General features: G+C 47.7%; 1 protein-coding gene across 1 annotated transcript; it reads right to left on the bottom strand.

Annotated features, from left to right (window-relative positions):
* Window positions 1–23502: 23502 nt before the first annotated feature.
* FAM199X (family with sequence similarity 199, X-linked) lies at window positions 23503–52836 on the bottom strand. The gene is made up of 6 exons (XM_077285202.1): window positions 52482–52836; window positions 47512–47731; window positions 33422–33571; window positions 28177–28338; window positions 27669–27926; window positions 23503–25937 (listed from the first exon to the last, which is right to left on the bottom strand). Exons 1-6 carry the CDS (start codon window positions 52646–52648, stop codon window positions 25767–25769), a joined length of 1128 nt encoding a protein of 375 aa, XP_077141317.1. The 5' UTR covers window positions 52649–52836; the 3' UTR covers window positions 23503–25766.
* Window positions 52837–54301: the final 1465 nt, after the last annotated feature.

The following is a 54301-nucleotide window of genomic DNA, read 5'->3' as shown; positions in this document are numbered from 1 at the left end:
CAGTTTTCCATGCGGTGTACAGTACCATGTAAACCTATGGAAAACCAAATCCGCTGTGCCCATAGTGCGGAAAATACCACGCGGAAACGCTGCATTGTATTTTCCGCAGCATGTCAATTCTTTGTGCGGATTCCGCAGTGTTTTACACCTGCTCCTGTATAGGAATCCGCAGGTGTAAAACCGCAGGTGGAATCCACACAAAAAAAACGCACAAAATCCGCTGGTAATCCACAGGGCGTTTTACCTGCGGATTTTTCAAAAACGGTGTGGAAAAATCCACACACGAATCCGCAACGTGTGCACATAGCCTCATGAGGCAGATGGAGGCACTGTGGACACAGTCTAGCCTGTGATCTGGAGGTGTCCCTCTTTTTAGGATTGCATAAATTTGCTGTCAGCTACAGTTTTGTGCATTGCAGAAAATAAGGACAGCTGAACAGTGGCCAGACTGAATCCAAAGTACTCTGCTGCCTCATTATAGTGAGTGGCTTCTTTGGGGTTTTCATCTGAATCACATCCATTGGCTATTTACAGGGTGGGCGATTTATATGGATATACCTAAATAAAATGGGAATGGTTGGTGCTATCAACTTCCTGTTTGTGGCACATTAGTATATGGGAGGGGGAAACTTTTCAAGATGGGTAGTGACCATGGAGGCCATTTTGAAGTCAGCCATTTTGGATCCAACTTTATTTTTTACAATGGGAAGAGGGTCATGTGACACATTAAAACTTAGTGAGAATTTCACAAGAAAAACAATGGTGTGCTTGGTTTTAACGTAACGTTATTCTTTCATGAGTTATTTACAAGTTTATGACCACTTATAAAATGTATTCAAAGTGCTGCCCATTATTGTGTTGGATTGTCAATGCAACCCTCTTCTCCTACCCTTGACACACTGATAGCAACACCGCAGAAGAAATGCTACCACAGGCTTCCAGTATCCGTTGTTTCAGATACTGCACATCTCGTATCTTCACATCATAGACAATTGCCTTCAGATGACCCCAAAGATAAAAGTCAAAGGGGGTCAACTCAGGAGACCTTGGTGGCCAATCAACTGGCCCACAACGACCAATCCACTTTCCAGGAAACTTCATGTAGGAATGCTCGGACCTGCACCCATAATGTGGTGGTGCACCATCTTGCTGGAAAGACTCAGGGAACGTGCCATCTTCAGTGCATAAAGAGGGTAACATCATCATGTAGCAATTTCAGATATCCAGTTGCATTGAGGTTTCCATTGATGAAGAATGGCCCCACTCAGTGGCGTATCCAGGGGGGGGCAGCCGGGGCATATGCCCCAGGCGCAGCCGACAGAGGGGTGCCAGTGGGCCGGCTGATGATGCGGCGGTCCAAGGAAGCTCCTTGTCGAGTCATATCCATTAAAAACTAGGGTCTAAAACAAAACTTTAGTGGTAAAAATGTAATTATTGTTTTTTCACCGCCCGATGGAATAAAATTCTGTGACACACCCATGGTGTCGATATGATCACTGCACCCCTAGATGAATTCATTGAGATGTGGTTTGTAAAATGGGGTCAGGTATGGGAGGTTCTGTTATTCTGGCATCTTAGGGGCTCTGACAATGTGACATGGCATCCTCAAACCAGTTCAGCAAAATCTGAACTCCAATGTAGTGCCTCTTTCCATTTGAGCTTTGCCCTGTGCCTCACATCTGCATTCCCAGGAGAAATTTCACAAGTTGATGATAAAAGACATTTTTTGTGGAAAAAAAGGCATTTTTAATCCTCACTGCTCTATATTATAAACTTTTTGCACAACAAATTTTAGGGTCAATTTTCTACTGATAACATGGTGAAAATAAAAATAAAAAAAAACTGGGTTTAAAGTAAAATTGTGAAAAAAAAGTTAAATGTTCATTTTTTTTCCTTCCACATTCCATTAATTCCTGTGAAGCTCCTAAAGAGTTAATACATTTCTTGAATGTAGTTTTGAGCACCTTGAGGGGTGCAGTTTTTAGAATGGTGTTACTGTTGGGTATTTTCTGTCAGAAGCCCCTCAAAGTCACTTCAAATGTGATGTGATCCCTAAAAAAGGGTTTGGAAAATGTTGGTCAACTTTTAACCCTTATAACTTAAAAAAAAATTAAGTTTGAAAAATTGTGCTGATATAAAGTAGACACATTAACTATTTTGTGTGACATAACTCTGGTTTATCCCTACACGACCTATGAAGTATAAGGCTATGTGCACACGTTGCGGATTAGGCTTAGGAATTTCTGGTGCGGATTCTGTCTCTCCTGGCAGAAAATGCACCTGCGTTTTTTTGTTCGGTTCCGCAGCGGTTTTTTGTGCGTTTTTGCTGCGGTTTTCTTGCGGATTTGCTGTGTTTTTTACCCCTGCGGTTTTCTATAATGGAATGGGTACAAAAACGCTGCAGATTCACAAAAAAGAAGTGACATGCTATTTCTTTAAATCCGCAGCGGATTTTCTGCAAAGTGTGCACAGCATTTTTTTTTTCTCATTGACTTACATTGTACTGTAAATAAATTGCGGATCTGCGTTTCTGCACTGCAAAAAATGCTGCGGATCCGCAGAGAATCAGCAACGTGTGCACATACCCTTAGTCATAAGTCACCTCTCCTGTTTGATGCAGGCTACAGCGCTGAGCCCACATGATTTCCGACACATGACAGTTGATTTCATCAGCTAACATGTGCCCCTAACAGCCGCTGGTGGAATCGTGATACACCCCTGGCTGTTAACATGTTAAATGCCGCTGTCAATCTCTGACAGCGGCATTTAACATGGCGGTGCCAGCAGCGCGTCATAAGACCCACCCATCAGGGCCCAATATATGATCACGGGGCGTTGATGTGTTGGCATTACAACCTGGGGTGTGCAGGAGACCCCTGTATGTGTCATAGCGGCTCTACTGGCCGGTGTTCATAGGAGATGAGCACTTCTAAAGACTTGCTATGCGTAGCAAGCGAAGACTATTGATATGTGTAAAATGAAAAATAATGCTTTTAAAAATATTTAAAAAAGTTCAAATGACTCCTTTTGCCCCATTCAAAATAAAACACACATTTGGCATCACCGATCAAAATATAAAAATAATTAATTCGATAGGAAAATGATGTACAAGAGGGAAAAAAAAAAAAAATCAAAACACCAGAATTACATTTTTTTTGGTCGCCGCAACATTGCAATAAAATTTAATAACAGGCAATTAAAACATCGAATGTACCCTAAAATGATATCAATAAAAACGTCAGCTCGGCACACAAAAAATAAGCCCTCACCCAGCCCGAGATCACGAAAAGTGGAGACACTACAGGTCTCAGAAATTGGCACTTTTTGTGTAAATAAGAAAAAAAAAATCTGGATTTTTTTTTCACCACTTAAAACAGAACCTATACATGTTTAGCATCTGCCACTCTTAATGACCTGGAGAATCATAATGGCAGGTCAGTTTTAGCATTTAGTGAACATATTAAAAAACAAATGCAAAAAAAAAGTGCAGTTCCACAATTGTTTTTTGCAATTTCACTGCACTTTTTTTTCCCCCGTTTTCCTTTACACGACATGGTAAAATCAATGGTGTCGTTCAAAAGTACAACTCGTCCCACAAAAAAAAAACAAGCCCTCACATGGTCATATTGAAGGCAAAATTAGGAGAAAAAAAAACACAGGATTTTTTTGTTGCTTACCGTAAAATCTGTTTCTCGGAGCCTTCATTGTGGGACACAGGAACCATGGGGTGTATGCTGCTGACACTATGCTCAAAAAAAATTAGCTCCTCCTCTGCAGTGTACACCCCAACGACTGGCATTATGCACTTCAGTTAGTGAGAAAGCAGTAGGAGAAAAACAATAAGGTTGAAAGAACATAACCACAAACATGAGAACTGTAAACATGAGAACAGTCCTAGAACACAGAACAACAGAAACTGAACAACATGGGAGGGTGCTCCGAGAAACAGATTTTACGGTGAGCAACCAAAAAAATCCTGTTTTCTCTATCGCCTCATTGGGGGACACAGGAACCATGGGACGTCCCAAAGCAGTCCCTGGGGTGGGAAAAAACAGACTTCCATCAGGTCAGAGGACTCACCACTGCCGCCTGCAAGATCCTTCTGCCTAGGCTGGCGTCCGCCGAAGCGTAGGTATGGACCCTATAAAATTTGGCGAACGTGTGGATGGAAGACCTGGTTGCCGCTTTGCAAAGCTGTAGGGCGGAAGCCCTGTGGTGCACCGCCCAGGAGGCACCGACTGCCCGGGTAGAGTCAGCCTTAATCCCAGGAGGGGGCACTCTGTTCTTGACCCAGTAAGCCTCCAAAATTGCCGTTCTGATCCAGCGAGCAATAGTTGCCTTGGAAGCCGGCAGGCCTCTACACGTGCCATCAGGAATGACTAAAAGAGAATCCATCTTTCAGAAAGCGGACGTTCTAGCCAGGTAAATCCTCACTGCCCTGACGAGGTCCAGCTTGTTCAACGATCGCTCCAGAGGATGAGTCGGATCTGGACAAAAGGAAGGTAGAACGATGTCCTTGTTGAGGTGGAAGGTGGAAACCACCTTAGGAAGGAAGGCGGAGGCCTCAGGACCAACTTGTCCTGGTGGATAACCAAGAAAGGAGGTTGGCAAGAAAGGGCCGCCATCTCAGAAATGCGCCGTATAGAGGTGATGGCCACAAGAAAGGCCACCTTCCAAGATAGAACTGACAAGGAAACATCCCTGAGAGGCTCAAAGGGGAACCCCTCAGAACCTCCAGCACAAGATTCAGATCCCATGAATCCACAGGAGCCCTGTACAGAAGGACAGCATGGGCTACTCCCTGAAGGAAGGTCTTTACCTATGACCGAGAAGATAACATCTTCTGGAAGAGGATGGAGAGTGCAGAAACCTGGCCCTAAAGGCTATGTGCACATGTTGCGGATTAGCCTTAAGAATTTCTGGTGCGGATTCTGCCTCTCCTGGCAGAAAACGCAGCTGCGGATTTGACGCCTTTTTTTGTGCGGATCCGCAGCGGTTTTTTGTGCGCTTTTCCTGCGTTCTTTTTTTGCGGATTTGCTGCGTTTTTTACCCCTGCGGATTTCTATAATGGAATGGGTACAAAGACGCTGCAGATTCTCAAAAAAGAAGTGACATGCTACTTCTTTTAAACTGCAGCGTTTCCGCAGCGGACTTTCCGCAACATGTGCACAGCTTTTTTTGTTCTCATTGATTTACATTGTACTGTAAATCAATTGCAGACCTGCAGTGTTTCTGCACCGCAAAAAACGATGCGGATCCGCATAAACTCCGCAACGTGTGCACATAGCCTTAAGGAACTAAGGGCAAGGCCCGAATCCAGTCCTGCCTGAAGGAAGGCCAAAGGACATAGGTGAAAGGTGGTTGGATTCGCACCAACGGAAGTAAGCCTTTCAGGTACGATAGTAGATCCTAGAAGACGAAGGCTTCCTAGCCTGGATCATAGTGTGAATCACCCGATCCGAAAGTCCGGACGCCCTTAGAACTGCGGTCTCAACAGCCACGCCGTTTAACTGAGTGACCGAGAATTCAGGTGGCAGATCGGACCCTGAGACAGCAGATCGGGTCTGTCTGGAAGCCGCCAGGGGGCGTTCGCGAGAAGATTGACAATCTCTGCAAACCAAGATCTCCTGGGCCAATCCAGGGTGAACAGAATGACCGGCACCCCTTCCGCCTTGATCTTTTTCAACAGCTTGGGAAGCAAGGGCAGAGGTGGAAACAGAAATGGCCAGAGCGTCGACACCCACTGCAAAAGGATCGCGAGATCTGGAGACAAACCGAGGGACCTTCATGTTGATTCGGAAATCCGTGAGGTCCACATTCGGAGTCCCCCATCGACGACAAATCTGATGGAAAACCTCCTGATGCAAGGACCATTTCCCTGCCGCGAGGCCTTTGCAGCTGAGGAAGTCGGCGGCCCAATTGTCCATGCCGGGGATATGCACCGCGGATATCACCGGGACCGTTGCCTCTGCCCAAAGGAGGATCTTGGATACCTCGGCTGAGGCCAGAGAACTCTGAGGTCCTCCTGATGGTTGGCGTATGCCACTGCTGTGGCATTGTCGGTCTGGATTCGAATTGGCAGACCCCTGAGAATCCTTTCCCAGTGGAGAAGAGACAGAGTATGGCCCGAATCTCGAGGACATTGATCGGCAGGAGAGGACTCCTGCGCCGACCAATGAACCTGAACAGTCAGGTGACGAAACACCGCTCCCCAACCGAGTAGGCTGGCGTCCGTTGTTACTACCTGCCAGTGAACTGGAAGGAAGGACCTACCCTGGGAGATTAGAGGTGACGTCAGCCACCAGTTGAGGGACCGTTTGACCCGGGGAGGAAGTCGAATCGGATGATCCAGGGAGAAGACAGACCTGTCCCACTGTGATAGAATGGCCTGAAGAGGTCTTGAGTGAAATTGGGAGAAGGGAATCGCTTCCAATGCTGCAACCATCTTCCCCAGAACCTTCATGGCCGATCGGAAGGAGGGAAGCCGAGAACTCTGGAGCAAGCGAACTTCCCGACGAAGGATGGATCTCGTCTTCAGGAAGGAAGACTTTGGTCTGACAAGTGTCAAAGAGCATGCCCAGAAAAACGAGGCGCTGAGAAGGAACAAGACAGGATTTCTTCCTGTTGACAAGCCACCTGAAACGGACTAGAGTGTCGAGGATGATGGACAGGCTTTCGTGAGCCTGAGAAAAGGACGGAGCCTTGATGAGGATGTCGTCGAGGTACGGAAAAAGTACTAGGCCCCTGACCCTCAAGATGGCTATCAGCGCTGCCAGGATCTTCATGAAAAACCCTGGGAACGGTTGCAAGACCAAACGGCAGGGCGACGAACTGAAAATGGTCCTGATGTACTGCAAAACGCAGGAATCTGTGATGTCCTGGGAAAATCGGGACTTGGAGGTAGGCGTCCTGGATGTCTATGGAGCACAGAAATTCCTGAGCCTCCATGGAAGCAATTACTGAACAAAGGGATTTCATCCTGAAGTGTCTCAGATGAACTCTCTTGTTCAGCAATTTGAGATCCAGAATGGGACGAACTTTGATGTCTTTTTTTCGGTACCACAAAAAGATTTGAATAGAAACCTGTGAACCGTTCTTTTTCTGGGAGGGGAACGATTACCCTAGATTTAAGGAGAGAAGCGATGGCTGCGAAGAAACCCGGAACCAAATCGGGGTCTTCTGGAGGTCAGGATTCGAAGAAACGATCCCGGGGTCGAGAAACGAACTCTATTATGTATCCCGAGGATAGATCTTCCCTGACTACTGAGGAGATCTAGACGTTTCTTCAGAAGAGGCAGCCGCCCAGCCTGGGAAGTAGGCTGGGGTCTTGTCGTGAGTCATGCCGATGTGGATCTTCCAGTCGTAGAACTGGAGGATCTACCTTGGGAGTAGTGAGAACGCCAGGAAGGAGTGGGTCTAAAGGATACCCTCTTCTTCTCTTGACGTGCCTGTGGCCTCTGCTGTTGGGAAAAGGAATCTGACACCGCGAAATGATGAAAGGGCCGAAAGGACGCCTAGGAGGAGGGCGACGAGGTTTAGACTGGGGGATAAGGGAACTTGTGCCCCCGGTGGCGTCCTTAATGATTTGGTCCAGCTTAGAGCCAAAGAGACGTGAACCCTGAAAAGGCAGGCTGCTAAGGGACTTTTTAGAAGACAAATCCGCCTGCCAGGCCTTGACCCAAACGGTCCGACGGATGGCAACAGCATTGCTGGAAGCCTGAGCCGCACAAGATGCGGCATCCAGGGAAGCGGACACCAGGTATTCACCCGCATGAGAAATCTGGTTGCAAGCTCCGCCAGCTGTCTAGGTGGAGCCACGTCCAGGATGCCCCGATGGAGCTGTTTGGCCCATTCGGATATGGATTTTGAAACCCAAGTGGAAGCAAAGGCCTGGCATAGAGTAGCTGCTGCCGCTTTGATGGCTGACTTCGCTAGGGATTCTATGACTATCGTTGGAATCCTTCAGAGATGCTCTGCCGGACAGCGGAAGGACCGTGTTGGTGGACAGCCTGGAAACTGGAGGATCCACTAAGGGAGAGGCTGTCCAATTAGCAGTGAGCTCCGGAGAAAAGGGATATAAGACGCCAAGGTGCTTTCCTCTCTGAAAGCATCTGGTCGGATTCTCTCTTTCTCTGGTCAGGATCTCCTCGAATTCAGGGTAAGGAGCGAAAAACTTGGAAGGTGGTTTAGACCGTCTAAACAAAACCGCCTGGACTGCGGGTTCCGTAGAGGAATCTTTGATGCCACAGGTCTGATTTATCGCTTCAATGAGGTTCTGAACCATATCGCTCATGCTAGAGATTTGGTTCGAATCCAGCTCTGAAATATCCTCCGTAGGTGCATCAGAGAATGCCTTGCCTGACTCCGGGGAGGAGGACCGGGGGGAAGCCAACCGCAGAGAAAGACCGTGGGGGGGATATGGAACAGGAAGAGGACTCAGACCAGCGTTCCTGTCTGGACCTTTTGCAGCCTGTAACGGAAGGCTCGGATGGAGCCTCCTGCGACCCGCTGGCTACTGTGGGGGTCTGCAGGGACAAACTATCAAGCACGGACACAAGAGTTTGAGAGACCCGTGTTAGATCCGCAACGGATTGTGAGAGGAAGCCCAGGCTGGGGTGGAGGCTTCGCTCTCAGGCGGAACAGCAGGGGGTCATGGGAGGTGGGCATAATGGGGTTGCTGCAGGCCTGACAGAGGGGAGAGGACTGACCTGAGGGAAGTTTGCAGTTACAAGACGAACATGCAAAGTGTTTGACTAAGGTAGAAGAAGTAGAGGCAGAAGTAGGAGAACGAGAGCGACCTCCCTTAGAATTAGACATGGCGAACGAACCCCTGAGGAATGCCAGAAGGTTAGGGGACATAAGGGCAGAGGAGTGTGTCAGTCTGCAGTGCAGAGCTACTCACGGCAGGTGAAGCGATTTCCAGATGGAAGGCTGCACGGCTTTAAGATGCTCTTCAGGGGCTAAGATTCTTCAGGCTGGGGTGCAGGCAGATAGGAAAAACCTCTGGGACACTCTCCTGTCTGGGGCCAGCTGAGGCGACCGCAAGGGGTGATGACGCCAGGATTCGCGCTCTTGGAGGGGCGGAGCAAGACGTTCGATGCGGATGGGGGGCGGGACTAAAGGCCTGGCCAGGAGCACCAAGATGCTGCCGGGGCAGAGCTCGCCGAAGAAAGACGGGCAGGAGAAAAGCTCGCCCGTGAAAACGGAAGTGGGCGGAGTCGTGGCGCCGGAAGTAGGCCCCGGTAGAAGCCGGGGCCTAAATTAGAGACCGGTAACCGCCGGAAGGGGCCGCGGTGCCGGGAAATAGGAGAGGTAGCTGGCAAAAATGGTGCGGCCGCGGCACCGTGACGGAAAACAGTATGGCCACAAGAAAAGCAGCGTGGCTGCCTGCCAGGCCGTCGCACCACCACAGAAACAATGCGGCCGCAGGAAACAGTCCGCCACGCCGGCCCAGTGAGCAGAGCGGCCGCCAGGAGAGGAAACAGCACGGCTGCTAAAAGGAACGCAGGGCAAAGGAGCAACGACCCCCGTCCCATAGTGACCCTGCCTGCAGTCAGAAAAGAACCGACCAGGCTAAAAGGAATCCCAAGGGACCCCTCATAGACTACCCCGGATCTGAGGTACATGAGGGTAGGGGATAGGCTACACCTATGAAAACTCACCTAAAAACATCCCACGCTGACCTTTACTAACCTTAAACCGGGGAGAGTATTAGACGTCCAGGGAGCTGGTGATGGACGTCCTCGTCTCCATCAACCGACAGGCTCTGGTGGGTGAGTGGGTGGGGGATGGAGCTAGGACGATCTTCTGAGCACGCTTGTGTGCTAGCGGTCTTGGTCCTGCTGTGGGATCTATGAGGATATGGTGTGGCAGTACACGCCGTACTCACAATCTGCATTGTGGGATTAAAGTTGTGACCATTCACACTGTATCCCTCCAAAACCTGAAAAAGAACGATGCACATTGAGGTAGATAAGGGTCTAATAAAAGACCCGTGTCCACATCCTACTGACACTAAGCTAAACTGAAGTGTATAATGCCAGACGGTGGGGTGTACACTGCAGAGGAGGAGCTAACTTTTTTTGTGCATAGTGTCAGCCTCCTAGTGGCAGCAGCATACACCCCATGGTTCCTGTGTCCCCCAATGAGGCGATAGAGAAAAAAGTTATGGCTCTTGGACGAAGGGGAGCAAAAACTGAAAATTCCAAGGTGGTGAAGGGATTAAGGACATTAAAATTAAAAGCTTGAAAACTTCAAACTTTTAGAAAAATAGGGATTTTTGTGTACTCACCGTAAAATCCTTTTCTCCGAGCCAATCATTGGGGGACACAGACCATGGGTGTATGCTGCTGCCACTAGGAGGCTGACACTAAGTGATACAAGAAAGTTAGCTCCTTCTCTGCAGTATACACCCTCCTGCTGGCTCTCAGCTAACCAGTTCGGTGCAAAAGCAGTAGGAGATCAATAACAACATATTAGCATATAGCATGTCACATTATATATATGAGAGTATAGCATGTCAAATTATAAAACAAGCACAAGCTAATAATAGGGTGGGAGCTGTGTCCCCCATTGATTGGCTTGGAGAAAAGGATTTTACGGTGAGTACACAAAAATCCCTATTTCTCCTACGCCTCATTGGGGGACACAGACCATGGGACGTCCCAAAGCAGTCCCTGGGTGGGGACAACATCAGATCAGGCCCTGTGTAACCGCTACTTACAAGTGCGACACCGCGGCCTGCAGAGTCCGCCTGCCTTGACTCATCTGTGAAAGTCTGTGAATTACAGTGCTTCAAGAATGCAAGCGGACTGGACGTACCCGCAAGGTTGCAATCGTGCTGTGCCAACGCCTGGAGCCTAGCATCCAAGAAACCTCGATAGACAAGGAAATAGGCTGACATCTAACACGGAAGGATTCCTGGATGGTGTAACAAATCCACCAAGCTAAAATGGCCGATTAAACGGCTAAACCCTTCCTGTAACCGTCAGGAAGCAGTCCTCTTACAGTGAGGTAGCCCAAACAAAGTGTCCAACCTTCGGAAGGACGCCATCCTCGAGACGTACCTACTGAGAGCACTTACCACATCCAGAGTATGGGGAACCCATTCCGTTATGTGGACTGGTGCCGAAAGATGAGGGAAGAATGATGCCCTCATAACTGTGGGAATACAATACCACCTTGGTAACAAGGGACGGTGATGGCCTGAGGGAAACCTTGCCTTGATGGTAATAAGGAAAAAAAAAAAAAATCTAAAAAAACAGAGCGGCTAGCTCCAAAGACTCGTCAGGATGAGGAGATCGCAGAGAAAAAAGGGAGACCTTCCCTGATAGTAAAGTCTGTCCGGATCAAAAGGAGTCTACTGTAGAACTCCCAGGATCATTAAGGTCCCAAAGATAACGGTATGCAATAGGGAAGAACCACATGTGAATACTCCATGCGAGGAAGTCCATATTTGCAGTTTTGTTGCAATAAGACGGAAAAATACTAGTTCCGCAAACAGAAAACCCTGACATGGTCAGTGCGGATCTCCCAGGATCACTGGGGCCCTTCCTGCTTCCGAAAAGATCTTGGAAGTAGTGGAAGAGGGGTTAAGGAAACTGGTACCATGGAAGAACCAGAGCATGCACTGCGATGGCTTTTGGATTTCGAGGCCGAACCATGAACTTAGAGTACATTGGCGTTCAGTCTGGACGCCATCCGACCTACATCTGGAGTGCTCCAGAGAAGACAGATTTGATGGAAGACTTTCGGGTGAAGTTCCCACTCACATGAGGCGGGACCCTGACAGCGTCCACCGCCCAGAGTTCTACTCCTGAGATGTCTAGTGCCGAGATCACGAAATGATAGATCGTGGCCCAACAGAGAATGTGAGGTACCTCGGCCATGACGCCTGACCGTGGGTACCTGCTAGATGATTGACGTATGGCACAGACGTGGGATTATCCGATTGAATCGGATGGGGTGACCCGCCAGAAGGCTGTGACCTGCTGCTGTAGAGCTAGCTGTACCATTCGGGTCCCCAGAACAATGATCAGGAGGAGAGGACTGGCATCTGTAGTCACTAATAACCATTGAAGCGGGAGAAAGGATCTTCCCTGGATGAGGAAGGTTAGAGACTACCCTCTGAAAGCCTGATTGACCTGCAGAAAACGAGAAGAGCGAAGGAAACCGCTTCCATTGTTGTCACCAATTTTCCTCCAGAACACTCTTAGCAAATCGAACGGAATGAAGGGATGATTGAACAAGTGCGCGAGCTCCCTGTTGAAGGGCCACGGCCTTGTCTCAAGAGAGAATCACCAACCTTCTGGAAGATTCCAGGATCATCCTCAAAAAGGATATTTGCTGGGCTGGAAACGAGGAAAAACTTGTCTAAGTTTAGCTGCCAGCCCAGGAGAGAGGGGGTATCGCAAGAGATAGACGACTCAGCGCCGGGCTGAAGGAGCGGCTAGAAAGTCGACCAGATAGGGCAGGACGACCTCGCCTCTAGGGTGCAAGAGGAACATGACAGCCCCATAACCCTTGCGAACACTCTGGGTGCGGTAGCAAGGCCGAAGGACAAGGTCGTGATTTGAAAATGCTGTTCACGAAAGGGAAAGCGAAGGAATTTTTGAAGAGGGAAAAACATAGGAATGTGAAGGAAAGCATCTGGAATGTAGGTGGATACCAGAAACTCCACCTTTTTCAGTTGAAGTAATGGCTGAGCGGGGAACTCCATCCGAAGCAGGGGGACCTTGTCAAGCTTGGTAGAAGTTTGAGGTTCAGGGTCGGTCTAAAGGTACCGTCACACCCAGCGACGCTGCAGCGATATAGACGAGCCAATCGCTGCAGCGTCGCTGTTTAGGTCGCTGGGGAGCTGTCACACAGACAGCTCTCTCCAGCAACCATCGATCAGGGGAACGACTTCTGCATCGTTGAAACTGTCTTCAACGATGCCGAAGTCCCCCTGCAGCACCCGGGTAACCAGGGTAAATATCGGGTTACTAAGTGCAGGGCTGCGCTTAGTAACCCGATATTTACCCTGCTTACCATTGTAAAAGTAAAAAAAAAAAAAACCACTACATACTCGCCTTCTGATGTCTGTCACGTCCCCCGGCGTCCACAGGGTTACGTGCTGCTGCTCAGAGCTTCCTGCACTGAATGTGTCAGCGCCGGCAGTAAAGTAGAGCACAGCGGTTACGTCACCGCTGTGCTCTGCTTTACGGCCGGCGCTGACAGTCAGTGAAGGAAGTTCTCGGCAGCAGCGCGTAACCCTGTGGACGCTGGGGGACGTGACAGACATCAGAAGGTGAGTATGTACTGGGTCTTTTTTACTTTTACAATGGTAACCAGGGTAAATATCGGGTTACTAAGCGTGGCCCTGCACTTAGTAACCTGATGTTTACCCTGGTTACAAGTGAACACATCGCTGTATCGGCGTCACACACGCCGATACAGCGATGACAGCGGGTGATCAAGCGACGAAATAAAGTTCTGGACTTCTAGCTCCGACCAGCGATATCACAGCGGGATCCAGATCGCTGCTGCGTGTCAAACACAACTAGATCGCTATCCAGGACGCTGCAACGTCACGGATCGCTGTCGTTCTCGCTGCAAAGTCGCTTAGTGTGAAGGTACCTTTACTTTTCGGTCCCCATTTTGGAACTAAGATCCCTTAGATCTAGACCGTCCTGGACAACTGATCCACTGCTGGTTGGGTCTATAGGAAATCAAAATAGTTAAGGTCCCTGACCAAGAGACCATTGCTCTATCTACATGCGGTGGCTAAGGGAGGGTAAAGCGCTGAACTGGAGGACGCAAGACGGAACGAACTAGGTTGCATTTTTAATTGATGATCCATCAGGTAGGGATACTGGTAAGTATACCACAGGAGATTCTACCCGGTTAATATGCCAAGTGGCAAAATGCGCGGCTGCATGCAGAAGGAGGAAAAAACGTCTCTTACTATGGCCGCTCTCTTTTGACGGTGCAGAGTTAAAATGATGAACCGTCGATCCACCATCCTCTTAAAGGGAACCTGTCACCTGAATTTGGTGGGACCAGTTTTGGGTCATATGGGCGGGGTTTTCGGGTGTTTGATTCACCCTTTCCTTACCCGCTGGCTGCATGCTGGCCGCAATATTGGATTGAAGTTCATTCTCTGTCCTCCGGAGTACACACCTGTGCAAGGCAATATTGCACCCGAAAACCCCGCCCATATGACCCAAAAACTGGTCCCGCCAAATTCAGGTGACAGGTTCCCTTTAACAGGGAAGTGGAGAGGGATTGTCCGCCTTCTTGCATCATCTGCTAAAGAGTGGAGATGCAGAGGGGGTGTTCAGACGGCAAAAAAAAAGGGAGCCTCTGTACATCCACAGAGTTAAGGTCCCTGGGTGGACAGGGCTGGTTGTCCGGCGTTAGGCCTGGTTGTAGAAGATACATGGAGGCGACATTCCATGTGCTCGTCTATTGCTGGTGTGGGGAGATCGGTGTCCTTTAAAGGACCCGTCGCCCTTAAGAATCAGACCAGGCATGGCATCTCATGTCTTAGGTGGGTATACGTGGAGGTAACACCCCGTGTGTTTGCATATTGGCTGAAAAAGGATACCGCGCTTGCAGAGGTTTCTGTCCAGTGGATCGCTTATCCGGACGCTCCCTGTCCGGGTGAATGGCAAATGCTCTGCGAGGGAGTTTAGTTTCCTCATGAGGGACACTGCGTGATCTAGAGTAGAACTGAAGTCCTCGTCAGTCTACAGAGATTGGTTAATGATATAAATAGGCAAATCCATCCTTTTCTGAAGTTCTGGTGAGTCCAGAACCAAGGCAATATCCGATCCATATTCAGAGACTTGTTCTCAGCAAATCATTGGTGAGGGATCAGGAAATGAAAGTTCTGTTTTCTAGGCACGTATACATCTCTAGCCTGTACGTTTTTAGAAAACTTGCGGCTCCTGCTAGCCGACGGCTTGAATAAAGGAAAGGGACCATCTATATTGGTCCTGCAAGCACTCCGAGCCACAGAGGGTTCATGGAGGGATTCTATCTAGTCAAAGAATCCATGGGTTGCGGCAGTGACGAAACCCAGTCAGGGAACTAGGTACTCTGGGATAAGCTGGGATCGGAGGCGGAGGGCTCCTGAGCTCAATTAGGGTGACCGGCTTCAGTCTGGTCATGTGCCCTTAAGACCAGGGAATGCTGGTCATGTGCCTTTAAGACCAGGGAATACTGGTCATGTGCCTTTAAGACCAGGAATACATGCCCTGTGCCTTTAAGACCAGGGAATATGGGTCAAGGCAGGAAATACTGGTCATGTTAAGTACAGGGGGAAGAAGTGCAGTACTTCCTTACCCGGATGCAGAGGCGTTGTGCCCCTTTAATGTAAAACTATAGCCCCTGTGTGTGTGCCGGCAGGGTGAACCAAGATAGCCACCGGGAGCTGCAGAGGCGGTAAAGTCTCGCAGAGAGCGAGAGGCGCCAATTTGGGGGGCTGGGCCAGACGTGATGAGGGCGGAACCTCGTGACTTCCATGAATAGGCCCAAGCCGGGGCCTAAATTTCTGCAGCCGGCGTGAACAATACTAGCGTTGCTGAGGGAAACGATCGCTCCCGTGCCAAGGAAGAAGCGCCAGAAAAGGTGGACCTACGGAGTCGCCTTAGCGCAACACAGTGCGGGCGCGGCTTCCGGGATGTGGCCTACACATCGGCCGAAGCCGGGGGCTAAATTTTTACAGCCGGCCAAAGCGTTACCTCAGGGAGGTGGGCCACAGGGAAGCTGAGGCTGCCTGTCAGCATGTGAATATCCCACTGCAGAGGCCCACCGCTGACTGGATCCACTCACCATGGATGCGTGTCCCGGCATGGAGCCGCCGTGGATGACTGGGTTTCAGCGCCGAGGAAAGCGCACGCACTCTATTGTTCTGCTGCAGGTGCAGGTATAGAGGGATAAACCTCAATCCATCATCCCTTTGTTAGGGAGGTGGAGAGGAACCGTCCGCCTCTTTGTGCCATCCGCTTTCACAGTGGTGGGACAGTGGGGGCTGCTCGGACGCCATAGAGAGGTGCCTCTGTACATCCACAGAGTTCAGTCCCCGGGTGGACAGGGCCAGTTGTCCGGCATTAGGCCTGGCTCCAGGTGAAGATACATGGAGGCGACACTCCATGTGGTTGCCCGTTGCTGGTGTGGGGAGATCGGGGCTCAAAGGAATCGTCGCCCCTGAAGTGAGCTCAGGCATGGCTTCCCACGTCGCAGGAGAGGGTACGGGGAGGTATACTCGCCGTGCTCGCCTGTTGATGGTTCGGGGGAGATCGGAACCTAGAAAGGATCCGTTGCCCCCTTCACTCTGTTAATTAAAAAAAAAAAAATTACAGAAAAGTAAAAAATAAAATAAAAACGTTGGGGTCTGAACCAGACCCAAGTGCCTCCCACAGACACTAAGCAAGAACTGGTTAGCTGAGAGCCAGCAGGAGGGTGTATACTGCAGGGGAGGAGATAACTTTCTTTGTATTAGTGTCAGCCTCCTAGTGGCAGCAGCATACACCACGGTCTGTGTCCCCCAATGAGGCGAAGGAGAAATTTTCTTTTACAAATAAACGCAAGTCATATCGAAGAAATGTTACCACTATCATGAAGTGAAATATGTCAGGAAAAAACATTCTCTGAATCAGTGGGATCCGTTGAAGCGTTCCAGAGTTATCTTATAAAGGGACAGTGGACAGAATTGTAAAATTAGGCAAACAGCCCTGGGGGTGAAGAGGGTAAATAAAAATCTTAACGGTCTATATCTTGGGACACAAATGGGAAATCCTGATTACTAAGATATAACATTCAGACACATTAGTAGCACGTGTGAACATGCACTGAACAGTACCTTGCACTTTACATTGAATATTCTTCATACTTAATGTTTTGAAGAAACAAATAAAGTCGGCAAATCAAAATAAAAGCTTGTACGCACAATCAAGAGCTTCCCTGTTTCTTCTGAATGAGCGCTGTATGAAGGTGTGCATAAATGTGACCATAGATCTGGCCTTACAGGGTTATTAAATCTCTGCGTTTCATGGTTGAGAAAGGAAAAAGTTAATTGAGACTGAGCACAGGAGGTGAGGATAACACGACTATTTTACTATTTCTGTCCCATCAATGTGTACAGACCCAGCGCTCATAAGAATAACAGATCTGTCTGCAGCAAAAGTTTTCATGCAGTCTAGATGGGAATCTGTCAGCAAATTTTTGCCACGCAAGCTGAAAACAGCATGCTCTAGGGGTTAAAACAGATTTCAGCAATGTTTTTTTGAGCACCAGTGGCATGTCATTGCTGGGATACAGCAGAAAGTGCCTCCTGGTCAGACACGCCCCCTCCTGTGATAAGGCGCTCACTGTCTATTGATATTGTATATACAGAGCCTGGTGTGGGCGGGGTTAGCTTCCTCAGCTCTGCTTCATTCTAAATCTATAAGCTCTGACTGTGTCAGAACTGCTGCACCCATTAATCTAAGTGATACATTGTTGGATTCAGCTTCTCTTTGCCTACATCAGTCTGCTCTCAGATGAGGTAGCAAAAACCTGCTGACAGATTCCCTTTAATCGACAGCTCTGCAACCAATTAGTGAACACAATTGCTCTAAGTTGACGGCACTAGTCGCTCAGAGCTGCTGAGCTCACAGATTGCCACATCAACCGCGCTACAGCCATCGGTACTGCAGACAGTAACATACACCAGAAGCAGCATCGACTAAAGTAACAGCACCGATGAAACAGATTCAACTAATGATTTTTGCAAAGAGTTTTTATTAAGCCGTGACTTTTTTTCTACTGATAGGTTGTCTGTAAACTGAACAGAAAAGAAGTTACTGAAATAAGATCTAGGTAGAGAACTGCATCTAGACTACGTAAACATGTAAAAAACACTCCAAAATGGTACAGATTTGCAGCTACAACACATTGTATTTAAGTTGCAATGCAGATTTTCGGTCATCATCACACATGAAACGTACACACAATGGCTTCCAAGCAAAAAAAAAAATAAAACCTATAATTTTTCTGCATTATACCCACAGTCTGAACATAATCTTCAATGTCTGTACATATAAACATAGTAACATTGTATTTTTCGCCTTAATCTATGACTTTACAATACTTGATTATTACTACCTTAGTGTTTCATATATCAGATGATGTAAATGAATATTAAGTACAGCAGCCATTTATAAGTAGCACAAGTCCCAGAAGTATTTACAGGCAGACATTTTTTTTCCCCTCTCAAACTGGAGTCATCGGCAGCAAGTAAAACCATATAATTACATAAACATAGAAGGGCCACAAAAGTTTAAGGGTATGTGTCCACGGTCCGTAATGATGGCGCTTTGGACAGAGCGGAAAACCGCTCCGCCCAAAGCGCCGCCCCCTTCTGTACGCGCAGTGATTCCGGATGTGTTCAATGCACACATCCGGAATCTCCGCACCCCATACATAGGACCCTGTGATTTACCTTGCAGCGACGGAGCGTCGCCGCAAGGTAAACAAACATGCTGCGTTCTAAAAAGACGCTCCACATGTCCGGAAACGCAGAGCCACCGGGTGCGTGTTCGCACGCATAGTGGAGACGGGATTTCATCAAATCCCCTCAGCTATGCTGTAACATCTAGATGCTGCGGATTGAACGCTGCGGCTGTACGCAGCGTTGAATCCGCGGCTAATCCGGATGTAATCCGGCACATGGAAACATACCCTTAGGGGGGTCACTGGAGTGCTGACTGTCCAATCCAGTGTACAAATTTCATTTTCCCAGTGCAGTTTCAAAAAAAATGCAACCAGACATTTAACCGGCAGTAAGAAATGGTTCATTTTGGAAAAAAAAAACATCTCAAAATACTCAAAAAGTATAAGTGGTTGTTTGCAAAATGAATCCTCACTGGCTGCGGTGGGTAAATACTCCACTTTTGCCTTGCTTTTGAGAAATCTTAGTTGCCACTTGCCTCCATTTTTAAGATTAAGATTTATGAGTTATACCTTATGTTAATACACACATTAAACCCACTTTGGGTGTAGTCACATTGCAGTCATTTTGCTGAGTTTTTGCAGCAGGAATGCCAAGTTTTTGAAGAGGCTTTGACAAAAAAATAAAATAAAAAGGAAGCGCTACCATACCCTTAACCCCTTTCTGATGTTGGGCATAATATTACGCCGATATCGGACTCCCTCCCTTTGATGTGGGCTCTGACGGTGAGCCCACATCTTTCCCGCCACATGTCAGCTGTTTTGCGACATCTGCGAGTGGAATCGCGATCCATCCATGGCTACTAACACGTTAAATGCGGCTGTCAAACGCTGACCGCAGCATATAACATGCACTTCTGGCAGTCGCGACGGAAATCCGCCCATCGGAAACCCCCGTCATGTGATCGCGGGTCACCGATGGGTTGGCAGTGCCAGATTGCTATGCAAGTGAGGTATTCTACTACATACAGGTGATCTGATCATCGTCTGTATGAGTAGAGACGATCGGGTTATGGCAGCTTCTAGTCTCCCATGGAGACTATTGAAGCATGCCAAAAGTGAAAAAAAGGTTTTTAAAAATATTAACAAAAAAATATATATATACCGTATATAAAAGTTCAAATCACCCCACTTTCAAAATACAAACAAAAAAAAAAATCAAACCTACACATATTTGGTATCGTCGCATTCAGAATCGCCAGAACTATCAATAAAAAAAAAAGAAAGAAAGAAATAACCTGCCTAAAAGGCGTAGCGAGAAAAATAGTCAATACGCCAGAATTATGTTTTTTTGGTCGCCACGACATTGCACTAAAATGCAATAACCGGCGTTCAAAAGATCGTATCTACACCAAAATGGTAAATTAAAAACGTCAGTTCGGCTCCCAAAAAATAAGCTCTCACCTAACCCTAGATCACGAAAAATGGAGACGCTACGGGTATCGGAAAATGGCACAGTTTTTTTTTAAACCCCTTCATGCCGTGGCCCTTTTTCGTTTTTTGTGTTCGTTTTTCGCTCCCCTCCTTCCCAGAGCCATAACTTTTTTATTTTTCCGTCAATATGGCCATGTGAGGGCTTGTTTTTTGCGGGACGAGTTGTACTTTTGAAAGTCATCATTGGTTTTACCATGTCATGTACTAGAAAATGGGAAAAAAATTCCAAGTGTGGTGAAATTGCAAAAAAAGTGCAATCCCACACTTGTTTTTTGTTTGGCTTTTTTGCTAGGTTCACTAAATGCTAAAACTGACCTGATATTATGATTCTCCAGGTCATTACGAGTTCACCAAACATGTCTAGGTTATTTTTTATCTAAGTGGTGAAAAAAAATTCAAAACTTTGCTAAAAAAAAAAAAAAATGCACCATTTTCTGATACCTGTACCGTCTCCATTTTTCGTGATCTGGGGTCGGTTGAGGGCTTATTTTTTGTGTTTCGAGCTGACGTTTTTAATGATACCACAATTGTGCAGATACGTTCTTTTGATCGCCCGTTATTGCATTTTAATGCAATGTCGTGGCGACCAAAAAACGTAATTCTGGCATTTCGAATTTTTTTCTCGCTACGCTGTTTAGCGATCAGGTTAATGCTTTTTTTTTATTGATGGATCGGGCGATTCTGAACGTGGTGATACCAAATATGTGTAGATTTGATTTTTTTTTAATTGTTTTATTTTGGATGGGGCGAAAGTGGGGTGATTTAAACTTTCATATTTTTTTTATTTTTTTCATATTTTTAAAAACATTTTTTTTTTACTTTTGCCATGCTTCAATAGCCTTCATGGGAGGCTAGAAGCAGGCACAACCCGATCGGCTCTGCTACATAGCAGCGATCTGCTGTTCGCTGCTATGTAGCAGAAATGCAGGTGTGCTGTGAGCGCCGACCACAGGGTGGCGCTCACAGAAGGCCGGCATTAGTAACCATAGAGGTCTCAAGGACCTCTATGGTTACCATCCTGATGCATCGCCGACCCCCGATCATGTGACGGGGTTGGCGATGAGGTCATTTCCGTCCGCCCGGCCGGATAAATGCCGCTGTCTGCGTTTGACAGCAGCATTTAACAGGTTAATAGCGGCGGGTGAATCGCGATTTCACCCGCCGCTATCGCGCGCACATGTCAGCTGTACAAAACAGCTGACATGTCGCGACTTTGATGTGGGCTCACCGCCGGAGCCCACATCAAAGGGGGAGACACGAAATGCGCCGTAATAGTACGGCGCATGTCGTGAAAGGGTAAAACAAAGTTTGGAATTTTTTTCACCACTTAGATAAAAAAAGAGAAGTTAGACATGTTTGGTGTCTATGAACTCGTAATGACCTGGAGAATCATAGTGGCAGGTCAATTTTAGCATTTAGTGAACCTAGCAAAAACGCCACACAAAAAACAACTGTGGGATTGCACTTTTTTTTGCAATTTCACAGCACTTGGATTTATGAAATTTTTTCCCGTCTTCCAGTACACGAAAGGTTAAAACCAAAGGTGTTGTTCAAAAGTACAACTTGTCCTGCAAAAAAAACAAGCCCTCACATGGCCATATTGACGGAAGGGGAGCAATAAAAAAATTTTAACATGAAGTTTAACAAAGAAGCCTAAAAGTGCGCACATAACATTACTCATCTGTAAGTTCTCTGATGGTCTTTAGTTTGCTGCTACAGTGATGTGCTGTAACTGCATCACCAAAGACCAATGCAGCCAAAGACTGGCCTAAATTCTGACCATCAAGCATTGCTATTGAGGCAAATGATTGGCTGCAGCGGTCACGAGAATGTAAAGCAGGCCACAGCTAAAGCAATGTAAACTAAGATGGGTAACTACCATCAGAGTGGCGGGGGGATTTAGTAAAGTAATGCTATTTTTAATTGTTATTTTATAACCTTCCTGTTAGCAAGTGACTAGAGGATCACATCTATGGGACACTGGCAGCAAATCCTGGGGATAAGCCTTACATGTACCAAATGGGAATGACCCTTGATTACTATAGTGTTCGGGTATGTGCACACCGTTGCGGATTCTCTGCGGATCCGCAGCGTTTTTTGCAGTGCAGAAACGCTGCAGATCCACAATTGATTTACAGTACAATGTAAATCAATGAGTAAAAAAAAATGCTGTGCACTCTTTGCGGAAAATCCGCTGCGGTGTAAAAGAAGTAGCATGTCACTTCTTTTTTGTGAATCTGCAGCGTTTTTGTACCCATTCCATTATAGAAAACCGCAGGGGTAAAAAACGCAGCAAATCCGCAAGAAAACCGCAGCAAAAACGCACAAAAAAACGCTGCGGAACCGCACAAAAAACCGCAGCTGCGTTTTCTGCCAGGAGAGACAGAATCCGCACCAGAAATTCCTAAGCCTAATCCGCAACGTGTGCACATAGCCTTATAGTATACTGTGTATAGACGACACCGTTTACATTCCTCCTCCTTGCTTGTAAATTAGGTAGTGCCCAGGGAACCTGTTACCAGAAAAAAAAAAACTATTAACCTGCAAATATGGGGTTACTCTGCAGGCTAATAGCATGCCTGCACTTAGCCAAACTCTGCAGGGAGAAAATTAACTTTATTCCCCCTGTAGCGTTCCAGTCTCAGTCACGGGGGCGGCGCCAGCACGGGATCAGTCATCACTCGGAGTATCGAGAGCGATGTCTGTAAAAGTGGGCGCCAGGTAGGTTAATAACATTATAAACCTGCAAATTAACCCCTGATCTACAGGTCAATAGCATTTTGTTCTGGTGACAGGTTCACTTTAGCAATCATTAACCGCAAAGTGGTGCAAATCCTCAAGATGACAATTTTGATAAAACGTATATAGGAAAAAAAAAAAGAAGAAGCACGGACAGGGGCTCACTATGGAAACTGTCATGTCGGGAAATGCTATTTACCTGCAAATATAAGGTTAATCTTCAGGTAAAGAATAAACAATTCTGCCTGCTTACTGGAAGTGCAGCTACAGGGAGAAAATGAACTTCTATCCTCCCTGGAGCCTCTCGCTGTCAGAGCGGAGCAGTTAATCACCGGTCACTATACTGTAATCGCTTGTCTACAGCGGATGTGTGAAGAGCAATATGTCCAAGTGCCAGCGAGTGATTATAGCGTATTCACTATATAATGAGCTCCGACTGATCTTTCCCTGTACGGTTACTCCATGACTGGAACACAGTGGCTACAGGGAGGATACAACTTCATTTTCTCCCTGCAGCCACAGCTCCAATAAGGCAGTCAGGCATAATTTTAATGCCATTTACTTACAGATTAACCCTATATCTGCAGGTAAATCGTATTTCCCAACATGACAGGTTTCCAGTCACCAAATCTGGCATGTTGAACTGGATACATGATACAATGAAAAAAAAGTCACCAGTGAGGTGCGCCAGTACTTTCACACGTCATTGGCGCTTTGCGAACAAAAGCACTCTGTACCAAGCTGCCACTGATCAACAGGTCTATATACAGAACATCACACCCCCTAGTGATGTCGGACAGTGCTGATAATGGCTGTAACAGTTATAAAAAATATATATATTTTTTTTCTTTTCTTAACATCATTTCTTTTTTCACATAAAGGCACAGTAGTTTTCTAAAGCCGTAATTACCTGTAGTATGCATTCAATTTCTAAAAATTAAAATGGAGGCAAAATAAAAACCAAAAACATTTGTGCCACACACTATACATGTACGTTTCATATGTGAAGAAAGAAGCTCATACCAAGGTAGAGGTCACGATTAGTCTCACTATGACATGAGGGAGAAGAATGGCTTCTTATTTTATGAACACCGCTTAGTGGAAATAAAGCCCACAGACTACTCCTGACAATCTAGGCCACTTTAAGCAAAGCGAAGTTCTGACAACTGAGCGCTGTGGCATGAAAGTGCTAAATGCTTATGATAATAGTCATTTCCAAGTATTTCTCAGGTTCCAGAATATACAGAGTAATGATGCAGTAACCGTGCCACAGGTCCATTCAATCACCAGCTATGCATAATACAAAGATGGAGTGCAGAAATCTCACTATATACAGATATACAGTACAAGCAGGTTGGTTATCAGTGTCCCTCTCACCGTGTCCGGTCAGTCACAGACACAGGACATTACAGTGTTCTTCGTAAGTCTGAAACAGACGTGTTAGTGGAAAGCACTTGTACTTGTCAGACTAGAGGGAAAAACGGTGGAATAGCGATCCTAAGGGAAATATGAGAGTTGTAGTCCGATAACCTCAACGTGTCACGAATAGAGAACACGGTCACTAGTTTGGTTCATTGTCCGCGTTGCTGAACCCTAAGGATTTCTTTACCCAGATACCCATTTTAGTATGTCAAAGAGATAGGTTAAGACTTTGGTAAAAATCTGGCATTTTCATGATCCAGCACGTCGTACATTTTGGTGGAGTCTGAGTCGGTGTGATGGAAATTGAGGAGTCGGAGTCAGAGGTTTGGCTTACTGATTCCACAGCCCTGACAGGAACGCATTAAAATTAAATGGTTGTCAAAATCATCATCAACGGATAATGCAATTTCCCAGCTTTCCAAGCTCATGGAAAACAATTATCCAATTTATTTGAAATTTATGCCACTTTTTCACACAGGTATCACAGTCTGAGTAAAGAACTAAGTCCGGCCAAGCTGCAGGTCTTCTGCAAACCAAAACCAACAGCCTCATAGGAATATGTATACGCGGCTGTTAAGATCAAAACAGCAAATCCATGGCCGGTGCAGACGTCATGGTCCATATTCAGACAGTGATCTGACATAAAAAACAACTGACCTGTGCGTGTAATTGCTTCATTTTGTATGTGAATTACCTCCTAAAAACAGATGCAGGAAGAGGCAGGAGACAACGGTGAACGGACACCTGCCGGGCTGCAGAATTATTATAAAATGACCCATCACGAGCACTTTTTACTCGAGTTTTCAGGAAGAACCTGGGACTAGTCAAAAAAAAATATTGAAAAATGCTAACCAGTTAACATCGAATGATGCATGCATCATTAGTGCCAACCACACAGAACCTCAGTATCTGATATTGCCAGCTTAGGGACAGGTCCCCAACATGAGGCTCGCTGCTGACTGCCAGGTTGGTGCATTAGTGTCATGTCTAGTCAGCGGCTATGAAGAGCAGATGGTGACTTTGGTAACTAGCCCTGCAGAGAACAGCACATGTAGATGCATGTATACCGGGCGTGGGGGGTAATAGGTTAATATTTTAAGCTGGAGAAATGATGATCCTCCCAGTTAGAGGGTTGCTTGAAGCTGGATGTGATGGTTTTCATGTGCCAAGCACTTCCTCCACACTAGTTGGGGGGGGAAGGTGGGAAGTCCTAGATGTAAGAACACTGCCTATAAAAGAGAAGGGCTGCAAGAAAAGGGGATTTCAGCAAGGAGACTTTCATTATACTAGTAATGGAGGGGCTCTGTCTGTCACCACTGTGGGAGGCAGTCAGGATGTCAAGAATCAAAGATCTGGATGTGGCTCGCGATTATCTCTCAGCGCTGAATGTGGCTCTGAAGGGTGGAGACCACCGGCTTAGAGGCATTCAGTCTAGAACCCATTTAAAATCAGTCCTTTTTTGGTAGATGAAGAAATCACATCCATTTTGTAGGAGTATAACCAAACACAGGATCAGCGATTGCTGAAATACTAAGTTATTCTCCCCAAAGCCACACTGTCATCTACGATTTTAATCAAGATAACCTCGGACTGGTTAGTGGAGCAGTAATACATGGTGGGAGATTGATTTTCTAAGATGGTCTCAAATAACACAGCCTTATTGAGACTTATGAAGAACACTGCAAGTTTCACCCTCGTCACATCAATACGTCGACATCGGCTTCGTGTTCCTCCTCGTTCACTTTTAGAGAAAGAACTTCTTCATTTAGAAATAAGCCGCTGAGTCTTTCCTTCCGCGCCTGCCGCTGTTCCTTCAGCTGTCTCTTCCGCAAGGCTTTCTGCTGCAGTTTCCTCTGCTTTGACCGTTTCTATAATACAATTATATGTTCAAACAAAGAAAAAAAACAAACAAACATTCAGTATCTATTATTCTAAACATTCATCAAAATCCACAAAATATGCACGTTTATATCAAGAGCACAAGTTGGCAGCTCAGAAAGCTGCGTAGAAGCACGTTTACTGCCTCAGTTTTGTTTAGAAGGAAGAACCTGTAAGTATGCTACAAATCATGAGTGTAATACTGCATGTGATCCAGGGCAGTGGAAAAACAGACGAAAAAAACGAGACTGAAATAGCAACCATGAAAGCAGCAAGAGATGAAAGGGGTTGTCTCAACCTCATTCTTCAGGAGCACACTGCTCCCCAGCCTGCCAGGAGGTGGTGCACTCCTGACTGACAGCTTGGAGCAGCGGCAAGGCTGAGCCACCGGACATAGCTGTGCGCTCTGCAAGGCTGCAGGCAGAAGAAGCAGCATCGGAAAGCCATGGAGTACTGAAGCTGGCCTGATGCAATCAGATCAGAGCAGGAGCTTAACAGCTCTTTCCAACTGAGCTTGTAAGTGCTGCGCTACTGGCTTAGGAGCCAGGCAAAATCTGACTGACAGCAGCAGTGAACGGAATCTATGCAACAAGCACGAAACTATGAAAATAAAAATTACTTTATTATTATAAGGGTAAGTTCACACAGAGCGTTTTTTTGCTGTGTTTTTTATGCTAATTTTCAGCTGCTTTTTACAGTACCAGCAAAGCCTTTTTCAAAAAGGAGATTTCAGAAATCTCATGCACACACACTGGTTTTTTGTATGATCAGTATTTTGTGCTTTGCTGTGTTTTTTGGACATAGGGTATGTCACTTCTTTCAGGGTTTTTGCTGCGTTTTTTCAGCTTTTTTCACCCATTGACTTGAATGGGTCTTGAAAAAACGCAGCAGAAACGCAGGTATCATTATTGACTGCGTTTTTGCTGCTGGAAATCCAAGGACATTAGCATGGACAATGAGAAAAAAAGGCGCCAAAAAAAAAAAAAAAAAAAAAGGGACCAAAACCTGCGTTTTTTACGCAGCTTCTTTCCTGCAGAAAAAAAAAAAGCAGCAAAAACGCCCTGTGTGAACTTACCCACTAAACTATAGAAATAAAAATTACTTTATTATTATAAATGTATTTATTTGATACAAAAAACATACAAAATTGCTTATTTTCACAAGTACTTTGCAATTTTACCATGATAATAATTACCCTTTGAAAGGGGTTGTCTTATTTTTTCATTTCAGTATTCTCGGTTTAAAAAAAAAAGCTTTAATAGAAGACCTGTCAAAATGGTCTCCATTGGCCAGTTTTTGCTCTGATTTTATTCTCGCTGCTCCCAAGTATTCCATTAATATTAGAAAGCATTATACCGTTTCCAAGATGTGGACCTTTTTCGGTTAGTGATCATTTTTATGCTCTTTATCAGGGTAATAATGCAGAACAGCCTAATGCCACTAGAGAATACTGTGAGCAATGACCCCTTGCAAAAAGACCATAAAGTTAGAACTAAACAAGAAGGACCATTTCTACGTAACCATATGGCAAATTAAAAAGAAAAAATATATATAATTAAATAATAATAATACCAACATTACTACTCCTGGAGCAGCAGGACTACGATAAAAAAAAACAAAACTGGACACTTTCACCTGGTGACAGGTTCCCTTTACAACTTAATCTGTATGCCTTCATGGACACAACATACTTTCCCCATATAAAGTACAGACACGTTTACCTTTGAATCTCTGATCCGTTCTGCGGCACTTGCGGACAGATTGCTGTCACTGTGAGTGCGGCTCATGTTTGCACTTGAGTTGGAGGCAGAGTTGCCGCCACTGGAGCCGCTACTGCTTGCGGTGCTGACCATGCTGGCTCCACTGCTTACACTGGCGCCACTCACGCCACTTGTACTAGCCGCGCTGTAACTGGTCCTCTTCCAGTTCTCTCGTGTGGAGCGCTGACGTGGACTATGCTCCTTGATATAGCTTCTGACCTGATGGCAACACACAGAAAAAGCAAACAAAATTATGTTAAAATGTAAAACGACACCTTGCTATAAGCTTGCCACTTCACTGGTTCCACCCTCTGAAAATGTCTAATATTATAAGTAATGCGCCGTAGTATCGGGATGTGTTCGCTCTCCTCTTCTTAGCACTTTGGGTCAGGTTTGTCAGTATGGGACCGTGTAACGTTCGGCTCATGTATCAGTGTCCTTATAAACCCAGTCTAGTGCCCACACAAACCTGTTTCAGCTTTTCATCGGTCAGACAGTTCAGCTCAATGATAAACTCGCTGTCTGTAGGAGAAATCTGCGCCGAAGGATCAATGATTTTTATGATGTCGAGCTGTTCCCGGAGCCCCATCTCTGTGCTGACTTTTCGACTGAGATACTCTATGTATTCCACCTAGAAGAAAACAAAAGTCACATTTGTGTGATTATACACAGCACACAAAACCATGTGATGGACAAGTGTCAGACCATGCTGCAGCTCCTAGAAAAGTAGCGTTTCCCACCAATGTTGCATCTTCAATGTCTGAATCGATGGAGCCCCCCTCAAAATGTCGGCAAGCAATGATCATAAAGTGAAAGCATATCCTAGCATTATCCCTTCACATTACAAGATGGATTTTTTTCTAATTATCATAAATGGGTAAAAATGAAAAGTGCACAAAAAAACAAGCATCATTTCAATAATCTTTGTATTAAAAAATCCTAGCAGTTCTCAAAAACATGGGGATTTTAAATTTTCATTTTAATCTCTTGATGCCTAGGTTACTGGCCACTGCTGAAGTCTGTCAAAGGTGGTCAGTTTCCAAGATAAAGAGCGCATGCTTGCAAGCTCTGATATAAATCTCGCGAGTGCTTCTCTGAAGCAGACCGGATTGCTAAATCCTACCAAATTCAGTGCCACTGTGTTCCTCCTATAATGTAAAGGCAAGGGTGCCTTACACTGTGGCATCACAAAGGGCACAGTCTGGGCCAGTGGCACCATGATGCCTAAAGACCAAACTGCCAATCAAGGAGTGCACCAGCCCTGGAAGGAGGAAGGAGAAGGCTGGGGAGCAGTGTACTCATGAACACAAATCATAACCTTAACAATTGGTTTTCCCAACCATACAAAAAATATTACATTTTGGGCAACATTTACGTGACGGCTGTGCACAAGTCACAGGGGTGTTGTCATGTCGGAAGCTGTTCATACCAGGGCGTTCGACAGACAGCGGTAATTCCGCTTTTGTCCACTATGTGCTCAGTGGCGTCAGCTAGATTTTATCTAGCTGATCCGAGGTTAATTTAGCTGGTGCTCGGATTGGAAGCTTGGCCACGCCCACTGCCTTTAAATAGTTCTTCTGAACATTGGGCGTTGCCGATTATAGCTTCTGTCTTGTGCTTGGTTATCTCGGTCTGGAGTGGTGAGCTAGGAGTTGGAGTATCGTTGCTGGTGGTGTATTTCCCTTTGTCTTATTTTCTCCTTCCTATGTTTGTATTTGTTTTGCCCTGTGCACTTATAGTGTATTCCTGAGTGACTGCGGCGTGTTGCATATTTTTCCGTTATCCTTGTCTGTGCTAACTGTGGGTATTGGTGTGTGGTCTCTTCACTGGTGGGGGGGTGGTGGAGTTTTCAGCCTAGGGTTGAAACAGGAGACAGGGAGAGGGTGGAGGCCCAGACATGCACACCATCAGTGTAAACTCTGGGAGAGGGTCAGTCAGGGTTTCCCTAGTCTGAGGGAAATCGCAGGGGCCCGGGTTATTAGCTCTTGCATACCTAGGTCTCCCGTGACAGGTGTGGATCTGTATAAACAGCTGGAGGAAAGGGGACATGCAGACTACAGATCACACAAAATGATAAATAGGTCACACTATTATTGGTAAACATAGAACTACAAAACATTAAAAGACATTAAAACCACAAACCATACATTAAGCCCATAATAGGGCCACATCTTGCTTCTCCCTATAGCCTGAATGTGTATAAAAATGTTCAAAAGCAATTGCATAATATCCTGATCACCAAATACAAAGGTTACAGTCCCTCTACGACAAAAATACATGTACATATGCTAATAACATCAAGCCTACTCTATCCACCAGCAAAGATTCAAACAGGCACATGAGGTATGCCACGTATAGAAAAAATAATAATGAATCTATCAATAAACAGGCCAAAAACGAGGCCAGGGAGAAGGCATACTACCCACGTGGCAGAGTGATAAGGAATAAGAATAAAGCCTACGAGTTGGGAGAATCAAAATGATCAGAGTACAGGGAGATTGAGGTGGCAAGACAAAGCTTGCCCGAAGCGTGTCGCCAAGAACTGGCTTCTTCAGGGGCTCTGTGGATCTGACCACAACAGGACAAGTGACTGGCACACTTATCAGGAGACGACCTCACACAACCACCTCTTTCCCAATAACATGAGTGATTGTTTAATAAATCCACTTCCCAAATGGGAGAAGCCACAGACAGGCTCACGTGACGGGGTTAGCCCTTACCTCCCCTTCTGCCCAGAAGAAACACCACACAAGCTGGAAACAGAAGGTGAGGAATAAGGTTTCTTTCACACTTCCGTCAGTACGGGGCCGTCACGAAGCGTCGGCGCGACGTACCGACGGAAGTGTTTGCTTTCACATTTCCGTCTGCGTTGCCGAGCAGGAAAGATCGTGAGAGCGATATTTCCTGCTGGGCATGCGCAGTGTGAAACACTGGATGCGACGTACGGAATAACATTCCCTTGAACGTTTTTCAGAGACGACGGTCGGCCAAAACCCGACGCATCCAGTGGACGACGCATGCAACGTATGGCCATACGTCGCAATGCATCGCTAATGCAAGTCTATGGAGAAAAAAACGCATCCTGCGGGCAACTTTGCAGGATACGTTTTTTCTCCAAAACGACGCATTGCGACGTTGGTAAAACTACGGAAGTGTGAAAGTAGCCCAACATCTGACATTTCATTATTCAAGAGTGGTGAAAGAAGAGGGGGTGGGAGGCGTGCGATGGCTGCAAGAGGGTTAATGGAGGTAGGGTGTGAATCCTAGACAGCTGCAGTACACCTCCCCAGTGTTGCAGAGCTTCCGCCTTCTCCTCACCGCTCTCCCTGCACTGTCCCACTGAAGGTTCAGCAGCTCCGCCCCATTACAGAGCTCAGCAGCTCCGCCCCATTACAGAGCTCAGCAGCTCCGCCCCATTACAGAGCTCAGCAGCTCCGCCCCATTACAGAGCTCAGCAGCTCCGCCCCATTACAGAGCTCAGCAGCTCCGCCCCATTACAGAGCTCAGCAGCTCCGCCCCGTTACAGAGCTCAGCAGCTCCGCCCCATTAGAGCTCAGCAGCTCCGCCCCATTAGAGCTCAGCAGCTCCGCCCCATTACAGAGCTCAGCAGCTCCGCCCCATTACAGAGCTCAGCAGCTCCGCCCCATTACAGAGCTCAGCAGCTCCGCCCATTACAGAGCTCAGCAGCTCCCCCCCATTACAGAGCTCAGCAGCTCCCCGCTGCACCAATGATAAGAAACTGGCACTGCCGAAATGAGAGGGGGAGAAGCAAAAATGGACTTCACAATTCCGTAGAAAACTCAGAACAGTGCGAGTTCAAATGGTGATTTAATTGAATACGATTCACCCAGCCCAACTCATAACTGGAATTTTATACAAGCTCAAATAAGCATAAGATTTTTATCCTTACTAAGCACAAAATAGAGCAATCATTACCAGAGCTCCACATCAGGGAGTAACATGACTGCACAAGAAAGGATTATTTTTGTAATTATGGCTCCCTCCACAATTGTACGATCTTCCTTTTTTAAAATGTTGCACTAGTGCCACCCTTGCGCACATTCATGTCCAGCAAAAATGGCGTCTGATGTGGCGCATTTTCAGATTAACCTTTAGTGTTCCCCAGCAAACTAGCACCAGAGGCAGAGCATTCTCTGATTAATCTCCGGCAGTCTGCAGCAAAAAGGCGATGTTGGTGGCACCAGCACGAAATGTAAAAAAAAAAAAAAAAAAAAAAAAAAGGAGGATTATACAAATGCGAAGGGGTCACAACCTACCCATCTATAGTCCCACCTCAATGCACAAAAAGGATATTGCACCAAAACTTCTATGGTGAATTAAACAAAAACCAGGCTACGGATTTTTTCACTACAGGTATCCATTAAAGGGAATCTGTCACCTCATTTTTCGCATATAAGCTGCGGCTACCGCCATTAGGGGCTTATCTACAGCATTCTGTAATGTTGTAGATAAGCCCCCTATGTAATCTGAAAGATAAGAAAAACAAGTTAGATTATACTCACCTGTGGGTGCGGTCCGATCTGATGGGCGTCGCAGGTCCGGGTCCGGTACCTCCCATCTTCATACGAGGACGTCCTCTTCCTTGCTTCTGTCGTGGCTCCTGCGCAGGCAAACTGATTTGCCCTGTTGAGCGCAGAGTAAAGTACTGCAGTGCGCAGGTGCTGGGCCTCTGACTTTTCCCGGCGCCTGCGCACTGCAGTACTTTGATCTGCCCTCAACAGGACAAAGTACGCCTGCGCAGGACCCGCGACAGCAGCAAGGAAGAGGACGTCATTGCATGAAGATGAGAGGCGCCGGACCCGGACCTGCTACGCCCATCGGACCCGGACCGCACCTCCAGGTGAGTATAATCAAACTTGCTTTTCTCATCTTTCAGGTTACATCGGGGGCTTATCTACAGCATTACAGAATGCTGCAGATAAGCCCCTAATGGCGGTGGCCGTTGCTTATATGCGAAAAATGAGGTAACAGATTCCCTTTAAATCAGTATATCAAAACCATTATGGCCATACCTTTTCTTTAACAGGTAACATCGTGATGACACGTTCTCTTTACGGGGGTTGTCAGGTCTCAAAAAAAAAGTCTGCAGTCAATCTTTGAGGCTGCAGAATACCAAATTGTGACGGTGTGATGTGCACAGTGTTCCCATTCCCCAGGAATGCCTGTACGAGCCGACACGTGACTTCATGTACACAATTTGCCTACTTGTGTTCATTTGCAACGAGACTCTTGATGACACTGGTTGACATGTGCCAGCAAACCGCACACATGCAGTGACATGGCCGCCTGCTCGCACAGGGAACAATAGCACTTTGTGCATCACACACTGTCACCATTAGGCTGTCTGCGTTACACAGACTGTATGCAGATTATTCTTCCAAGACTGGACAATCCCTTTAAAGTGCTGTTCATGATGACCATCATTACTATATGTGTGAGGGAAAGAGAAAAAAAAACAAAAGCACCTATGAAGAGTGGCTGATCATTCTCAGCAGTATCTGATGCTTTGCAGATCTTGTTATAAAATGTGTGTCTAGTGGGATTGATTTTCTACACCAGAAATAATTCTCACGCCTAGAAATATTTTGCACTGTGCATTTGGCAGTCGCTGAATCATACAAGAGCAGCCCAATGTATAGCGAGCGTCAGATCGAGTCCGTCACTAACACGCGGTACAGGTACGGAGGAGTTACCTGCTCGTCGTTGGTCATTGCGCTCCAAGGCAGCTCGTCCAGATTCCGGTGTTTGTTCTTCTTCTTAGAGGGAAGGCAAGGCGAGCTGGGGACGCTGGGAATAATATCCGATAGCACATCGCTACCGCTGGCAATGTCACTCCCTGGCAGCTACAGTGGAATTAAGCACAAAGGATAAATGTGCCATAAATATAATACATCATATATATGCAAAGGACATAATATTTAAAGGGTGCCTATCATGGACTAAAATGTATAAATGTTATGGAGGCTGATATGTGCTGCTGATCAATAGTGGTCCGGATCCTGAGACCCCCCCAAGTGCTCAGTAGATACCCATACAGTGTGAAATTCAGGAGCACAACGTACCTGCCTGAAAACGCACACATTCTTGCAATAGAATTTCACACCGCGCTCTCGGGCAGCAGCTGTGCGCGTCTGTCTGAGGAGCAATCAATGGGGGGGGAAGGGGGGGGGGGTCTCAAGACTTGGCCCCCACCAATCTGCATGGATTGATATGGACCATGAAAAAAATTAGAAAGGTTTAGTTACTCTTTAATTACCGTATATACTCGAGTATAAGCCGAGATTTTCAGCCCAAATTTTTGGGCTGAAACTGCCCCTCTCGGCTTATACTCGAGTCACGGTCGGCGGCAGGGTCGGCGGGTGAGAGGGAGAGGGCGCTGAGGCATACTTACCTGCTTCCGGGGCTCCTGGCGCTGTCCCTGCAGTCCCACGGTCTCCGGGTGCCGCAGCTCTTCCCCTGTTCAGCGGTCACGTGGGACCGCTCATTAGAGAAATGAATATGGACTCCACTCCCATAGGGGTGGAGCCGCATATTCATTTCTCTAATGAGCGGTAACGGTGACCGCAGATAGAGGAAGAGGCTGCGGCACCGAAGACCAGCTGTCCGGGGGAAGGAGCGGGACGCCGGGAGCAGGTAAGTATTACATATTCACCTGTCTGCGTTCCACACGCCGGGCGCTGCTCCATCTTCCCGGCGTCTCTCTCTCTCCGCACTGACTGTGCAGGTCAGAGGGCGCGATGACACATATAGTGTGCGCGCCGCCCTCTGCCTGATCAGTCAGTGCAGAGAGACGCCGGGACGGGACGCTGAGGAGCTGCAAGCAAGAGAGGTGAGCATGTCATTTTTTTTTTATTGCAGCAGCAATGGCACAGCTTTCTATGGAGCATCTATGGGGCAATAATGAACGGTGCAGAGCCCTTCATGGCACAGCTATGGGGCAATAATGAACGGTGCAGAGCACTATATGGCACAGCTATGGGGCAATAATGAACGGTGCAGAGCACTATATGGCACAGCTTTCTATGGTACAGCTATGGGGCAATAATGAACGGTGCAGAGCACTATATGGCACAGCTATGGGGCAATAATGAACGGTGCAGAGCACTATATGGCACAGCTTTCTATGGTACAGCTATGGGGCAATAATGAACGGTGCAGAGCACTATATGGCACAGCTTTCTATGGTACAGCTATGGGGCAATAATGAACGGTGCAGAGCACTATATGGCACAGCTATGGGGCCATAATGAACGGTATGGTGCATCTATTTTTATTTTTGAAATTCACCGGTAGCTGCTGCATTTTCCACCCTAGGCTTATACTCGAGTCAATAAGTTTTCCCAGTTTTTTGTGGCAAAATTAGGGGGGGTCGGCTTATACTCGGGTCGGCTTATACTTGAGTATATACGGTAGTTAAACCGAGAAAAAAGAAAATAAGAAATCCACAGCAGAAATGCACACCACGGACAAATGAAACACAATGAACATGTACATAGAACAGAAAATTTATTGGAAAGCCACACAACAATTTAAAACATACTTAAAACATAGCAAGTACAAAACTTAGTCCCCGCATAAATATAGGCACGTAATATAACAATATCTAATATATAAAGCTGAATGTGTGTATGTGTGTGTGTATATGTATGTATGTATGTATGTCCGGGATTGGCATCTGAACCGTCGCAGCTACAGCCACAAAATTTTGCACAGTCACACGTCTGGACCCCGAGAGCGTCATAGGCTATGTTGTGAGGTGAAATTTTAACCCAGCGCTTTCCAATTCACCAAACAATTTTGCCCCTATCTACATAATGGGGAAAAAATGAAAGGAAAAGTGTTGGAGGCAAATTGACAGCTGCCAGATGTGAACAAGGGGGACTTAAAGAGTGAGAGCGATGGCGCCAAAGAGTATATACTGTACAGTTGCTAAGGTGGGGCCCCAACATGGGATAATCACCACACCACCACTGGGATATGAACACACACACAAAATGCGCCACACACTACCACGTGCTCGAACACATATACCACCCTCAGCGCACATTTCACCACACATGCACCAACCTCGCCACATAAAAGTAGAAACACAAAAGTCGCCGCTCAAAACTCGCCACGCGCAAAACTCTCCACATGCAAAACTCGCCACACGTGCAAAACTCACCTCATGGAAAACTCGCCACACGCAAAACTTGCACACGCAGAAAAATTGCCACACGCAGAAAAATTGCCACATGCACAAAAGTTGCAACACATGCAAAAGTTGCCTCACACAAAACTTGCACATACTCAAAAGGCACCACACATAAAACTCGCCACGCGCAAAACTCACCATGCACAAAACTTGCTGCACACAACTTGCTACACTAACCTGTCACATGCAACTCGACACACAAAAAGTTGCTACACGCATGTCGCCACACAAAACTCATCTCACAAAAGTCGCTACATGCATGTCGCCACACGCAACTCAACACACACAACTTGACACATGAAACTCGCCCTAAAACACACACAAGTCTGGTATTGTCCTTCAAAAATAAAAATCTGATTAATAAGCAGACAAACTACAAGAGCAACAAATGTACCATATAGGAAATACGGCAGCTGTCAGTCACATGACCTGTCTATTATGTGTATGTGTGAGCTAATATATACTGCCAGGGGGGAGGGCTTCCTGTTGGCTAGGGATTTATCAGGCTGCCAATAGCAACCAATCACAGCTCAGCTTCTATTTTGCTACAGTTAATTAACCTGAGCTCTGATTGGTTAATATAGGCAACAAAGACATTCTCAGTATAACAAAGCCAATATATGTTGTGAAATTCTTCTATTAGCTTAGTTTTTGCCTTTTAATAATTACATTTCTATCTATTTGTTTTGTGGTTTTTGTGTGCAGAATAAATTTTTGTTAACACATTCTATTTTGCTAACAGCAGTCATTAACCCGGGCGAAGCCGGGTAGTACAGCTAGTATAGTCATAAGCCTACAACAACATAAGGAAAATACCTATCCCCTGGCTCATGGGACAGAAATATAAACACACCATAACCTGGAAACCGCATTTGGTTGTGCTGAGGAATCCAATTAATGGGAATATATATGAATACCCAGTAAAGAAAGTACCTAGTGATAGTGATAACCAATAAGAAACCACTAGTCCGCAGTACAAGGGAGAAGAAGGGGTATTGCAACAAATAGGTAGGTGCCAGGCAGTGCTGCAAATAAATACATCAACGGGTTAAATAACCCATAGTTGAGCCAAGGTCAGCAGTATTACCTAGGAGAGTAACAAGGGAAAAAGAATCCCCATGCGTAGGCTAGCAGGAACGAAGGAGAACGCGACCCCACGCGTATCACCCTCCAAATAGGGCTTCGTCAGGGGAAGATGTGGCTTACCAACCCGAATCTGTTTAAATAGCAGCAGTCATTATAATCACAAACCTGAGAGTGAACAGGTGGGCAGCAGCGTGGATCGAACGGAAGGGTCCCGCCGCCTCATTTGCGCATGCGGGACATAGACCGGCCTCCATATAACGTGTATCTCAGCCCGGGCTGAAAACAAGGTGCCAGAGGATAAATGCACAGGCGCAACACAGTAGAAAGCACAGAACACAGAGCGTGTGCAGTAAAGAGCCCTGGCACTGAGTGCGCATGCGAAGATGAACAGCGGCGACGTGTGCGGTAATGAGACCAGATACTGAGTGCGCATATGATGATAAATAGCGGCGAGGGTATCGCCTACAGATATGCATGCATAAGTATGGTACCGCACAGGGCACCAATACAAAAAGTATAGAATCAAGACATGGCACTGTTCGTACATAGAGGCCCAGACTTCAGAGCAAAAGCTCTGCCCCCCGATAAAGAGGGCATTGAAGGACCCAGAGTATGGACAAACCTGGCCATCAAGGGGGCACAATAGGGGATAACAAGGAATGTAATGATAAAAAAGAAAAACATGATCAATCAAGATGAAAATAAAACAATATGAATAAAGGGATATGCATAAAATATACTATATACGTGTGTATGTTCGTGTAAGCAGCCCATACACAGGGCTACGAGACCTAACATGGGTACCAATAATATTGGGGTAACCACCCCATTAGTAAGGGTGTACGCAGCAGGCTGACTCCTCTGTAAATGAAAAAGGAGACAAATAAAATATAGTCTAATCGCCCAAAAGTACAACCACATACTGCAAGATTCAAATGAGATCAAAACATTCATGTCATGGTCATGTAAACCACATTCATCCCCTGGTCATGTAAACCACATTCATCCCCCGGGGGTATACATCACATACATCATGCACAATCCATTCGAGACATCCAGCAAAAATAATAAGACCATACGCCATGCAAAAACCCACGTAAGTTCATATAGAATAGTAATTTTTTTAAATAACAGTGTCGGATGCATATAAATAAAGCACAACAATTGGATACAAAATGCCAAAATTGCACATGGCCCCTAATAAGGCCTAAGAATAAATTCACGTGTCCCTTATTTGAGCCCGAAAGATGATCCAGTGGTCACATAGATGCTAAAAAGTGAAAGGCTACCAAGCCGGGAGCATATGAGTCCCATCTCCAAGCCTAGTCCAAAGTACTCATGAAGAGGGGTATGAACCAAGGAGTAAGCCAGTCACACGATGTAAAAAGGGGGTACCCAATATCCCCCAAATTTGATCAATAACACAACAGGAAGCCCCATGAGCCAGGTCCAAGTATAGAAATAAGCACACGAGATAGTACACCAATTCACCCAACCGATGACCCCTGTAGGGTCCCTAGATAAAACCCCCAACAAATACCAAATGTACAAATAGGGTGAGCATGTCTAGATGTCCAATCAACCTAAATAAAGCAAAACCAAAAAAGGCAAAAATAGAATAAATAACAGGTATGTCCATAATCCAAGGAGTGGTCACAGCAAATAAATAAGTGTGCCCAAAAAGGAAACGGAGGGCAGCAGATGCCAGATGTTCAAGAGGAAGTTCCAATTCCAGAATAACAGAATAACACTGGTAAGGTCCATCATAGTAGATTCCAAAGGGATCCAATATATAACCTAGACGGGAAAAAAGAAAAGGAAAACAAAAACAGTTAACCCAGGAAGCCTGTAAACAACAGCTCCTCGTTAAGACCAGCCGGGGCAACCGAGCCCAAATCAAAGATCCAACAGGCCTCGGATCTAAGGAGTAGGGGCTTAATTGGACCACCCCTATTAGAACAATGGATCCTTTCCAGCCCCACCACTTGCGTAGTGGACACACGACCAGAATGATGGGCCAAATAATGGGCCGCCACAGGAGTGAGAATCCTACCCTTGGCCTGGTCAGCCGGGGCCAGGCTGATTGTGGAGAAGTGCTTCTGCACTCTCCGCCGCAATTCCTGTGAAGTCTGGCCCACATATACCAACCGGCAGGGACAGACCAGCACATAAATGACGCAGGTGGTCTTACTGTTGATATAAGACCGTAATCTATGTCGACTGCCATCCAGGGGATTGATGAAAAAATCCCTTGTTGCCCCCACATGGGCACAAACGTTACAGCCCCCACATGCAAAAGAGCCACTAAGTCTGATCCCCTGGTTTGTCCTCGTCGACTGTCTCACATAGTGACTTCTAGTTAGTAAGTTCCCAAAGTTTGGGGCTCTCCTGGCAGTGAGCAGGGGACGCTCCCCCACTATTCTAGATGTACTGAGATCAGTAGCAAGGATGCACCAGTGTCTCCGTAGGATGACACCCAGACTGTCCCAACTATTATTATAGGCAGCGATAAATCTAGGCCTATTGTCACATACCTTAACTCTTGATTCCAAAAGAGAATCTTGTGTCTGAGCCTTAGCCCGCTGGTATGCCCTGGAAATACTTCTGTGAGGGTAGTGAAGATTCCTGAAGTGATTTGTAAGTTCTCTTGCTTCTCTTTGAAAATCCCCATCATCCGTGCAGTTTCACCTGACTCGCAGGAACTGGCCTGTTGGAACCCCCATCCGGGTGTGCATCGGGTGAAAGCTCCTAAAGTCAAGCAAGCCATTCGTGGCCGTAGGCTTCCGGAACAACTTTGTGACCATTGATCCATTTTCCAAGATGACTTGTAGGTCCAGGAACGTCACTGTAGATGATGACATAGAGAACGTTAACCTGATGTTGTGGGTATTGGTATTCAAAAGGTCAATGAACTGACTGCATTCTTCCATGGTCCCTGTCCAAACAAAGAACAGGTCATCAATATATCGTGACCAGTGACAAACTTTATTCCTAAAGGCCGGTAAGGTGAAGACCTGAGTGGCCTCCCACCAACCTAAAAACAAATTAGCCAGGGCAGGGGCACATCTCGCCCCCATAGCCACCCCCGGACACCTGCAGATAGTAGACCCTATCAAACAGGAAAAAATTATGCCTGAGAATAAAGTCTAAAAGGTCCACCACCAGGGAGTCATGCAGTCTATCTGAATGGCCCAGTTGATCCAGGAAATATAAGACTGCCGTAATACCATCCTGATGGCTGATATTCAAGTAAAGTGACTCGACATCACACGTAACTAGGAGGGACCCCGGAGGCAATGAAAGGCCACGACAAATCTTAACAAAATGAGCTGAATCCTTCACAAAAGAGGGCAAGGTTTTAACAATGGGTTGCAGAAAAAAGTCCACATAGACACACGCCTTCTCACAAAGACCCCCGGGTAGGCCCATTGTGGCCAGCATAGGCAGTCTTTGTGAGAAGGCGTGTGTCTATGTGGACTTTTTTCTGCAACCCATTGTTAAAACCTTGCCCTCTTGTGAAGGATTCAGCTCATTTTGTTAAGATTTGTCGTGGCCTTTCATTGCCTCCGGGGTCCCTCCTAGTTACGTGTGATGTCGAGTCACTTTACTCGAATATCAGCCATCAGGATGGTATTACGGCAGTCTTATATTTCCTGGATCAACTGGGCCATTCAGATAGACTGCATGACTCCCTGGTGGTGGACCTTTTAGACTTTATTCTCAGGCATAATTTTTTCCTGTTTGATAGGGTCTACTATCTGCAGGTGTCCGGGGGTGGCTATGGGGGCGAGATGTGCCCCTGCCCTGGCTAATTTGTTTTTAGGTTGGTGGGAGGCCACTCAGGTCTTCACCTTACCGGCCTTTAGGAATAAAGTTTGTCACTGGTCACGATATATTGATGACCTGTTCTTTGTTTGGACAGGGACCATGGAGGAATGCAGTCAGTTCATTGACCTTTTGAATACCAATACCCACAACATCAGGTTAACGTTCTCTATGTCATCATCTACAGTGACGTTCCTGGACCTACAAGTCATCTTGGAAAATGGATCAATGGTCACAAAGTTGTTCCGGAAGCCTACGGCCACGAATGGCTTGCTTGACTTTAGGAGCTTTCACCCGATGCACACCCGGATGGGGGTTCCAACAGGCCAGTTCCTGCGAGTCAGGTGAAACTGCACGGATGATGGGGATTTTCAAAGAGAAGCAAGAGAACTTACAAATCACTTCAGGAATCTTCACTACCCTCACAGAAGTATTTCCAGGGCATACCAGCGGGCTAAGGCTCAGACACAAGATTCTCTTTTGGAATCAAGAGTTAAGGTATGTGACAATAGGCCTAGATTTATCGCTGCCTATAATAATAGTTGGGACAGTCTGGGTGTCATCCTACGGAGACACTGGTGCATCCTTGCTACTGATCTCAGTACATCTAGAATAGTGGGGGAGCGTCCCCTGCTCACTGCCAGGAGAGCCCCAAACTTTGGGGACTTACTAACTAGAAGTCACTATGTGAGACAGTCGACGAGGACAAACCAGGGGATCAGACTTAGTGGCTCTTTTGCATGTGGGGGCTGTAACGTTTGTGCCCATGTGGGGGCAACAAGGGATTTTTTCATCAATCCCCTGGATGGCAGTCGACATAGATTACGGTCTTATATCAACAGTAAGACCACCTGCGTCATTTATGTGCTGGTCTGTCCCTGCCGGTTGGTATATGTGGGCCAGACTTCACAGGAATTGCGGCGGAGAGTGCAGAAGCACTTCTCCACAATCAGCCTGGCCCCGGCTGACCAGGCCAAGGGTAGGATTCTCACTCCTGTGGCGGCCCATTATTTGGCCCATCATTCTGGTCGTGTGTCCACTACGCAAGTGGTGGGGCTGGAAAGGATCCATTGTTCTAATAGGGGTGGTCCAATTAAGCCCCTACTCCTTAGATCCGAGGCCTGTTGGATCTTTGATTTGGGCTCGGTTGCCCCGGCTGGTCTTAACGAGGAGCTGTTGTTTACAGGCTTCCTGGGTTAACTGTTTTTGTTTTCCTTTTCTTTTTTCCCGTCTAGGTTATATATTGGATCCCTTTGGAATCTACTATGATGGACCTTACCAGTGTTATTCTGTTATTCTGGAATTGGAACTTCCTCTTGAACATCTGGCATCTGCTGCCCTCCGTTTCCTTTTTGGGCACACTTATTTATTTGCTGTGACCACTCCTTGGATTATGGACATACCTGTTATTTATTCTATTTTTGTCTTTTTTAGTTTTGCTTTATTTAGGTTGATTGGACATCTAGACATGCTCACCCTATTTGTACATTTGGTATTTGTTGGGGGTTTTATCTAGGGACCCTACAGGGGTCATCGGTTGGGTGAATTGGTGTACTATCTCGTGTGCTTATTTCTATACTTGGACCTGGCTCATGGGGCTTCCTGTTGTGTTATTGATCAAATTTGGGGGATATTGGGTACCCCCTTTTTACATCGTGTGACTGGCTTACTCCTTGGTTCATACCCCTCTTCATGAGTACTTTGGACTATGCTTGGAGATGGGACTCATATGCTCCCGGCTTGGTAGCCTTTCACTTTTTAGCATCTATGTGACCACTGGATCATCTTTCGGGCTCAAATAAGGGACACGTGAATTTATTCTTAGGCCTTATTAGGGGCCATGTGCAATTTTGGCATTTTGTATCCAATTGTTGTGCTTTATTTATATGCATCCGACACTGTTATTTAATAAAATTACTATTCTATATGAACTTACACAGGGTTTTTGCATGGAGTATGGTCTTATTATTTTTGCTGGATGTCTCGAATGGATTGTGCATGATGTATGTGATGTATACCCCCGGGGGATGAATGTGGTTTACATGACCATGACATGAATGTTTTGATCTCATTTGAATCTTGTAGTATGTGGTTGTACTTTTGGGCGATTAGACTATATTTTATTTGTCTCCTTTTTCATTTACAGAGGAGTCAGCCTGCTGCGTACACCCTTACTAATGGGGTGGTTACCCCAATATTATTGGTACCCATGTTAGGTCTCGTAGCCCTGTGTATGGGCTGCTTACACGAACATACACACGTATATAGTATATTTTATGCATATCCCTTTATTCATATTGTTTTATTTTCATCTTGATTGATCATGTTTTTCTTTTTTATCATTAAATTCCTTGTTATCCCCTATTGTGCCCCCTTGATGGCCAGGTTTGTCCATACTCTGGGTCCTTCAATGCCCTCTTTATCGGGGGGCAGAGCTTTTGCTCTGAAGTCTGGGCCTCTATGTACGAACAGTGCCATGTCTTGATTCTATACTTTTTGTATTGGTGCCCTGTGCGGTACCATACTTATGCATGCATATCTGTAGGCGACAGCCCCGCCGCTATTTATCATCATATGCGCACTCAGTATCTGGTCTCGTTACCGCACACGTCGCCGCTGTTCATCTTCGCATGCGCATTCAGTGCCAGGGCTCTTTACTGCACACGCTCTGTGTTCTGTGCTTTCTACTGTGTTGCGCCTGTGCATTTATCCTCTGGCACCTTGTTTTCAGCCCGGGCTGAGATACACGTTATATGGAGGCCGGTCTATGTCCCGCATGCGCAAATGAGGCGGCGGGACCCTTCCGTTCGATCCACGCTGCTGCCCACCTGTTCACTCTCAGGTTTGTGATTATGACTGCTGCTATTTAAACAGATTCGGGTTGGCAAGCCACATCTTCCCCTGACGAAGCCCTATTTGGAGGGCGATACGCGTGGGGTCGCGTTCTCCTTGGTTCCTGCTAGCCTATGCATGGGGATTCTTTTTCCCTTGTTACTCTCCTAGGTAATACTGCTGACCTTGGCTCAACTATGGGTTATTTAACCCGTTGATGTATTTATTTGCAGCACTGCCTGGCACCTATTTGTTGCAATACCCCTTCTTCTCCCTTGTACTGGGGACTAGTGGTTTCTTATTGGTTACATCACTAGGTACTTTCTTTACTGGGTATTCATATATATTCCCATTAATTGGATTCCTCAGCACCACCAAATGCGGTTTCCAGGTTATGGTGTGTTTATATTTCTGTCCCATGAGCCAGGGGATAGGTATTTTCCTTATGTTGTTGTAGGTTATGACTATATATTGTTATATTACGTGCCTATATTTATGCAGGGACTAAGTTTTGTACTTGCTATGTTTTAAGTACCGTATGTTTTAAATTGTTGTGTGGCTTTCCAATAAATTTTCTGTTCTATGTACATGTTCATTGTGTTTCATTTGTCCGTGGTGTGCATTTCTGCTGTGGCTTTCTTTATTCTTTTTTTCTCGGTTTGTATATAGGCCACTTTTTGCACCCCGGTTGATTTTTGATTATATGTTTTTTATTAGTTGTGCGCTTGGTGCTCTCTTGTCTCTTATACGGTAGTTAAAAGCCCAACTTCTGTTGTGCCCACTAAGCAGCCAACGACCTTGTGATTTGCCAACAAGCACAGGCAACTCCTACACAGCTGTATTCTTTCAGTCATACAGTGGCACTACAAGAGGAGCCCCCGAAAACCCCTATCAATCGCTCCAAGGAAAATAATTATAATTTTCATCCTTTCACCGCAGCTTTCTGGGTGAAGGAAATAAGACTTGTGTAATTAAAGAATTACCGTATATACTCGAGTATAAGCCGAGATTTTCAGCCCAAATTTTTGGGCTGAAAGTGCCCCTCTCGGCTTATACTCGAGTCACGGTCGGCGGGTGAGGGGGAGAGGGCGCTGAGGCATACTTACCTGCTTCCGGGGCTCCTGGCGCTCCCTCTGCCCGTCCCACGGTCTCCGGGTGCCGCAGCTCTTCCCCTGTTCAGCGGTCACGTGGGACCGCTCATTAGAGAAATGACTATGGACTCCACTCCCATAGGGGCGGAGCCGCCTATTCATTTCTCTAATCAGCGGTGCCGGTGACCGCTGACAGAGGAAGAGGCTGTGGCACCGAAGACCAGCTGTCCGGGGGAAGGAGCGGGACGCCGGGAGCAGGTAAGTATCGCATATTCACCTGTCCTCGTTCCACACGCCGGGCGTCGCTCCATCTTCCCGGCGTCTCTCTCTCTCCGCACTGACTGTGCAGGTCAGAGGGCGCGATGACACATATAGTGTGCGCGCCGCCCTCTGCCTGATCAGTCAGTGCAGAGAGACGCCGGGACGGGACGCTGGGGAGCTGCAAGCAAGAAAGGTGAGTAAGTGTTTTATTATTTTTATTGCAGCAGCAGCAATGGCACAGCTTTCTATGGTACAGCTATGGGGCAATTATGAACGGTGCAGAGCACTATATGGCACAGCTATGGGGAAATAATGAACGGTGCAGAGCACTATATGGCACAGCTATGGGGAAATAATGAACGGTGCAGAGCACTATATGGCACAGCTATGGGGCAATAATGAACGGTGCAGAGCACTATATGGCACAGCTATGTGGCAATAATGAACGGTGCAGAGCACTATATGGCACAGCTTTCTATGGTACAGCTATGGGGCAATTATGAACGGTGCAGAACACTATATGGCACAGCTATGGGGAAATAATGAACGGTGCAGAGCACTATATGGCACAGCTATGGGGAAATAATGAACGGTGCAGAGCACTATATGGCACAGCTATGGGGAAATAATGAACGGTGCAGAGCACTATGGCACAGCTATGGGGAAATAATGAACGGTGCAGAGCACTATATGTCACAGCTATGGGGCAATAATGAACGGTGCAGAGCACTATATGGCACAGCTTTCTATGGTACAGCTATGGGGCAATTATGAACGGTGCAGAACACTATATGGCACAGCTATGGGGAAATAATGAACGGTGCAGAGCACTATATGGCACAGCTATGGGGAAATAATGAACGGTGCAGAGCACTATATGGCACAGCTATGGGGAAATAATGAACGGTGCAGAGCACTATGGCACAGCTATGGGGCAATAATGAACGGTGCAGAGCACTATATGGCACAGCTATGGGGCAATAATGAACGGTGCAGAGCACTATATGGCACAGCTTTCTATGGTACAGCTATGGGGCAATAATGAACGGTGCAGAGCACTATATGGCACAGCTATGGGGCCATAATGAACGGTATGGAGCATCTATTTTTATTTTTGAAATTCACCGGTAGCTGCTGCATTTTCCACCCTAGGCTTATACTCGAGTCAATAAGTTTTCCCAGTTTTTTGTGGCAAAATTAGGGGGGTCGGCTTATACTCGGGTCGGCTTATACTCGAGTATATACGGTATGTAACTTTCTAATCTTCTCTGTATCAACTTACTCTGTTATTCAATAGGAACCTTTATAGATTATTTCCAGGAGATAAAGAGGTCGCCGACGCTCTGCTCATTACAAGAAAGCTTTTATACCTTTACTGGAAGCGCAATTTCTAGTGTGGCAGAATTTGAAAAAAAAACTTCATCGTGCTGCAAAATCTGCATAGGTTAAAGGGGTTGTCAAGGCTCGGGTCAAAAGTCTGCAGTCATTCTATGTGACTTCTGACTGCTGGAACATGACAGTGTACCCTCCCCAATAAGCCTACGGCGAGCGGCCAGTCATGGTGCAATGTGAACAGGGTTTGGAAACATCACTCATATTTATTACTTAGTTGTGAATTTTTGGATTCTAATCAATATTTTAAATTAAGAACAAATTTACTCCATCCAAACATGTCCAGTGATCAGCCATGCACCCACCACATGACCTGGCTAGATACACTCCCCTAGAAATGAGATTAACAATAACGGTTCCTAGTGAATCAAAGCGCATAGTGAGGCGGAAAAAAAGCTTGGGACAAAGAAAAAAAAAAAAAAAAGGTTAAAAAAAAAAAGAATTATACAACTGGCCATATTTAGAAAGCAAACAGATTTTTTTCCTTTAGACAGTTTTATAAACTTCTCCCAAAGTATTTTAGAAATTCACAGAACTTTTCAAAGGCTAAAACACTAATACACATTCAATTGAGGCTGAACCAAAACGATTGCATCTGCATGTCGCCCCTTCACATAGCAAAAATTTATTGGCCAAGTCCATAAAATCTGAAAAAAAAAAAAAAAAGGATTGAAAACGAAGACAAACAGACGCCCCATACATCAAACTAAACCTCATATTCCAGCTCAGAATATTAAAAGGATTTTTGGATTGTTTTGTTTTATTTATTTTTTCACACTAACAACTTGAACTTTTTTTAAATTCATTGGCGTAAAGAAGACTGGCCATGAACTGAGGCCAGCGATTGGCTGCAGTGGTCAAGAAAGCAATGAATGTAAAATCATCCATGCTGCAGGATCGGTAGGGAACGGAATTAGTCAGTGTTGCTTATTTTAATAATTTACCATATTTCAGGTATTAGCCCAAGTTTTTTTTAAACCCCAGACAGCCCCTCGTGCCCTGAAAACTCCCTTATACAGTGTCTTCATTGGCATTGCTATACAACGCAGAATTAGAAGCAAATGAAACAAGATCATGTCTTATATAGAAGAGACTAAATTACCTGCCACTCAAACTCGCTGTCAGACCAGTCCCAATAAGTGCTGATGGAGGAGGACACATCACTGCACACACTGCCCTCAGGAAACAGGTCGAAGGATGTGAAGTCCTGGTCATCCAGGAGGGAATAGCAGTCATCCTGGTCTCCAACAGAGACGGAAGAGAATAATTCCTCACTGCACTCAGAGCTCGCCACACTGGTTCCACAGGATGTCAGATTCCACCTATAAATGATAACAAACATTCATCATTTTATATACAGATTCCGACCAACCCCACTGAAGTCTATATGCGTTAAAGCATCAGCCCCCTTGTGAGGTAGTCAGGTATCATTATGAATGAGGACTAAAAAAGCTGAGCTGTACTGACCCTCTGCTTCAGTAATTAGTGAGAGTTCCTGGACCACTGACTGATCAAAACGTCTGACATGTCACTATGACATTTCAAAAGTCATAAAAAAAAAAATGATAATTACCATTTCAAGGGTTTGTCCCATTACAGACATTTACACACACATAAGAGAATGGGTTCTGCCCCCGGGGAGATGAGAGGTTGCGGCACATGAGCACCTCTCTCCATTTATTGATACGAGCGTTACAAAATTCTGCACACGTGTACACGGAGACCTCCCCATTCCTAGTGGCAGTAGACAGATGCAATTCCTACCAATGGAATACACGTCTATCAGATATTTATGGCTTATCCTGCCCACAATAAGATCAAAACTTCTGACTCGTCACTGCGATTTGTCGAAAGCTTTTGAAATAAATGAGTTACTCTAAGTAATCCCAACTCGGCACGTTATCGCCTATTCATAGGATGCAAGATCAAATCTGTATTTGCAAATACTTTTTTAATCCCCGGCAGCGCCATAGGCAAAGTAAGGAGAAGTGGCCACAAATGTGTACCAATGGTCCGATCACACAAAGGACCCTGGACCCCCAGCAGTAACACCACCAGCAAAGAGCACGTTATCCTCTATCTCATGGATAAGGAATAATTTGTAGACAAGGGGCAATCCCTTTAATTTCCGCTGCACTGGTAAGGCCACGTCAATGGACATATTAGAAATTTAGAAACTAGAGAATGCCACGCAGATCCTGTCCTTGTAGGACTGAAGGCAAGATCCTCCGCCACACTACAGCAGCCTAACTCCAAGAGCAGCGCCTGGAGCTAAACACCGATCGCTGCTGTTCAACCAATTTCTTACAGTGGCATTTAAGTGGAGCAATTGTGTCATGAGATCCAGTGACATCGGCTCCTCCCCAATCTCAGGGTACAGATGGGTAGCTACGGTAGCCAGGGGCCTAACGCATCACCATTTTGCTCTTGTTTTTGTTCTCTTGTGCAGCCTATACTACCGTATTACAGCATTTAGTATTAAATGATCAAGTGACACAATAGGGTAAAAAAAAGTAAAAATAAAGTCTCAGAAAATGGTTTTTAAAACATAAAACTAAAAAGAAAAAAAAAAATCTAAAAAGGCAGAATTGCTGCTTTTGGGCACCGTGCCTCCTCCAAAAAATGCAATAAAATCAAGTAGTGTGGGCAGACCAACACCCCCCCGAGCCCTGACCCACACCACCCCCCGAGCCCTGACTCTGCACATGCGGGCGGGAGAACCAACACCCCCCGAACCCTGACTCCCCCCCCCCCCCCCCGAGGAGCCCTGACTCTGCATATGCGGGCAGGCAAACTGGCACCACTACACCACCCCCCCAGTCCAGCCTCCACACGCACAGGACGGCCTACACGACCCAGATCCCGGCCTCTGCACACACACGCGGGCAGGCCGGCCTACACCACCCCCTGAGCCCTGCTTCCGCGGACCAGCCTACACCACCCCGAGCTCTGCTTCCGCTGGCCGGCCCTGCTTCCACACGCGAGGGCAGGCCTACACCACCCCTTGAGCCCTGCTTCCGCGCGCGGGCCTGCACCAAACCCCGCCCCCGGGCCTGCTTCCGCACGGGCGGGCCTATACCACCCCACCCCCTAGCGGGCCCACACTGCCCAAGCCCTGCTTCCGCGCGGGCGGACCCACAATAACCCCGAGCCCTGACCGACCCCCCCCAGCCTCCACACGCAGGCCCAAACAACCCCACTGAGCCCTGACTCCGTGCGCACACCTACACCACCCAGTGCCCTGCCTCCGCAGTGTCCCTGCTGTTCTCCCCTTCAAGCTCAGTCACACCCGTTTGGAATATGGCCACGAGGCAGTGTGCTCGGTATATACAGTCAGGGCTGAAGCCCCCTGATGGCAGAATGGAGACTCCCGGTGAGGTGATTGTATAGCAGGGCCAGAAGCTCCAGTCACTGCCCCGGCGTTACGTGGGGCTGCGGAGCTCCAGCCACTGCCCCGGCGTTACGTGGGGCTGCGGAGCTCCAGCCACTGCCCCGGCGTTACGTGGGGCTGCGGAGCTCCAGCCACTGCCCCGGCGTTACGTGGGGCTGCGGAGCTCCAGCCACTGCCCCGGCGTTACGTGGGGCTGCGGAGCTCCAGCCACTGCCCCGGGGTTACGTGGGGCTGCGTTGCTCCAGCCACTGTCCCGGGGTTACGTGGGGCTGCGTTGCTCCAGTCACTGTCCCGGGGTTACGTGGGGCTGCGGAGCTCCAGCCACTGCCCCGGGGTTACGTGGGGCTGCGTTGCTCCAGCCACTGCCCCGGGGTTACGTGGGGCTGCGTTGCTCCAGCCACTGTCCCGGGGTTACGTGGGGCTGCGTTGCTCCAGCCACTGTCCCGGGGTTACGTGGGGCTGCGGAGCTCCAGCCACTGTCCCGGGGTTACGTGGGGCTGCGGAGCTCCAGCCACTGTCCCGGGGTTACGGAGCTCCAGCCACTGTCCCGGGGTTACGGAGCTCCAGCCACTGTCCCGGGGTTACGGAGCTCCAGTCACTGTCCCGGGGTTACGGAGCTCCAGTCACTGTCCCGGGGTTACGGAGCTCCAGTCACTGTCCCGGGGTTACGGAGCTCCAGTCACTGTCCCGGGGTTACGGAGCTCCAGTCACTGTCCCGGGGTTACGGAGCTCCAGTCACTGTCCCGGGGTTACGGAGCTCCAGTCACTGTCCCGGGGTTACGGAGCTCCAGTCACTGTCCCGGGGTTACGGAGCTCCAGTCACTGTCCCGGGGTTACGGAGCTCCAGTCACTGTCCCGGGGTTACATGGGGCTGCGGAGCTCCAGTCACTGTCCCCGGGGTTACGTGGGGGCTGCGGAGCTCCAGTCACTGTCCCGGGGTTACATGGGGCTGCGGAGCTCCAGTCACTGTCCCCGGGGTTACATGGGGCTGCGGAGCTCCAGTCACTGTCCCCGGGGTTACGTGGGGGCTGCGGAGCTCCAGTCACTGTCCTGGGTCACTGTCCCGGGGTTACGTGGGGCTGCGGAGCTCCAGTCACTGTCCTGGGTCACTGTCCCGGGGTTACGTGGGGCTGCGGAGCTCCAGTCACTGTCCCGGGGTTACGTGGGGCTGCGGAGCTCCAGTCACTGTCCCGGGGTTACGTGGGGCTGCGGAGCTCCAGTCACTGTCCCGGGGTTACGTGGGGCTGCGGAGCTCCAGTCACTGTCCCGGGGTTACGTGGGGCTGCGGAGCTCCAGTCACTGTCCCGGGGTTACGTGGGGCTGCGGAGCTCCAGTCACTGTCCCGGGGTTACGTGGGGCTGCGGAGCTCCAGTCACTGTCCCGGGGTTACGTGGGGCTGCGGAGCTCCAGTCACTGTCCCGGGGTTACGTGGGGCTGCGGAGCTCCAGTCACTGTCCCGGGGTTACGTGGGGCTGCGGAGCTCCAGTCACTGTCCCGGGGTTACGTGGGGCTGCGGAGCTCCAGTCACTGTCCCGGGGTTACGTGGGGCTGCGGAGCTCCAGTCACTGTCCCGGGGTTACGTGGGGCTGCGGAGCTCCAGTCACTGTCCCGGGGTTACGTGGGGCTGCGGAGCTCCAGTCACTGTCCCGGGGTTACGTGGGGCTGCGGAGCTCCAGTCACTGTCCCGGGGTTACGTGGGGCTGCGGAGCTCCAGTCACTGTCCCGGGGTTACGTGGGGCTGCGGAGCTCCAGTCACTGTCCCGGGGTTACGTGGGGCTGCGGAGCTCCAGTCACTGTCCCGGGGTTACGTGGGGCTGCGGAGCTCCAGTCACTGTCCCGGGGTTACGTGGGGCTGCGGAGCTCCAGTCACTGTCCCGGGGTTACGTGGGGCTGCGGAGCTCCAGTCACTGTCCCGGGGTTACGTGGGGCTGCGGAGCTCCAGTCACTGTCCCGGGGTTACGTGGGGCTGCGGAGCTCCAGTCACTGTCCCGGGGTTACGTGGGGCTGCGGAGCTCCAGTCACTGTCCCGGGGTTACGTGGGGCTGCGGAGCTCCAGTCACTGTCCCGGGGTTACGTGGGGCTGCGGAGCTCCAGTCACTGTCCCGGGGTTACGTGGGGCTGCGGAGCTCCAGTCACTGTCCCGGGGTTACGTGGGGCTGCGGAGCTCCAGTCACTGTCCCGGGGTTACGTGGGGCTGCGGAGCTCCAGTCACTGTCCCGGGGTTACGTGGGGCTGCGGAGCTCCAGTCACTGTCCCGGGGTTACGTGGGGCTGCGGAGCTCCAGTCACTGTCCCGGGGTTACGTGGGGCTGCGGAGCTCCAGTCACTGTCCCGGGGTTACGTGGGGCTGCGGAGCTCCAGTCACTGTCCCGGGGTTACGTGGGGCTGCGGAGCTCCAGTCACTGTCCCGGGGTTACGTGGGGCTGCGGAGCTCCAGTCACTGTCCCGGGGTTACGTGGGGCTGCGGAGCTCCAGTCACTGTCCCGGGGTTACGTGGGGCTGCGGAGCTCCAGTCACTGTCCCGGGGTTACGTGGGGCTGCGGAGCTCCAGTCACTGTCCCGGGGTTACGTGGGGCTGCGGAGCTCCAGTCACTGTCCCGGGGTTACGTGGGGCTGCGGAGCTCCAGTCACTGTCCCCGGGTTACGTGGGGCTGCTCCCAGCACAGCCCGGGCCGCACACACCTGTTGGAGTGGAATCGGTGCAGGGGGTCGGTGCGATGGCAGGAGGACAGCTGGCAGCCGAAGTCACTGACGTCCAGGCAGCCCTCCTCACTGCTGCTGCCCCTCTGTGAGAGGAGAGGGAAGGGCTCGTCCGGGGCCAGGAACTTCTCGTACAGGCTCTCAGTCATGATGCAGGCGGGAGAGGCCTCCGGTCACCGCTCCCCCATGTCCCGGAGGACTGCGCTCCTTCTCCACTGCAGACACCCGAGCAGAACGCCGCAGAGCTCCGCCGGCTGTCGCAGCTGCTCCCGGGACTGGGCCCTCCTTCCTTTCCAGCAGGATGAGCTCTCCTTGGTCTGGCGCCCCCTGCAGAGCTGGAGTGCAGCGGCAGGGACGTGGTCATCCACCCGTACATCCCACGTGACGTGGGCGCGAGAGTCGAGACGAGCGCCCTCTGCTGAACTGGAGGATGATGGCATGTAGAGACGGACTCCTCTGTGCTCCCGCACACTGGGAGGAATGGGAACGGCACTGCGCATGTCTCATAATGTCATGCGTCTTTTATTAACCTTTTCATCACCTGGACATTTTTCTGGGTTTTTTTGACACTTTCGGTTTTTCCTCCCCTTTTTCTCCAAAGAGTCATAACTCTCACTCATCCATGGATGGAGCTGTAGCTTGTCATGGTACAGTTCTGTGGTACATATAAAAGCTGTGATCGCTTTGTGTTCTGCCCGCGGCTGTTAACCAGTTAAATCCCACTGTCAATCACTGACACACCCCAGAACATGTCATTCATCCCACCCATCAGCGCCGGTCACGTAATCGCACACTGGGGAATACCTAATCCGAGCACCACATGAAGACCCCCCAGGCCGCCCCGGAGCACGAGTCTATCATTAACTCAAAACAGAAAATAAGGATTAAACAACCACAAGACGGATTTCATCAACCAATGTATAACGGCGCCGACCTGACACTGCCCGTAGGTTACTGAGCACAATCCTGCTGACAGGTTCCTTTTAAAAATACGAAAAAAAAAACAAATCCAAATCATGCCCATTGCCTAATTAAAAATAAAACAAAAAATACACATTGATATAGTTGCATATGTTAAAGCCTGATCTACCAAAATATCAAATAACTTAATCCTATCGGTAAACAACATAATGAGAAAAAAAATCAAAACACCAAAATTGTTTGGCAGGTACAACATTCTAATAAAATGCATCGCTAATACCCCCAAATTGTATGACTAATGGCTCCACGCAATGGACGCACGTTCAGTCGCAATCTAGTGACATGCAGGAGCCGCTTCCTACACTGCAATAGGAGCCATCAGCCAATCAGAGGCCGGCAGCTGACGTCACTACATATAATGTCACTGTCATGCACCGCTGCGTCCGAGACTCAAATGGTTGAGGAAGAGGACGCCACTGGACCGCGGCCAGGTAAGGAGAAACTTTTTTTTTTTTTACTGAAATCTGCAAGATGGGAAGAGATATTGGGTGAGCAGGATGAAGACATATGAGTCCAATATGAGAATACATATTTGGGAGCAGGATGGAGACATCTTAGAGGGGCAGGATGGAGACACATGAGGCCAGGATCAAAGAACATATGGGGGCAGAATGGATACACATGGGGCCATGATGGGAGGACATATTGGGGGCAGGATAGCAGGAAATATAAGGCCACGATGGAGACACATGGGGCCACGATGGGAAGACATATGGGGGGCAGGATGGAGACATATGGAGCCAGAGAGGGAAGACATATGGGGACAGGATGGAGACACATGGGGCCATGATGGGAGGACATATTGGGGGCAGGATAGCAGG

Source organism: Ranitomeya variabilis, chromosome 2, assembly GCF_051348905.1.
Source record: "Ranitomeya variabilis isolate aRanVar5 chromosome 2, aRanVar5.hap1, whole genome shotgun sequence".
Taxonomy (NCBI): Eukaryota; Metazoa; Chordata; class Amphibia; order Anura; family Dendrobatidae; genus Ranitomeya; species Ranitomeya variabilis.
The sequence above is the reverse complement of the archived record's forward strand: the minus strand, read 5'-3'. Positions and strand labels throughout refer to the sequence as shown.

What these genes read in the sequence shown, in the direction of transcription:
- FAM199X (XM_077285202.1), bottom strand. Translation starts at nt 52,648, where the DNA reads ATGACTGAGAGCCTGTACGAGAAGTTCCTGGCCCCGGACGAGCCCTTC. An exon ending in CCGATGAAAAGCTGAAACAG is followed by an intron (nt 27,927 to 28,176) that starts GTTTGTGTGGGC and finishes TGTTGCCATCAG; the next exon opens with GTCAGAAGCTATATCAAGGA. An exon ending in AACGGATCAGAGATTCAAAG is followed by an intron (nt 25,938 to 27,668) that starts GTAAACGTGTCT and finishes ATTGTATTATAG; the next exon opens with AAACGGTCAAAGCAGAGGAA.